This window comes from Malus domestica, chromosome 10, assembly GCF_042453785.1.
Source record: "Malus domestica chromosome 10, GDT2T_hap1".
Classification (NCBI taxonomy): Eukaryota; Viridiplantae; Streptophyta; class Magnoliopsida; order Rosales; family Rosaceae; genus Malus; species Malus domestica.
The window spans coordinates 25,981,563-26,052,896 of NC_091670.1; the positions used below are offsets into that span (position 1 = coordinate 25,981,563).

General features: G+C 37.6%; 6 protein-coding genes, 1 long non-coding RNA gene and 1 pseudogene across 9 annotated transcripts; 5 read left to right on the plus strand and 3 right to left on the minus strand.

The window, feature by feature from the left end:
• Positions 1-3,312: 3,312 nt before the first annotated feature.
• Positions 3,313-6,014, plus strand: LOC114819186 (uncharacterized). 2 transcript variants are annotated; one of them, XM_029109865.2, is made up of 2 exons: positions 3,313-3,654; positions 4,841-6,014. In XM_029109865.2, the coding sequence occupies exon 2, from the start codon at positions 4,946-4,948 to the stop codon at positions 5,879-5,881; it is 936 nt and encodes a 311-aa protein (XP_028965698.2). In that variant the 5' UTR covers positions 3,313-3,654; positions 4,841-4,945; the 3' UTR covers positions 5,882-6,014. The 2 variants fall into 2 exon arrangements, with proteins under 2 accessions (XP_028965698.2, XP_070661924.1); XM_070805823.1 differs by lacking the exon at positions 3,313-3,654 and adding an exon at positions 4,441-4,610.
• LOC103445522 (serine carboxypeptidase-like 20) lies at positions 5,951-7,326 on the minus strand. The gene is made up of 6 exons (XM_029109868.2): positions 7,171-7,326; positions 6,922-6,987; positions 6,696-6,808; positions 6,412-6,525; positions 6,282-6,327; positions 5,951-6,163 (listed from the first exon to the last, which is right to left on the minus strand). Exons 1-6 carry the CDS (start codon positions 7,324-7,326, stop codon positions 6,080-6,082), a joined length of 579 nt encoding a protein of 192 aa, XP_028965701.2. The 3' UTR covers positions 5,951-6,079.
• Positions 7,327-13,990: 6,664 nt separating this feature from the next.
• On the plus strand, positions 13,991-16,203 carry LOC139188430 (uncharacterized). Its single transcript, XR_011571845.1, has 3 exons — positions 13,991-14,137; positions 14,226-14,284; positions 15,928-16,203. It is a non-coding gene; the product is annotated as an uncharacterized lncRNA (long non-coding RNA).
• Positions 16,204-33,055: 16,852 nt separating this feature from the next.
• On the plus strand, positions 33,056-35,443 carry LOC139188439 (uncharacterized). The gene is made up of 2 exons (XM_070805824.1): positions 33,056-33,080; positions 33,921-35,443. The coding sequence occupies exon 2, from the start codon at positions 34,212-34,214 to the stop codon at positions 35,307-35,309; it is 1,098 nt and encodes a 365-aa protein (XP_070661925.1). The 5' UTR covers positions 33,056-33,080; positions 33,921-34,211; the 3' UTR covers positions 35,310-35,443.
• LOC103429556 (serine carboxypeptidase-like 20) lies at positions 35,380-39,073 on the minus strand. The gene is made up of 14 exons (XM_008367707.4): positions 38,708-39,073; positions 38,471-38,616; positions 38,001-38,077; positions 37,784-37,906; positions 37,434-37,536; positions 37,310-37,347; positions 37,130-37,231; positions 36,929-37,009; positions 36,600-36,845; positions 36,351-36,416; positions 36,125-36,237; positions 35,841-35,954; positions 35,711-35,756; positions 35,380-35,592 (listed from the first exon to the last, which is right to left on the minus strand). The coding sequence occupies exons 1-14, from the start codon at positions 38,851-38,853 to the stop codon at positions 35,509-35,511; spliced, it is 1,485 nt and encodes a 494-aa protein (XP_008365929.3). The 5' UTR covers positions 38,854-39,073; the 3' UTR covers positions 35,380-35,508.
• A 3,765-nt stretch (positions 39,074-42,838) lies between these two features.
• LOC103429582 (monocopper oxidase-like protein SKU5) lies at positions 42,839-46,427 on the minus strand (annotated as a pseudogene).
• A 14,793-nt stretch (positions 46,428-61,220) lies between these two features.
• On the plus strand, positions 61,221-63,265 carry LOC103429558 (uncharacterized). Of its 2 annotated transcripts, XR_528642.4 has the most exons (3): positions 61,478-62,171; positions 62,276-62,561; positions 62,895-63,265. XR_528642.4 is itself a non-coding variant. In XM_008367709.4 (2 exons), the coding sequence occupies exons 1-2, from the start codon at positions 61,704-61,706 to the stop codon at positions 62,336-62,338; spliced, it is 531 nt and encodes a 176-aa protein (XP_008365931.1). In that variant the 5' UTR covers positions 61,221-61,703; the 3' UTR covers positions 62,339-62,666. The 2 variants fall into 2 exon arrangements, 1 of the variants encoding a protein (XP_008365931.1); XM_008367709.4 differs by lacking the exon at positions 62,895-63,265 and having other exon boundaries at positions 61,221-62,171; positions 62,276-62,666.
• A 1,115-nt stretch (positions 63,266-64,380) lies between these two features.
• On the plus strand, positions 64,381-67,221 carry LOC103429557 (probable sodium/metabolite cotransporter BASS3, chloroplastic). Its single transcript, XM_070806062.1, has 5 exons — positions 64,381-65,008; positions 65,407-65,502; positions 65,619-65,925; positions 66,015-66,262; positions 66,688-67,221. Exons 1-5 carry the CDS (start codon positions 64,605-64,607, stop codon positions 66,923-66,925), a joined length of 1,293 nt encoding a protein of 430 aa, XP_070662163.1. The 5' UTR covers positions 64,381-64,604; the 3' UTR covers positions 66,926-67,221.
• The last annotated feature ends 4,113 nt before the right edge of the window (positions 67,222-71,334 follow it).

Consider the following 71,334-nt stretch of genomic DNA (forward strand, 5'->3'; position numbering starts at 1 on the left):
AAAACTTTCAGTTTTTCAGCTCAAGAACAAACTGGGTTCCTATAAACTCTCATTAGAGATGAATATACAACCTAAACTCAAAGAACTCGCATCGGTTCGTCGGGTTTTCGAGTTCAGTCGTTGGAGCAAATGGTGGTTCCGTCGTATATGCCCAGTTCCAGAGTTGACAGGGACAAGAGGGGAAATGAAGTGATGATCTTGCTATGATGGTGGTGACTGTCTATGTGTGTGTTGGTTTTTGAAGGCAATGGTAGAGAGATGAGGGAGGGTTTCCCGGGGAGAGAATGGAGAGAGAGAGAGAAATCCGAGAGTTGTAACGGGGATGAGGAAGAGAGAAGTTCAAGTGGGCCGGGGGACAAAAAGGAAAATGGGCCCCACTTGGCACACCATTTAAGACCCAAATAGTAGTCATTTCAAAATATCTAGCCCAATCCCATAAAATTACCAAAATACCTTTTCGATAAAAAATTTGTAAAATTATTCGGGATGGGTTCTTACATTATTCAAAGAAGAAGAGAATCGAAAAAAACACTGGTAGAAGATGAGATGTTATTGTTGGTTGTTGTTCTACTAGCGTTTCAAATGATGACGCAGCAACACTAGCTTCCTCAACCGAGCAAATTATATTGAGATTTGACTCTGGAATTGAAACATTTCGACCTTGGAAGGTTGGTAGAAAAAAAGTGTCGTCGAAAAGATTGAGGAAGATAAGTTGTTATTACTGGTAGCTGCTCTATTGGTGGTTCAAATGATGTCTCAGTGGGCATTGACGGATCAGGAATTTCACTTATGTTTGAATTCAAATCCTTATTTGATTGTTCAGATGGAGTTAAATGTGTTTCATCTGTAGTCGCATCGCCTTGACAGGAGGTTTTAAATGCTTATGGTTGCTCAACTGTGTGTACACTAGTCAATGCATTGGGAGATGATGATAAGGAACACTTAATCGTATCTAGATGCATATATTACTCTGCACAATTGAATGGTTGGGGCAGAGTTTCTTCTAGAATTTTATAACCCTGAAAGCATAAAACCCATATTCAGACCGCATGTTTTTCAAAAAATAGTTCAAGAAAAACAATATTAAACCGATAAAACATAATCTTGAACTGCTAAGTAGCTTGTTAGAAAAGATTGTAACAAGGAATAAGCTCAAACTTTTAAATCCAATCAAACAAACGAAAATGTCAAAGATTGCTCAGAACATCAAATGTAAAAATAGAGTCCATTAACTTCAAATCTTACTAGAAGATTCAATAACATAGAATACTTAAGAAATCAAACCACGTTAGTTGTGTACCACTGAAAATGAGAAGATGTATACATCATGATGGAATTTTGATATCTCTCCAAGCCGATGGAAAAGGCTCTCCTCAAATGCATATGCCCACCACCTTCATATTTCAACATGTCATCATTCTCCATTGCATCAACATTCATGGTGACATGAAGATCCGGCTTTATATCAATGGTTCTCCCATCCTTAACAAGCACTTTCGTAATCTGAATAACCTTAGGTAAAATAAAATTCAGCTGAGCCAAGTGACTAATTGTAAACCTCCTAAAAACCCAAATAAAGAAAAAAATCACTCACTTTTTATGCCTAATCTATTTCTTCAGCAACCAACCAAACCAAATAACAAATTAAAAAGAAACCTTTCTCAATACGTATCAGTTAAACACTCAATTTTCTGGCGAAGATTGGTAAAACTTGGCATCAAACACCTTAACTGCAATAATCAAATCGAAGCATCAAGCAATCGAAAAACTCACTCAAAATCTCATACCTGAACAAGAATGAAAAAAAAAAAACCACAAAAAAATCAATCAAAATCCACTAAAAATGTCAGGAACAAAGTTCGAAAACATAATAAAGAACCGAAATTCACGAAACCTTACTTTTCCAGCAACTTCTCAGAGGTGCCAACATAGGTCTTAGTCGAGGTTTCCTTGGACCAAGAATCGATCTTTCGTCTCGCAGATTGGATATGAGCTGCATATTGCTTTTGGGTATGCTCCCATAAGAACTTATGACGAAATTGTCCTGGCTTATCAGAGGTTTTGGAGCTCAGTGAGTCGATTTCTGCAACTTGAAGCTTTGGGTTTAAATGGGGTTTCTTCGATTTGAAGGTTAGAGAAAGACTAGGTTTAGCGGTCCTTTGGGTTTCAGAGGAACTCATTGAAAAGAGAGAGAAAGAGCTTTGGAATTTGGAGTTGATAAAAAGTTGCCAATTTTGAAGGTGAGAGAGAGTAGTGGCTAAATGGCCAATTGAGGGCTTTTGGGTATTTTAATAGGGTTCTCTGGTGGCGGGAAAATTTTCCCGCTGCCTTCCACAAAATAGATCTGTTGGGCAAATATTTCATCTTCCAAATCAAGAGAGCACTATTATTTGGGATAATGCTAGAGAAACCAAATTTTTAAACTAAATTTTGTAAACCCAATGGCGCGGATGTTGCACGCAAGTTGCCTTTTACTACAATGGTGGAAATGTGTTGAGCCATTGCATGACAGCGTGGGTTCAAACTCCATTGGTTGCTAATCTAACATCTACTCTAACCAAATTTATCGTTTACAACCAAAAAAAAAAATGATGTGAATGTTGATGATTGGATTATAATTAAGTATCAATTATCGTGCTTGTGTCCTATTGGTGTGATATTATTTGGTTTGCATTGGCCTTCGATATACTCCATTCAACGAGATTTTATAGTATATAGCCAAATTAGTTTCCTAAATTTATAAATGTTAATTTTTATGAAATTAACATTTGGAGACAGATTCATTTCCTGACTCTGTTTTTTTTTTATGACATTTTGATTAAGAGACTGCAATGCGGTAACCTTTTTCTGAATTTGTTTTTTTATGCAGTATCTGATTTGGGCTTCAATTAAAACATGTCGAAAACCAATTTGTCTTTCGTTATCCATGGCTAATCCCATTGATCATTGTAAATGCAACAGTGTGCAAATCCGAAAGAGAAGTCCTACTGCATTGTCACATTTGGATGTAAATGGAAAAGTGTGATTGTTTGTATACTAACGAGCAACAAAGCGATTACTGTGTCCATATTCAAGTGTTAAAAAAATCTAGTTACAAATAAACTAAAAATCAAAGTGAGTTGGGCATTTGGGCATGCTTGAAAATGCAATCTCAGTTTCGAGCCCATCAAATTGGGCACCTCCCTAAATTCCTTTCAAATTTACTGTCAACGTCTGAAACATGTAAAGCAGCACCAAAGTTTCCGTCAATTCGAAATGTGAGACCAATCCAATAATCCATACAACAAAAAGATGCATACCCAAATCAAAATCAATCAAAACACATTGGAAAATCATCGCAAACTAAACGGAAAACAAAACCCACCAGGAAGAAACTCACAGATTGAGCTATCAAAAAACGAAAACAAAACCGACCCAGATGAGAAAAACCGAACCTTTTCAACAGGAAGAGTAAAACAAGCCGTGTCAACGGCGGCCACAAGGAGGAGGAGGAGAGCGATCCTGAGCGCGAAACCCCAAGTGAACGCCGTGGAAAACCTCCGACCCCAAGGCCTGCACTCGTCGTCGTCGTCGTCGTTGTAAATAGGTTGCTTCAACGACAAGCGAGGCCTCAATCCCCAAGGGTTTGCCAGATTTGACTCGGCTCCAAAAGATGTGAGCTTCCTGCCTCTTTTTTTCTGGGTACCCACTGTTTTTGTTTCCTTGCGTTCTTATCTTATCTGCCTGATTAGATTGAGAAATCTTCCGAGATTAATTGGGAATTTCAGATGATTAGGAAGGCACGAAAGTCGTAGAAAAATTACTGATTAAGTAATTGTATAACTATTTATATGGGCTTGACACCATGTCACATTTCTTATTGACCTATATCTAATTAACAAAAATATTTCATTGATTAAGTTCAAAAATAAAATTGACCATTGATGTATGATTCATTAGTAAAAATTTTATTGACCTTTTACTAAATTTCCTTATTATTTTTGTAAAATCATTAATTCCCATTTACAATTTGCTTAGAATTAATTGTGTACATTAAACATTTAAATGAGGGTATGTTAGGCATCTGAAAAATTTTAAATGGGTATAGTCAAACATAATTAATGAATTTGCTTATTTAGAGTCTAGTCAATGAGTTTTATTCGAGCAAAAAACGCATTTTGGGTTTTATATGGAAAAAATTGAATTTCAAGGGTTAAAGTTATATTTTCAGTTTTTCTTCTAATCACAAAAATAAATGTTCAAGTCCAAACATAAATCTCATTTAGACATATGAGCGGAGATGGATACCGTTTTTTAATTGGATTAGGAGATTGCATGCAGTCTAAGTTAGGGAAAATCTTTCCTATTCAGTGTAGGATTAGTAAACATGAAACCAAAACCCTATATATATTCATTCACCACATCAACAATTTCACCCACCACAATCTTTGCGTCCTAATATTTGGTTTGAGCTTGGAACTTCTCACGAATCACGATGAACGTACACCGCCAGAAGAACGCACAACGGCAGAAGGGTTCGGGTGCGTCGATCGTGACGAGAGCAAGAGAGAATTCGGGTGCGTCGATTGTGCCGAGAGCAAGAGAGAAACGTCCGCCGCTAAGAGAGAGAGGTATACCTTATGATCAGATTGATGTCTCAGACATTGATTTTTTCATTTACTTGGCTCCGAAACCGGAAGAGATTGAGCTTTCCTCTCACTTGAATCGGTTGTCTTGGTCGAAGGGGTCCGATCGAGAGGCGGCGCTGGCCTCGTTAATCAAGCGATTAATTAAAAAGGATTTCATGGATGATTATGACTATCTGGAAGGAAATTTAATAACTTTTACATTTTTTCTACAGAGATGCTTTAATTTCCAGAAAAAGGATTCGGCTTCCCTCTTAGAGAAGCAGCTTTCGCTTCATACCATAGGCTTGCTGGCCCTGATCGTCGAGGGCGAGGATAAAATGTCCGAAATCTACGGACAGTTGCTTCCCCTGATTTCCATGTCTCTGGAATCGGGACATGAACCGGCGGTGAAGCTGCTGCAATGCTTGGCTGTTGTGAGTTTCTTTGGTGCAACTAACTCGGAGGAGACTGAAACTGCAATGCAGGTTGTTTGGAATTTTATCAGTGCTCCGGAATCTGCGAAAGAGCTTTTGCCAGAGGTTCTGGTTGCCGGAATATATTCTTGGATGTTTCTTCTTACAAGCATGGAGGGATGGCGGCTCAGCTACAACTGCTGGAATGGGGCGATTTCTTACTTCTGTAATCTGTTAGAGCGCGCCGATAAATCAGTATGTGTGGCGGCTACTGAAGCTCTAGCTTTGATATTTGAGACTGGTAGTTTGGACAAGTTCTGGAGATCTGAAGAAAAGGTTCCGAGCTCGATCAAGTATTCGGATTTGCAACAATTGCTGACAGAGAATGTTTTGACGAAACTCAAGTCTGTTTACCCAAACATGAGAGGTGATGTGAATGCTGCGAAGAAAGTCCGCCAAATTATTATTTATTTTCAGAATTTTTGCTGCCCGGGAGCATCTGTAGCGGTCAATGGGATTGATCTGAAGTTATCGTCATGGTACCAGATGATTCAGTGGCAGTTTTTGAAGGGTTTTATAGCTGATGGGTTTGAACTACACATGAAGGAAAATGAGAAGCTGTGGAGGGTGTTCAATTTTGATCCATACGAAGTCGCCGAGGTTGGTGAAGAATTGTATGCGTCTACTACTGATAAGAGCAGGACCCGTTTCTTTTTACCGAAAGAAAGAGATCCGTACTTGCTAACGAAGGAAGCTACAAAGAAGGAGAGGGTTTGGAGGAACTCTCATTTGGACAAGGCGAGAACGCAGTTGATGAACAAACAACGCCGTTTGTCGCAGGAACTGAACAGCTGGATCTAGTTCATGGCAGAGTTGTTAGCTTTAATTCTTGTTTGTTAGCATTTCAGAGATAATTTCTAGAGAAGAATGTTAGCAGAGTCAATGTAAAAGTAGTTTAATTCAATAGTAATGCAAACATTTCTTTTTCTGACCATATGATTTATTCTCTCTAAAATTTGTGTAGCATAAGCAATAAATAGCAACATCGCTCTCGCTCTCTTATTGTGGTTTTCCCGCCAAAAACCGGCTAAACAAATCAAACGCCTCTCGTGGTTTGTACTCTGGAACTGTATGTCCAGACCCCTGCACCAATACATTAAAACGAATGTATTAAAATCGCAACTGAATCCAATCAAAAGGACCAGCTAGTACAGTTTCAGTATAGCCTATCGTAGAAAGAAAAACATTTTCGTGCGCTGACCTTTACAGTTAGAAAGGTGAGGTTATTCTCGTAACCCTGTGTGTACCTGCGGCCATTTACATTCGATTATTCACTACACCAGTACCATATTTCACAATGTTTGATGTCGGAAATATGTAATAGTATTTACCCAGCAACTTGTCCGTTCGAAGTCCATGGCCTCCATTCATCCACAATCTTATAACCAAGTGATCTAGTCCATGCTTCACTCCCAGTGAAAGGAACACACATATCATGATCACCGCTGCCACAAAAAATCGAACAGGAATGCATATCAGTTATAACATTCAATTTTCATTTACTTCTCCCATTTTAGCGCAATCAAAGCGAACATTGTAGCGAAGGTGAAAAGAAAGCTTTAGAGAATTTTCGACAGGCATGACTTTAATAGATGACATTGTAATTGGAGATTACCTATATATAAGTGCCCGATAACCCTTTGCAGTGAGGTTCTTGTGGTACTTGATCATACTTCCAGAATCATGATAAAATTCAATTCTGCTTGTGCATAATTCCCATGAAAAATCCTACATAGTGCAAAAAGGATTTCAAAAAGCTACAATGCTTCTCGGAGCCAGCAGGACTAGACATTGACAAACTTTCGTTTCTGGTTTAAAACGTTAACTTTGATAAACCTTACCGTTTCTGCATGGATTGCCTTCCTAACAGTTTCGTTGTTCAACCATTCAGTAGCAACCTCATCATTCTGCAGGAGACATATCAAATCTAAGGCTTCTTGTACACGAGAATAATATTCTAGTATCGAAGTTGAACAATCTTTCTTTTAGCCTTTTCGGGGAAGTATACTTACTATCGAATCAAGAAATTAATGGCTGACAATGGGAAAGGGGATCAAAAGATGAAAATTGTAACAGACTAAGCAACTTACAATACACGGAACACTTTCACTATCCATCAGCTCCGGCCAAGTTGGAACAATACCATCCCTCACAGGAGCTCTAAGAGGCCAGGCACGACCAAACATTCTTTTTCTGACAGCAAGTGGCCTTTCAGTCTCACCCAACCGTCGAAAGCTAGATGACATTGTAATTGCAGATTTACCTATATATAAGTGCCCGATAACCCTTTGCAGTGAGGTTCTTGTGGTACTTGATCATACTTCCAGAATCATGATAAAATTCGATTCTGCTTGTGCATAGTTCCCATGAAAAATCCTACATAGTGCAAAAAGGATTTCAAAAAGCTACAATGCTTCTGCAGTCGCATCCCCTTGATGGGAGATTTTAAATGCTTCTGGTTGCTTAACTGTGTGTACACCAGTCAATGCCTCGGGAGATGATGAGAAGGAACACTTAATCGTATCTTGATGCATATGTTGCTCTGCACAATTGAATGGTTGGGGCAGAGTTTCTTCTAGAATTTCATAACCCTGAAAGCATAAAACCCATTTTCAAACCGCATGTTATTCAAAAATTAGTTCAAGAAAAACAATGTTGAACCAATAAAACATATCTTGAATTGCTAAGTAGCTTGTTAGAAAAGAGTGTAACAAGGAATAAGCTCAAACTTTTGAAACCAGTCAAACAAACAAAAATCTCAGAGATTGCTCAGAACATCCAATGTAAAAATGGATTCCATTAACCTCAAATCTTACTAAAAGATTCAATAACATAGAATACCTAAGAAATTAAACCATGTTAGTTGTGTACCACTGAAAATGAGTAGATCTATACCTCAAGATGGGATTTTGAAATCTCTCCAAGCCGATGGTGGAAGGCTCTCCTTAAATGCATATGCCCACCACCTTCATATTTCAACTTGTCGTCATTCTCTACTGCATCAACTTTCATGGTGACACGAAGATCCGGCTTCATATTATTGGTTATCCCATCCTTAACAAGCACTTTCGTAATCTCAACAACCTTAGGTAAAACAAACTTCAACTGAGCCAAGTGACTAATTCTAAACCTCTTAAAAAACCAGATGAAGAAATAAAATCAATCACTTTTTATGCCTAATTTATTTCTTCAGCAACCAACCAAACCAAATAACAAATTAAAAAGAAACCTTTCTCAATACCTATCAGTTAAACACTTGATTTTTGGGCAAAGATTGGTAAAACTTGGCATCAAACCCCTCAACTGCAACAATCGAATCGAAGCATCCAAGCAATTGAAAAACTCACTCAAAATCTCATACCTACAACAACAACGAAAAAAAACCCACACAAAAAAGAAATCAATCAAAATCCACCAAAAATGTTAGGAACAAAATACGAAAACATAATAAAGAACCGAAATTCACGAAACCTTACTTTTCCAATAGATTCTCAAAGGCTCCACATGGGTCTCAATCGGGTTTTCCCCAGACCAAGAATCGATCTTTCATCTCGCAAATTGGATCTGAGCAGCTGGTTGCTTTGGGGGTCTGTTCCCATAAGAACTTATGACGGAACTGTTTTGGCTTCTCAGGGGTTATGGAGCTTATTGAGTCAATTTCTGCAACTCGGAACTTTGGGTTTAAATGGGGTTTCTCCAATTTGAAGGTGAGAGAGAAACAGGGTTAAGCAATCATTTGGGTTTTGGAGGAACTCATTGCGAAGAAGGAGAAAGAGCTTTGGAATTTGGAGTCAATAAAAAAGTTGCCGATTTTGAGGGTGAGAGAGAGAGCAGTGGCTAAATGACCAATTGGGGGCTTTTGGGTATTTTAATAGGGTTCTCTGGTCAAACGGGAAAATTTTCCCGTTGCTTCTCGCGAAATAGATCCGTTGGGCAAATATGTTATCTTCCATATCAAGAGAGCACTGTTATTTGGGATATTGCTAGAGACACTAAATTTTTAAACTAAATTTTGCAAAATAAATGACGTGGATGTTGAGCGTAAGTGGCCATTTACCACAGTGGTAGAAAACCCTTGCATGACGGTGTGGGTTCAAACCCTGTCAGTAGCTAATATAACATTTACTCTAACAAATTCTATCGTTTGACAAAAAAAAAGACGTGGATGTTCATGATTGGATTATGATTAAGTGTTGATTAGCGTGCTTGTTTCTTATTAATAACATATCATTTGGTTTGCACACCAAATTTTGTTAAGAATTACAATTTATTGGGTAAAAACCTTCCTCCGTCTCCCTTCTTTTTATTTTTCCAAGTCCATGGAGTATCCAATTTTCTTGCTCAATTCTGTCTCTTAATTAAATGCTTAATTCTAGCGACCTTTCTGTGTTAAGAACATAGATGTAGAATGCCATGAGAACGCGTAATGACAAGTTTCATCAAAACAACTACTACAAATTTCTTGGGTGGGATATGAGAATGCTCAAACCCTACAAATGAAAAAACCAAAAATGAAAGAAAATAAAATGCATCTATTTGGCTTTTTGTTTCTTTTATATGATTTGGAGGGCACATTGGTCTTTTAAGCGAGTTTTTGGCTTTTGTTATAAAATTTTTATAAAAACTGACAATTATAAAATTAAAGGTCAAATTTTGAATATAAATGATAAATTCTTTAGATTTGTATTATTTTTGGAAGCGTGATTAATGTTGAGGTTTGATGATATTTTACTGTAGATTTTGAGTCCACTTGATTAGTGTCATTAGTAGCAAAATATTGTTCATTAATGACCAAATTCATATTTGTACTTCTACTAGTTTACCCAACCTTGTTAAGGTTTCATGTGAGACCATGGATGGTAATTTATATGCAAAGACTACTAAGATGACGGTTTTGTTCTTAAATTTCATGTTTCGTAAATGGATAAACTTCCATGTTAATCTAAGTATAATTTCGGATTATTTCAAAAAAAAAAATTCAGATACTTTTTTTCATTTTGTATAAAATATCTTCTTCAACAAAATAAAAAGTATTGTTCAAAATCAAATCTAGCAAACACACAAAAATCGACATCTAGTTTGTTGGGCCGGTCATGACATGATTGAGATAAAGTCCAACACAATTTATCTTCTAGAAGTCCTTTTATTTCTTACAAAAGAGCATTTATCTCTACATTAAAAGATTATTCCTTTTTAACATCAAAAGTGATCACTTTTGTTTTCGAAGTCCCGACTTTGGAAGGAAATATGTTTTTCAAATCACAAAAACAAGTGTTCGAGTCCAAACATAAATCCCATTTAGACATGTGAGCGGAGATGGATATCGTTTTTTAATTGGATTAGAGTTTGAGCACGTTGACCACAACAAGAGATTGTATGCAGTTAGGGAACGTAATTCCTATTTAGTGCAGGATTAGAAAACATGAAACCAAAACTCTATATATATATATATATATATATATATATACATTCACCACATCAACAATCCCACCTACCACAATCTTTGCATCCTAATATTTGCTTTGGAGCTTGCAATTTCTCACGAATCATGATGAACAATTCCAATTTAGCTTGAAATTTCTCACCACATCAACCAAAACCCTATATATATTCATTCACCACATCAACAATTCCAAATTAGCTTGTGCACAAGCTCTTCTTTTGTGATGGCAGAACATTTGACAGACTGAAATACGAAATGAATCATGTTGACGAGCTTAGGTAGGTCGGAAATCCTCTATTGATCCCTATTTGCATGTGAGATGCTGGAATTTGCTCCTCCATTGCCATCCCTTCCTCATCTTTGAGCTGTAGAAAGATGAATGGATACTTCTAAAAAACATTGTTCATATATTCAAGTCCAAGTAGATGCAAGGAAATGCTACATAAAGCACACCACAATGATTGATACTGCAATTGATTTTCAACAATGTAAAAGTTTCAACTTAAAATGGTTCCAAAAACTTTCATAACCTCAAGGGCAACTAAATACATCTATGTTGAACAAATATGATTCTTCTTCAAACTCAAACAAACAAAATACATATGGTTGATATCCAAGGGCGCCATACGACCTTCTTTCTGCTGGATAGTATGGAATGTGGAAAAAAGGGTTGCACAAAAACAATGTTGTGGGCTGGATGAACTTAGTGATGTTACAGTACACCACTTAAGCTGAAGTCAATTTCAGAAAGCTTTCACAGAATAAGTAGACGAAATATTGTAATTGAGTAAATAAAATTTGGCGTTTTGTTTCCTTTATTTGAGTTGGAGGGCACATTGGTCTTTTAAGCAAGTTTTTGGCTTTTGTTATAAAAAATTTATAAAAACTGACAACTATAAATTTAAAGGTTAAATTTTGAATATAAACGATAAATTTTTCAGCCGAGGACTATATTTGTACTATTTTTGGAAGCGTGATTAATGTTGAGATTTTATGATATATTACTGTAGATTTCGAGTACACTTGATTAGTGTCATTAGTAGCAAAATATTGTTTTTCGATGACCAAATTCATATTTGTACTTCTACTAGTTTACCGAACCTTGTTAATGCTTGATGTGAGACCATGGATGGTAATTTATATGGGAAGACTACCAAGATGATGGTTTTGTTCTTAAATTTCACGTTTGGTAAATGGATAAACTTTCATGTTAATCTAAGTATAATTCCAGATTCTTTCAATATATATATATATATATATATATCTTCTTCAACAAAATAAAAAGTATCATTCAAAATCAAATCTAGCAAATACACAAAAATCAATATCTAGTTTGTTGGGCCTGTCATGACACGATTGAGATAAAGTCCAACTCAATTTATCTTCTAGAAGTCCTTTTATTTCTTACAAAAGAGCATTTATATTAGACTTGGCAGTTTCTGACACAACACGAAAACGACACGAAAATAACGGGTTTCGGGTCAATACGATAACTTATCGGGTCATTAACGGGTTCTTAACAGGTATACACGTGGGTGACCCGTTTCGACCCGTTAAGAAAAAAATTAATTTGATAATTTTAAAGTTTAATTACTAAAAGATTTATTATAAAATACAATAGCCATATTAATATATACAATATATTCTATATTAAATATATAGTTTTGTATTATTATTCTATATAAGTTATAAAAAAAGTTTTAGTCATTATTTATTTTTAGGGGCTTTTAGATCTAGGTCCAAAAATATAGATAATTTTTAGGAGTGAGTCCAGTTATATAATTACATGTTTTTATTTCTTTTATACTCATTTTATATTTTTTAAAAATCAATTAAAATCTTATAAGAGAAAAAACTAATATACTAACATAAATTATCTACAAAACATTCTACCTTAACTCAAACAACAAATATATGAATATATATTATACCTGTAAGTGAGATATGAAACCTAACTAAAAAGTAGGAAAAACATAATATACCTACAAGCGAAGCAAGACACATTAATTTGTAATACGTTAATTATAAAGAAAAATTTGTCATATAGATACATAAAAATAATTAACCTGTGATATAGGTTGACTATAAAAATTAAAAATAAAATCTATAAATGAGGTTTAAAGAGGGAGGAAGAACAAGAAATAACAAAATAATAATAATAATAATAATAATCAAAGAGATAATTAGGAAGAAATTTGATTTTTATAATAAATCTTATTATTGAATAGATAATTATTGATAATAAAATAATTAAATTTAAAGAATTGGACTTATTTTAATAAATTGGACTATTCCTACTATTGGCTAAAAAAATTGGACTTATATCAAGTTTCCCCTTATTTTTATTATGAGAGTTCTTTATTATCATTACTAATTTACTAGGATAATAAATTTTAGTTAACAGTTAACATGTTCTTGTCCAAAATTAAAATAAACTAGTATAGTATTTGTATAGGCAAGAACTAAGAAGACATACATACAATACAAGTATGAAAAATGTGAAAGAATATATAAACACCTGCGATTCATCATTATTCCTCTACGAGTAGATAATGGTTAAACTTTATCGTTTGGATTTTTAAAATCCTCCCAAACCCTCATGAATAATGTTTTTTATTTGAAGGCAAAATTAATAAAATTAATAATAATTATTGTAGAAGTCTAAAAAATGTAAAAAAAATATCCAATCACTCATAATGACAAGCTTTACAACTTTCATGAAGGGGTCAGCTTCGAAATCCAACAGTGTAATCCATAAACCTTCAATTTATATTTAACCGTCGATTATCATTTACGCTTTATTCTTGTTACTGAATTTCATTTTTTAAATTTTCTTTTTTTAAAACATGATCATCTGGTGGATGTGAGAAGATGAACGGTTCAGATCTTTGATATCACGTTTCGATATTTACGGTTAATTGAAATATGAGTCGATGTCATATAGTTTGTATAAACTTTATAAACATCAAGCAATATTTTCACTAATCGTAAAACTCTGAACATAATATCAACAATCCAAACCGTTCATCTTCTTGCATCCTCTAATAGATCATGTTTTCAAAAAAGCAAATCTGAAAAAACAAAATTAGATGAGAAAAATAAAGCGTAAATGTAAACAATAATCAACGGTTAAATTTTGATCTATGATTTATATGATTATAGTGGCGAATTTCGAAGTTAAGTTCTTCACGAAAGTTGTAAAGCTTGTTATTACGAGCTTTATATATTTTTTTCTATATTTTTTATACTTCTACATTAATTAAAAAACTATTAAAGACTTTACTTAAATAACAGCCGTTAGATCAATGAGATTAAATCTGTACCGTTGGATTCTATTTCAATTATATTATTACAATTTTTTTGGACAAAAAAACCCCTCATATTTTCCATTGTTTTCCATATGAGTCCTGACTGATTTGATCAAAACAAAAAAAACCCCACTGCCTAGCCCTAAATTCTTTCTGTCTATTCTCTCCCCACTCCCGGCCGTAACCCTCTCTCCCAACCCGTCTGAGGCGTCGTTTGTTCTTCCTAGCCCCTCTCTCCCGCCGTCTTTCTTCCAAAATTCCGACAGCCATGATCTTCTCGTCTTCCATTCTACGACATCTTCCTATGTAAGTATTTCTCCCTCTTCAACCTTTCTCTCTTTTCACTCTTTCTACACTCATATTTCCCATTTCTGACCACGAACGATTGACACAGCTTCTTGCGTTGGATTCCTCTCTTCCTCTTGTTGATCTCTTCAGTGTTACATTGTCTAGGTAAGAAATTCGCTGTCATCATCTATTGTTGTTTTTTTTTATGAATCGGGATTGGACACCCAATTTTTCCCTCACTTTGAACACCCAGTTTTGATATGCGTTCATGTCCGATTACACTTGGTACAATTTTGATTGTTTTGTTTTCAATTGTGCATTAAACATCTAAAACCTAAAACTTGGATAACACTCACCCATGTTACAACTCCCATTCGACACTTTTGCTGATCTGTGTATCTCAATTTTTTTTTTTTTAAATTGATGCTTTAATGACTTTACGAAAAATAATTTTATGCTTGAAAATTTGGAATGAGTTGTTTTTTATGAGTATTAGCAGTGATTTTCACATGCACTTTGTTTTCTCCTTTTATACTCATTTTTAGGGCTTCTTGATATCTAAATGCTAGAGAATACAAGCGAGTGCAAAGAAGAAAATAAAAGTTCGAAAATCTCTTTTTATTTGTATATGTATTGAGCTAATTGTGAGTAAGGATAACAATATTTGAATGAAATCTGGTGTGTGTGTGTGTGTGTGTGTGTGTGTGTGTGTGTGTGTGTGCTGTCTGTGTGTGCGATGTGTGTATGTGCTCTGTGTGTGTGTGTATGTGCTCTGTGTGTGTGTTGTGTGTGTCTGTGTCTATTCTTCCACAACCTTTTGAAACACGCTTTTATATGAATTAGTTTTTTTTTTCATATCTAGCTAACATCTAAACTATTAGATCATGCTGTGTGTGTGTCTATGTGTGTGTGTGTGTGTACTGCAAGTCTGCAACCCAGTGTGTGTGCTGTTAGTGCTTGACAGACCTGCAGTCATGCATAAAACCAAGGCAAAGAAGCCGTGTTCTCTCATCGGATTCTACATTATCAAGTCTGTGTGTGTGTGTGTGTGTTTGTGTGTGTTGTGTGTGTGTGCGCTGTGTGTGTGTGTGTGTATGTGCTATGTGTGTGTGTTGTGTGTGTCTGTGTCTATTCTTCCACAACCTTTTGAAACACTCTTTTGTATGAATTAGTTTTTTTTTCATATCTAGCTAACATCTAAACTACTAGATCATGCTGTGTGTGTGTCTGTCTGTGTGTGTGTGTACTGCAAGTCTGCAACCCAGTGTGTGTGCTATTAGTGCTTGACAGACCCGCATCCATGCATAAAACCAAGGCAAAGAAGCTGTGTTCTCTCATTGGATTCTACATTATCAAGTCTATATATTAATTTGCATCAACTATTTACTTTGGGAAATATTTTCGCCACTTTCTCTCCATGCATTCTTCTTGCTTTTTCCAGTCTTAGAACTGATAAAAAAGAGAAATAAATGCATAATGAAAAGAACGAAGTGTGAAAATCACTACCTTTTCGTATATCATTTAAACGTCATTTTATATTTTCAATCTTGAACGGACCTACATGTTTTTAAGGTTGAACAATATATTAAAATAGTATTATTTTCTTGACAATTTCTTGTAGGTTCATATGTAAATTATATTCTTTACAGCTAGCTCACTGCTCTGTGTGTGTGTGTGTGTACTGCAAGTCTGCAGCTCATTGTTGTGTGTGTCTGTCTGTGTGTGTGTGTACTGCAAGTCTACAACCCACTAGTAATATCCTACTAGTTTAAAATGCTATTAATTAATTTATACCCATTTTGATTCAGAAGCAATGGATGCTAGAGATTCAGATTCAGTAACCGATGAGGAGTCCGTGGAGATTATAATGGGAACGGAACGAGATCTTGGAAGCGAAAGTATAGACAATACAAATTCGAGTTCTACAAAGAAAAAGGCTAGAACAATCAATTTAGGTAAGCGAAAGCTTCGATCTCCTGTTTGGAACACTTTCACTAAATTGGATACTATTTTTGAAGATAGTAAAAGACGTGCTCAATGCAAAGCTTGTAAGAAGGTAATGATAGATGATAGTCATCATGGGATAGGAAATATGAAAAGACATTTGAATACATGCCCTGCAAAAAATAATGTTGAACTGTTTATGTCAGCATCTGAATTGTGTTCCCAAAAGTTTGATCCTTTGGTATTTCGTGGCTTATTAGTAGAGGCAATCATCAAGCATAATCTTCCTTTTAATTTTGTTGAACATGAGGGAATCAAGGCTTTGTTTGCATATGTATGTCCTGATATTAAGCTACCATGTCGAAATACTATCAAAGTTTGTGTGTTGAGGATGTTCAAAACTGAAAAACAAGCATTGCATAATTTATTAGGCTCGGTTGAAGGTAGAATTTGTTTGACATCAGACTTATGGTCATCTCAGTGCACTGATGGGTATCTTGCACTTACTGCTCACTTTGTAGACAAGGATTGGAAATTGAATAAAAGAATTATAAGTTTTTGTCACATGCCTCCTCCGCATACTGGTATTGCATTATGTGAGAAAATAAGTGCGTTGGTAACTGAGTGGGGGATTGAGAAGAAGTTATTTTCTATTACTTTGGATAATGCTCCTTCAAATATTTGTTTTGTTAACATTTTGAGGAATCAATTAAATATTAGAGGTCTTCTCTTGATGAATGGTGACTTCTTTCATGTGCGTTGTTGTGCTCATATTTTGAATTTGATAGTCCAAGATGGACTTAAAGAAATTGATTCTTCGGTGGTAAAAATTTGTGAATGCATCAAGTATGTAAAGGGTTCTGAGGCTAGGAAACTAAAGTTTCAAGAATGTGTTAAGCAAGTAGGGATATTGGATTGTAAAAGAGGTTTGAGACAAAATGTCCCTACTAGATGGAACTCAACCTATCTTATGCTAGATAGTGCCATTTTCTATCGATATGCTTTTATTAATTTAGGGTTGAGTGATTCAAATTTTGAAAGTTGTCCTTCTTCTGAAGAGTGGGATAAAGTGGTGAAGATTTCGAAGTTTTTGGGGTACTTTTATGATGTTACATGCTTATTCTCTGGGACAAAGTACCCCACATCAAATTTATTCTTCCCTAAAGTGTTCGTAATTTAGCTTCAAATTAAGGCAACCATTGATGATTGTGATAGTTTCATGAATAAGATGGGGGATTATATGCACATGAAGTTTCAGAAGTATTGGTCAGACTACAGTTAGATTATGTCAATTGCAATCATCTTGGATCCTCGTTATAAGCTACATTTTGTGGATTGGGCTTACACAAAGCTTCATGGCGTGAATTCTATGGAATATAAAAATGTTCATGGCACATTGATTGCTCTCTTTAATGTGTACTCGGAAATATCTGCTCATCTTTATTATTCAAATATTCCAATGAACTCAATGCCTAATCATCAAACAGAAGATGGAGAAGGATATGCTCTCTTTGAGGTAACGTAAAGTTTGTATTTTCCTTTTTATACATAGTACTTTAAAATTATTAATATCATATTTGAAATTGGGTTAAGCATAATTTTTATGATGTTTCTGTTTTATTTTTTTTAATTTTTATGATGTAGGATTGTGATAATAATTACAATGGTACAAACTCAGTTGAAAAAGGTGAATTACAAAAGTATTTGGATGATAAAAGACTAGATAGAAGACAAGATATAGATGTTCTTTCTTGGTGGCAAATGGAGCGTTTTCATTATCCAATACTTTCTCAGTTAGCACGAGATGTGCTAACAATTCTTATTTCAACTGTTGCTTCAGAATCTGCTTTTAGTATTGGGGGTAAAGTGCTAGATCGATATCGTACTTTATTGTTGCCAGACACGGTTCAAGCTTTGTTGTGTACACGAGATTGACTTTTTGGAAAAGGAGGTAGTATATAGTTTTTATCTTTTCATAATTATTTTTAGTACCCATAATTTGAATGGTTTACATACAATGTTTGATTTTTCTATGTTTAGTTTATGCGGAAGAGAGTGCTAATGTGGAAAGCCTCAATGAAAACATCTTCAATATAACTCTTGAAGATTGAAGGGTTTTCCCATGGTGATTGAGGAAAATTGAAGGGTTTGATTAGAAGAAAATGTGCAAGATGTTCTAATGTTCCAATGTCCTTAATTTTGCAAATCTTTTGAACATTTGATATTTTGTAATGTTCTAATGTTTTTTTTTTTATGCTCTTATTTTGGATATGTAAATATATACTTAAAATGAAAATTGTGTTTTTATGTTTTGGTTTTGGATGTGACAATATGGTATGTATTATCTATCGTTATAGACCATACCAACAAATAATATGACTATTTGGAAGCAGGGGTATGGGTGTGAATTAAATTGGTGTACACATATTGGCTCTAGCAGACTCTATAAAGTCTAGGTTATGTCCATTGTGTATGGCATCACACTCACAATAAGGTGGGCAATGGGATCCCTTGCATAATCATATAGTCTCATATGATCTCCTTTATTGTCAATGCCTATAAGCATGGCAATCGTATATATATCCTCTTGTCAATGGCACCAATCAAATAACTGGGCCACATGCATTCCTTTGACAGTAGATAATTTATGCTCTTATTTTTATTGTCGCGCCTTTTTTCTTTCATTCACTTATTGCTTCCTAAACCCTTTTTTTCCGCACAAAGCTTCCTCACCATCATTGCTATGGTGCTTTGGTAATTCTGATGGCACATAGCAAGAGTAGTCTTCGTCGTGGCCTGCAATACCATTCTTGCACGGTTAGAAGATTGATTTGTGTTTTGGTTCTAATCAAGCAATTGTGGGTTCAACCTTTTTTTCACTCAAAAAAAGTATTATGTTTTTTATTTAATTATTTATTGGTTTAAATTATATTTTCCTTAACGGGTAACGGGTCGGGTCATATTACCCGTTAATATTATCGGGTCGATTTCGGGTCGGGTCATTTTATTTGTTTATTTTAACAGGTGTTACACGACACGACCCGTTAAGATATCGGGTATGACATGAAAACGACACGAACACGGGAAACACGACACGAATGCCAAGTCTAATTTATATCTGCATTCAAAGATTATTCCTTTTTAACATCAAAAGTGGGCACTTTTGTTTTCAAAGTCCCGACTTTGGGATGAAATTTGTTTTTTGAATCACAAAAACAAGTGTTTGAGTCCAAACATAAATCCCATTTAGACATGTGAGCAGAGATGGATATCGTTTTTTAATTGGATTAGAGTTAGAGGACGTTGACCGTAACAGGAGATCACATGCAGTTAAGAAACATAATTCCTATTCAGTGCAAGATTAGTGAACATGAAACCAGAACCCTATATATATTCATTCACCACATCAACAATCCCACCCACCACAATCTTTGCATCCTAATATTTGCTTTGGAGCTTGGAACTTCTTACAAATCACGATGAACATACACCGCTAGAATAACGCACAACGCCAAAAGGGTTCGGGTGCATCAATCTTGAAGAGAGAAACAGAGAAACATCTGCCCCCAAAAGGGAATTTGGGTGCGTCGATCGTGCCAATACAAGAGAGAAATGTCTGCCCCCAAGAGAGAAAGGTATACCTTATTTGACACGCCCGACCCTAATATTCACCAAACACCAGGGTAGGCACGTGCTGGCTGACACCGAAATGTGACGAAGCCATACTAGGATGCATGAGAACTAAGAACAATTAACTGACATAAATAAAACTTGTAAATTTAATTATAATGAATATGCAATTGTGGATCATGTTAAGAGCATACAACTAATCTGAGATACTGAAAAGGAATAATATAAAATTGAATGAACAAATGGATGGGTCCTACATTGCGAGGACTCGAAGATGCCGATGCGAGAGTGCCTTTACACCAGGATTGTACGCCTCGATTCTAAGTCTTGAGAGGGCACAATACAAAACATGAGAGGACCAAATTGATATATAAGTAATACGAAAACAAATAATCTTTAACCGTACTAACCCCCAGGTTTAGAAAACTCGTATAGCATAATAAGTAATAGGTTTTCTAAAAACCCTAGCATGCCATAAAACCTTTCATAAACATATATTGTATATAGGGTGCTTAGTAGTAGTAGTACAAGGCACACACACACACACACACACACATCTTCATTAGGCCGAAGCCATCAACCTACGCCCGGTTGAAACTTATACACACACACACACACACACATATCTTCATTCGGCCGAAGCCAATATAAATATCATTCGCCCGTAGGCAAGATCGTTCGCCCGTAGGCAATATCATTCGCGCATAGGCAGAACCGTTCATCCGTAGGCAGTATCATTCGTCCGTAGGCAATATCATTCTCTCGTAGACAGATCGTATGAATAACCACTAAGTAAACACATAAAAACATTAACATAATATTTCTAATATATATATATATATATATATCTTTTTCAAATAGGAGCTCAGTAACTAAAATATCATATCGTAAAACTACGTTCATAAGTAGGTATATAGTCATCAATCATATATACCACAAAGAATGTAATGTCGATAAAGCATGATAATTCATAAAGCGTGAAACCAATTTATTCATAAAAATTTCATAAAACGTAGACATAAAATCATGCTTTTCATGCATGCATTTCTAATAGTAAAATCATGCATTTTAGAAGGGGTCCACTCATAGATACTTCACCGTCAAAAAGCCATGCAAACTAAAGAGGACATAAGCGCCATAAACAATTGCACCTCAGCACATAAAGGTACCAATTAATAAAACTATACTAAAATAGTTGAATTTCAGGAAACGGATTCAGGACATCAAAAAACAAAAGGGGGACCTTGGGTACCCCTACGCGCCGCCACGAGGCGACAGCCAGGATGGCCACGCACTGCCATATGCCAATTTGAGTCGTCGAAAAGTTGGCCGCAAAAGGAAAACGCCCACGCGCCGACTAGAATCTTGGTTGGGCCAGTTCACATTTGGGTTTGGGCCAAAGGCTTGGGTTGCACCAAGTCATAAGAACTGGACTTGGGTTCTAGTTTATTGGATTGGGCCCATGTTAAAGAGTTGGACTTGGGCTGGTTTTAGGCTTGGTTACAGAGGCCTAAGGTTTGGGCCGAATTAAGGGATTGGGCTGGGTTTTGCGGGTAGGGTTTGACCCATTTTCAGGCCGGGTTAACCGATTTCAATGGAGAAGAAAGTCGAAGCTTTCCTAAGCTCCGGTCAACCTCAATTCTCAACCATAACCTACAATCTACCTACCAAAATAAAGACAAACAAGTGTAGATTAGGATGGTACCTTTGGTTTCCTCGGTTATGGCCCGAGGTGGCTGGAAAATGGCTCGAAAGCTGTCGAACTCGCCGAAAAACTGGAAATGAGAAGAACACATATGAATAGGGTTAAAACTTTCAATTTTTTCAGCTCAAGAATAACCTGGGTTCCCAGAAACTCTCATTAGAGACAAAGATACAACCTAAACTCAAAGAACTCGCATCGGTTTGTCGGGTTTTCGAGTTAAGTCGTTGGAGCAAATGGTGGTTCCGTCGTATATGCCCAGTTCCAGAGTTAACAGGGACGAAAGGGGAAATGAAGTGATGATCTTGCTATGATGGTGGTGACTGTCTATGTGTGTGTTGGTTCTCGGAGGCAATGGTGGTTCCGTCGTAGTGCTTCAAATGATGTCTCAGTGGGCAATGACGGATCAGGAATTTCACTTATATTTGAATTCAAATCCTCTTTTGATTGTTCAGATTGAGTTGAATGTATTTCATCTGTAGTTGCATCGCCTTGAAGGGAGGTTTTAAATGCTTCTGGTTGCTCAACTGTGTGTACACTAGTCAATGAATTGGGAGATGATGATAAGGAACACTTAATCGTATCTGGATGCATATATTGCTCTGCACAATTGAATGGTTGGGGTAGAGTTTCTTCTAGAATTTCATAACCCTGAAAGCACAAAACCCATATTCAGACTGCATGTTTTTCAAAAATTAGTTCAAGAAAAACAATGTTAAACCGATAAAACATAATCTTGAACTACTAAGTAGCTTGTTAGAAAAAGTGTAACGAGGAATAAGCTCAAACTTTTAAATCCAGTCAAACAAACGAAAATGTCAGAGATTGCTCAGAACATCAAATGTAAAAATAGATTCCATTAATCTCAAATCTTACTAGAAGATTTAATAACATAGAATATTTAAGAAATCAAACCATGTTAGTTGTGTATCACTGAAAATGGGAAGATGTATACATCATGATGGAATTTTGATATCTCTCCAAGCCAATGGCAAAAGGCTCTGCTCAAATGCATATGCCCACCACCTTCATATTTCAACTTGTCATCATTCTCCACTGCATCAACATTCATGGTGACACGAATATCCGGCTTTATATCAATGGTTCTCCCATCCTTAACAAGCACTTTCGTAATCTCAATAACCTCAGGTAAAATAAACTTCAGCTGAGCCAAGTGACTAATTGTAAACCTCCTAAAAACCCAAATGAAGAAGAAAATCAGTCACTTTTTATGCCTAATTTATTTCTTCAGCAACCAACCAAACCAAATAACAAATTAAAAAGAAACCTTTCTCAGCACCTATCAGTTAAACACTCAATTTTCTGGTGAAGATTGGTAAAACTTGGCATCAAACCCCTCAACTGCAATAATCAAATCGAAGCATCAAGCAATTGAAAAACTCACTCAAAATCTCATACCTGAACAAGAATGAAAAAAAAAAAACCACACAAAAAAATCAATCAAAATCCACTAAAAATGTCAAGAACAAAATATGAAAACATAGTAAAGAACCAAAATTCACAAAACCTTACTTTTGCGGCAGCTTCTCAGAGGTGCCAACATAAGTCTCAGTCAGGTTTTCCTTGGACCAAGAATCGATCTTTCGTCTCGCAGATTGGATATGAGCCGCCTGTTGCTTTTGGGTATGCTCCCATAAGAACTTATGACAGAATTGTTATGGCTTCTCAAAGGTTTTGGAGCTCAGTGAGTCAATTTCTGCAACTCGAAGCTTTGGGTTTAAATGGAGTTTCTTCGATTTTGAAGGTTAGAGAGAGACTGGGTTTAGCGGTCCTTTAGGTTTCGAAGGAACTCATTGCGGAGAGAGAGAAAGAACTTTGGAATTTGGAGTTGATAAAAAGTTGCCGATTTTGAAGGTGAGAGAGAGAGTAGTGGCTAAATGGCCAATTGAGGGCTTTTGGGTATTTTAATAGGGTTCTCTGGTGGCGGGAAAATTTTCCCGCTGCCTTCCGTGAAATAGAATTGTTGGGCAAATATTTCATCTCCCAAATCAAGAGAGCACTATTATTTGGGATAATGCTAGAGACACCAAATTTTTAAATTAAATTTTGTAAACCAAATGGCGTGGATGTTGCACGCAAGTTGCCTTTTACTACAATGGTGGAAATGTGTTGAGCCCTTGCATGACAGCGTGGGTTCAAACTCCATTGGTTGCTAATCTAACATCTACTCTTACCAAATTTATCGTTTACAACAAAAAAAAATGATGTGAATGTTGATGATTGGATTATAATTAAGTATCGATTATCGTGCTTGTGTCCTATTGGTGTGATATTATTTCGTTTGCATTGGCCTTCGATATGCTCCATTCAACAAGATTTTATAGTATATAGCCAAATAAGTTTCCTAAATTTATAAATGTTAATTTTTATGAAATTATTCAAATAGAGCAAAAACTCTATTTTAATAGAACCAACTATCCTCAAAATTAAAACCTAATTACACCTAAAAACTAAAACCCTTATTTTGTGAGAGGAGGGAGAGTGGCCATTGCAGAACAGTGCGGCCATTGCAAAACAACACATTGTTGAAGAAACCAAGAACCATGAATGTATGTCAACTGCACCATTGCGGAAACTGAAATACATTTTGGTTTGGCGACAATAAGCACACATGTTGAAGAATACATTAATTTATTAGAATCATTGGGAGACATAAAAACAGCCATTAAATCAATACATTATTTTGATGACAATTTTCATCAAAACAATTACGTCAAATTTTGGGGGTGGGATATGAGAATGCTCAAACCCTACAAGTGTAAAAAGCAAAAATGAAAGAACATGAAATGCATCTATTTGGCGTTTTGTTTCTTTTTTATTTGAATTGGAGGGCGCATTGGTTTTTTAAGCGAATTTTTGGCTATTATTATAAATTTTATAAAAATTGACAATTATTTTTGGAAGCATGATTAATGTTGAGATTTGTTGATATTTTACTGTAGATTTCGAATCAACTTTATCAGTGTCATTCGTAGCAAAATACTATTCTTTGATGACCAAATTCATACTTGTACTTCTACTAGTTTACCCAACCTTGTTAATGTTTCATGTGAGAATATGGATGGTAATTTACATGCGAAGACTACTAAGATGACGGTTTTGTTCTTAAATCTCACGTTTGGTAAATGGATAAACTTTCATGTTAATCTAAGTTTGGGATACTTTTTTTCATTTTATATAAAATATCTTCTTCAACAAAATAAAAACTATAGTTCAAAAATCAAATCTAGCAAATACACAAAAATTAACACCTAGTTTGTTGGGCCAGTTATGACACGATTGAAATAAAGTTCAAATTTGTCTTCTTGAAATCTTTTTATCTCTTACAAAAGAGCGTTTATCTTTGCATTAAAAAAATTATTCCTTTTTAATATCAAAAGTGGGTACTTTTGCTTTCGAAGTCCCTACTTTGGAAGGAAGTTTGTTTTTTTAAGGGTTCTTTAGATATTGGTTCTAAAAAAAAATCATGATTTCTAAATATAAACCTACATATAATTGAACATCCAACAAAAATTCAAAAGTCAAATAAACTGCCACATGAGAATATAAGTAACCTACTATTACAAATTATTTACAATTTTTGCCACACCATTTTACACTGTATCTCACACTTGAATTTTAGCTTCAATCAAGGGCCTTAAAATCTGATTAATCATCCTGACTGTTATAAAAATGTAAAAGTTATAGAGAGATAACCTTTATTCGGGACAGGAACAAAGCAGTTGCAGAGTATTATACCAACACAAGCTGTTGCAGAGGAAGTAATGTATATTATTGCTATTAGATATTTTTCTTTTCCTTTTTTCTCTCTCTGCTTTGTTGAACATTCGTAAAGCTCTATTTATAGAGCATCACCATGGAAACAAACAAAAACACTGTTAAACATATGACATGTTTACTGTATGCATGTGGGCATACATATTATACTATTTACAACACTCCCCCTTGGATGCCCACATATCAACATCAGTTGCCTCATTAAAACCTTGCTTGGAAAAACCCTGTGGGAAAAAAAACATAGCGAAGGAAAAAGAGTACAACTTTATCCGGATGGTGTTGAGCATGCTTATGTTGCCTCGTTAAAACCTTGATAGGAAAAACCCAGTGGGAAAAATCCTAAGCGAAGGAAAAAGAGTACAACATGCATGTATCATGGATGCTCCCTCTGAATTGGATCTCCCCCTGATTCTGCATTCTTCAAATTTGTAAGCTGACGTAATCCGATTCCCTGCACCAGCTTCTGAAATATGCACTTTGGTAGAGATTTGGTGAACAAGTCTGCTAAATTTTCATTGGAACGGATTTGTCTGACTTCAATAACTTTAGCCTTCTGAATCTCATGTGCGCTGAAAAATCTTGGAGATATGTGTTTAGTCTTATCACCTTTGATAAATCCTTCCTTCATCTGGGCGACACGGGCTGCATTATCTTCATGGATGACAGTTGGAGTGTCTGTCTTTGAAGGTAGACCACATGAATTCCGGATGTGATGGATCATTGATCTTAACCAAGAACATTCACGACTTGCTTCATGTAGAGCAATTATTTCCGAATGATTGGAAGATGTTGCAACTAGCGTTTGCTTCGTTGATCGCCATGAAATTGCAGTATCTCCATTAGTGAACACATATCCATTTTGTGAGCGGGCTTTATGCGGATCGGAAAGAAAACCAGCATCTGCCTATCCAACAAGGATTTGTTCATTTGTGGGCTTGTCTGAGTAGAAGAGACCCATATCTGTTGTCACACGAAGGTATCTTAGGACATCTTTGACTCCCTTCCAATGACTTATTGTTGGAGCAGAGCTGTACCTGGCTAACAAGTTAACTGAAAAAGCTATATCTGGTCTAGTACATTGTGCTAAATACAATAAAGCACCTATTACGCTCAAATATGGTACTTCTGGACCAAGGACCAGTTCATCATCTTCCTTTGGACGGAATGGATCTTTCTTAATGTCTAAAGAACGAACGACCATTGGGGTGCTAAGTGGATAAGCCTTGTCCATGCCAAATCGCTTCAGTATTTTTTCAATGTAAGCTGATTGATGGACCAAAATTCCACTAACACAATGCTCGATCTGCAGGCCTAGACAATATTTGGTTTTCCCAAGGTCTTTCATTTCAAATTCGCTTTTCAGATATTCAGCAGTTTTATGGAGCTCTTCAGGAGTCCCAACTAAGTTCATATCATCAACATATACTGCCACTATAGCAAATCCAGAGTTGGATTTCTTAATGAACACACAAGGGCATATGACATTGTTGATATATCCTTCTTTAATCAAATACTCACTGAGACGATTATACCATATTCGCCCAGATTGTTTCAGCCCATATAGTGATCGCCTTAATTTGATTGAGAACATACCCCGTGGTTTGTTTGTTGCTTCAGGCAACTTAAGTCCTTCTGGGACTTTCATATATATGTCAGTATCTAATTCTCCATATAGATACGCGGTGATGACATCCATAAGTCGCATGTCAAGTTTTTCTAAAATCACCAAACTTATTAAGTAACGGAACGTAATTGTGTCCATTACAGGAGAGTATGTCTCCTCATAATCAATTTCAGGTCTTTGTGAAAAGCATTGTGCAACGAGTCGTGCTTTGTATCTAGCAATCTCGTTTTTCTCATTGCGTTTCCTTGTAAATACCCATTTGTAACCTACGGGGTTTATCATCACTTAATATGATTTCAGTGGCTACTGCGAATGCAAAAATATCGTCAATGATTATTTCATTCCGATCCCACAATTCATTAGTACATGCATAATTTATGGAGATTTCTTTGCTTTCATGTACTTCTGTCTCTTCAAGGCCATTTTCTTCTTCTGGAAGTCCAGAGTCATGAATTGTGGATTTGTCATTTACTCTCTCTTCCTGAATGATTTCATTTGGATTCAGTTGTGCCCTCGTCTTTCTCTTTCGAGGGGCTGAATCTTTTGAACCTGGTGGTCTACCACGCTTCAGGCGTGCACCAGATGAATCATTCGCTGCCACTTTATTTTGTCCAACAGGGACATCAATTCTGGCAGGTGCATTTGCAGCTGGTATATGCGATTTTGTCACTTTCATAGCGTCATTAAATGCATCTGGCATTTGATTGGCAATGCATTGAAGATGAACGATCCTTTTCACTTCATTTTCACATTGAATGGTTCGATGATCAAAGTGAGACAAGGTGGGAACAACCCATGTCAGCTTTTTCCGTTCTTCTGGAACGGTCTTTTCTCCCCCTAACGATGGGAAGACTGTCTCATCAAAATGACAATCAACAAAACGAGCTGTAAACATATCACCTGTCAAGGGTTCCAAATATCTAATAATAGATGGTGAATCAAAACCCACATAAATTCCTAGTCTACGTTGAGGTCCCATTTTAGTGCGTTGCGGGGGTGCAATAGGCACATAAACAGCACAACCAAAAACTCATAAATGTGAAATGTTTAGCTGATGTCCAAACACGAGTTGTATTGAGGAGTATTGGTGGTTGGCTATAGGTCTCAATCGAACCAATGATGCAGCATATAGAATGGCATGTCCCCATGCAGAAACTGGCAATTTGGTTTTCATAATCAGAGTGCGGGCTATTAACTGAAGCCGCTTGATCAATGTTTCTGCTAAACCATTTTGAGTATGGACATGAGGAACAGGGTGTTCAACATCAATGCCCAATGTCATGCAGTAATCATCAAAGGTTTGAGACGTAAATTCACCAGCGTTATCAAGTCGGATTGATTTAATGGGATAATCTGGGAATTGTGCTCGTAACTTAGTTATCTGAGCAAGAAGTCTCGTAAAAGCTACATTCCGAGTAGACAAGAGACAAACATGTGACCATCTGGTGGATGCATCAACCAAAACCATAAAATATCGAAATGGTCCACAAGATGGTTGAATAGGTCCACAGATATCCCCTTGAATTCTTTGTAGAAATGATGGGGATTCAGCATCAACCTTTAGTTGTGATGGTTTAATTACCAATTTCCCTTGAGAACAAGCCTTGCAAGGGTTATCATTTGAGATAGCAATGTCTCTGCTCAATAATGGATGTCCATTAGAGTTGGTAATGATCCTACGCATCATGGTGGATCCTGGATGACCTAGACGGTCATGCCAAAGCATGTAAACCTTTGAATCAATGAACTTCTGGTTCATGATAGTATGTGATTCAACTGTCCTTATGTATGTATAATATAATCCACTCGAAAAACCACGCAACTTCTCCAATATACGCTTCTGGGTATCATTGGAGGTAATGCATAGATACTCCACATTTTTTGCACTTTTCGTTTCAATGTGGTATCCATTTAGACGTATGTCTTTGAAACTCAACAAATTTCGAGTAGATCGAGTAGCATACAATGCATTTTGTATGAACAATATTGTTCCATTTGGTAACATAATCTGGGCTTTCCCTGAGCCTTCAATCACATCTGAATGTCCTGATATTGTTGTTACCCCTACTTTTGTAAGCATTAAGCTTGAGAAATACTTTCGATCACGAAGTATTGTATGTGTGGTTGCACTGTCTGCAAGACAAATATCTCCGCCATTTCTCATGTTCTGAGAATAACCACAGTTTTTATCCATGCTTTCTGAGTAAATGGAATCACAGTTAATAAACAATTTATAACAGGAAATTTACATGCCATTTTTATTGAATCTGAAAAACTAGTTTTAGACAACAAGTTCAGCATAATAAAAGTACATCAAACATAAACGATTTAGTCGAACCGATTTACTTCATTCCCCCTTTCCATAATGAAGTCTGAAACATCTAGGTGAGTTGCGTCAAATTGCCCTGATAAATCAAACACTAGATCAGGTATATCCATTGGTTTAGCCTGGTCGAGAAAATTGGTCTCGACACCCTTCTTCTTGAGGGAGGCTTGATACAACTCCACCAGATGTTTTGGGGTACAACAAGTTCGCACCCAATGCCCATTGCCACCACACCTATGGCAGGCTCCTTCAGAGTTCCTGGGAGCATTAGTCATGTTAGCTTTGCCTTTGTGACGATTCACATTTTTGAAGCTCGGGCCAAAATTATGCCTCTGAACCTGGTTGTGAAACTGACCACCATGGTTCTTGCCTTTCCTATTCCATCGACCTCGTTTGTGGCCACGTCCTTGTTTATGATAATTACCACCAGAGGATGTGGCGTTCACTTTGAGGGAAGCAGCATTTACTTCTGGGAATGGTGCAGATCCAGTAGGTCGGGAATTATGGTTTTTCATCAGGAGCTCATTGTTCTGTTCAGCTACCAGGAGCACATATATCAGCTGATTGTATTCAGTGTAGCCTCGCGCTCTATACTGCTGCTGCAGGAGCACGTTATTGGCATGAAATGTGCTGTAAGTCTTTTCCAGCAACATTTCATCAGTAATGGTATCCCCACAGAGCTTCATCTGAGAGGTAATCCTGAACAACGCAGAATTGTACTCCGCCATTGATTTGAAATCCTGAATTCTCAGGTGAGACCACTCATAGCGAGCTTTTGGAAGAATCACCGTTGTCTGGTGATTGTATCTGCTTCGCAAGGCCTCCCAGAGAGCTAACGGATCTTCAACCGTTAAGTTAGCCTTCGCCTGATGGTATCTCCAAGATTCCCTGCTTCCAGATAGATCTTGGTATCAAGTACCCAAGTAAGGTAATTCTTCCCGGTAATGTCCAGGGCAGCATATTCAAGCTTAGCCAAGTTCGTCATTTTCTTTTCTGAAAGAAAATGAGATGTGTAAGAACTTGCAGTAATATGTATTCCTAGAGGAATGTGATGTTAGAACTTCTGGTTCTTACAAATTTTTCATTTTGATCTTCAGGCCAAAATGATAAGCACTCGAAACTTCTGGCTCGAGATTTTCAGGGTGAATGAGAAGGGCGATTGTACCGCACCATTCTCATTGAAAGAATGTAACATGGAATGGGCGATTAGTCTGCACCACTCAAGTAGCAAGAAAATTGAAATACGCAGAGCAGGGTGGGCGATTATACCGCTCCACCGGAAATTTGCAGTAAAAGTAGATCTGCAGTCCAAGATAGGCGATGATACCGCACCATCTTGGATCGCAGTAAGATGAAATTTGCAGTTCAAGATGGGCGATTGTACCGCACCATCTTGGATTGCAGTAAAATCAATATAAATACTATGTTAGTAATCAATATCCAAACCAAACAAGTAATCAAAGATGTATGTAACCGCTAGTTGGAGAACTACGAACAGGCATGGAGCAAATAGTTCGTTGTGAGGATATACCGCGCAGTTGAGGCAGATGAAGAAGATGAACAAGAAAAACCTTAGAGGAAACATTTTTTTTTTGTTCGGCGGAGAGAAATGAGAGAATGATTTCCTTTATTGTTTAGTGAATGTAAATGAGACATGGTTATACTTAGAGACTCGTGCTGATAACGTGTTATAAAAATGTAAAAGTTATAGAGAGATAACCTTTATTTGGGACAGGAACGAAGCAGTTGCAGAGTATTATACCAACACAAGCTGTTGCAGAGGAAGTAATGTATATTATTGCTATTAGATATTTTTCTTTTCCTTTTTCTCTCTCTGCTTTGTTAAACATTCGTAAAGCTCTATTTATAGAGCATCGCCATGGAAACAAACAAAAACACTGTTAAACATATGACATGTTTACAGTATGCATGTGGGCATACATATTATACTATTTACAACACTGACCATTTATTTATTTATTTTCTACAACAATCTAGTGCATTACATTAAATCATGACTACATTGTTATTCAGGGTAAATTATTCTCCTTATATATAATAGTAAAACATCTCTACTAATTTACCTATATAAATAGTATTGCCCTATAGTTGGTTATTTACCTACAGTTTATACACATTCTCATATTTCTTTTGGCAATTTACCTATGATATATGCAAATAATATTTTCATATTTCGTTGGTATTTTACCTATAATGCAAGTAGGTAAATTGTGTACGTGATACCAATTTACCTACATTTTTTATGTGAACCAAATATTCTACACTGTATATGTAAATAATTTACCTATAGTTGGCTTTTTTTTCTTTTTCTTTATCCTAAAATTAATTTACTTGCAACTTTATATCCATTAATTTATATACTTTTACTTTGACAACAATTTTTTTTATATATTTTTAAATTACAATAATTCACCTATATATAATATGGACTCATTGTAATGGTAAATTGGAATTCGAGTGTGCGAACTATAGGCTTTTCTCCGTTTTAAATGTGGTAAGGAAAGATTGAATCAACAAATCCGTAAATTTGTGACAATTCGAAATTGATTGTCAAATTGATACTATCACGGATCCAAACCAACAAATCCCTACATTTATATGTAAAATATTATTTTGGGTAAATTTTGTATAAAATCAATAAAAAGTTACAATATTAACAATAGATCAACAATATTTATATTAATTATAAATAGGTTAATCATGTATTATAATACTTAAATGCCTTTAAAATAAACAATAATTACAAAATCTGTCACTACAGCTGTCACCCACTTGAAATGACACATTGTTTCTCATATATTAATATTTTGGAATATGTCAATATGAATTCAAACACTACAATGTAGTGTCTGTTTCTTGATTTTGTTTTTCACATTTGGATTCAGACGTTGCGTTGCAGTGTCCACTTCCTAGTTTTGTTTTTCCCATCATTCATCATGCGACTCTTGATTTTTTTACATTTGGATTCAAACACTACAATGCAGTGTTTGTTTCTTGGTTCAATTTTTATATTATTTTTACATTTGGAGATAGATTCATTTCCTGACTCAGTTTTTTTTTTTTTTTTTTTTTTGACATTTTGATTAAGACACTGCAATGCGGTAACTTTTTTTTGAATTTGTTTTTTATGCAGTATCTGATTTGGGCTTCAATTAAAACATGTCGAAAACCAATTTGTCTTTCGTTATCCATGGCTAATCCCATTGATCATTGTAAATGGAAAAGTGTGCAAATCCGAAAGGGAAGTCCTACTGCATTGTCACATTTGGATGTAAATGGAAAAGTGTGATTGTTTGTATGCTAACAAGCAACAAAGCGATAACTGTGTCCATATTCAAGTGTTACAAAAATCTAGTTACAAATAAACTAAAAATCAAAGTGAGTTGGGCATGCTTGAAAATGGAATCTCAGTTTCAAGCCCATCAAATTGGGCACCTCCCTAAATTCCTTTCAAATTTACTGTCAACGTCTGAAACATATAAAGCAGCACCAAAGTTTCCGTCAATTCGAAATGTGAGACCAATCCAATAATCCATACAACAAAAAGATGCATACCCAAATCAAAATCAATCAAAACACATTGGAAAATCATCGCAAACTAAACGGAAAACAAAACCCACCAGGAAGAAACTCACAGATTGAGCTATCAAAAAACGAAAACAAAGCCGACCCAGATGAGAAAAACCGAACCTTTTCAACAGGAAGAGTAAAACAAGCCGTGTCAACAGCGGCCACAAGGAGGAGGAGGAGGAGAGCGATCCTGAGCGCGAAACCCCAAGTGAACGCCGTGGAAAACCTCCGACCCCAAGACCTGCACTCCTCCTCCTCCTCGTCGTCGTTGTAAATAGGTTGCTTCAACGACAAGCGAGGCCTCAATCCCCAAGGGTTTGCCAGATTTGATTCGGCTCCAAAAGATGTGAGCTTCCTGCCTCTTTTTTGTCTGGGTACCCCCTGTTTTTGTTTCCTTGCGTTCTTATCTTATCTGCCTGATTAGATTGAGAAATCTTCCGAGATTAATTGGGAATTTCAGATGATTAGGAAGGCACGAAAGTCGTAGAAAAATTACTGATTAAGTAATTGTATAACTATTTATATGGGCTTGACACCATGTAACATTTCTTATTGACCTATATCTAATTAACAAAAATATTTCATTGATTAAGTTCAAAAATAAAATTGACCATTGATATATGATTCATTAGTAAAAATTTTATTGACCTTTTACTAAATTTCCTTATTATTTTTGTAAAATCATTAATTCCCCTTTACAATTTGCTTAGAATTAATTGTGTACATTAAACATTTAAATGAGGGTATGTTAGGCATCTGAAAAAATTTTAAATAGGTATAGTCAAACATAATTAATGAATTTGCTTATTTAGAGTCTAGTCAATGAGTTTTATTCGAGCAAAAAACGTATTTTGGGTTTTATATGGAAAAAATTGAATTTCAAGGGTTAAAGTTATATTTTCAGTTTTTCTTCTAATCACAAAAACAAATGTTCAAGTCCAAACATAAATCTCATTTAGACATATGAGCGGAGATGGATACCGTTTTTTAATTGGATTAGGAGATTGCATGCAGTCTAAGTTAGGGAAAATCTTTCCTATTCAGTGTAGGATTAGTAAACATGAAACCAAAACCCTATATATATTCATTCACCACATCAACAATTTCACCCACAACAATCTTTGCATCCTAATATTTGGTTTGAGCTTGGAACTTCTCACGAATCACGATGAACGTACACCGCCAGAAGAACGCACAACGGCAGAAGGGTTCGGGTGCGTCGATCGTGACGAGAGCAAGAGAGAATTCGGGTGCGTCGATTGTGCCGAGAGCAAGAGAGAAACGTCCGCCGCTAAGAGAGAGAGGTATACCTTATGATCAGATTGATGTCTCAGACATTGATTTTTTCATTTACTTGGCTCCGAAACCGGAAGAGATTGAGCTTTCCTCTCACTTGAATCGGTTGTCTTGGTCGAAGGGGTCCGATCGAGAGGCGGCGCTGGCCTCGTTAATCAAGCGATTAATTAAAAAGGATTTCATGGATGATTATGACTATCTGGAAGGAAATTTAATAACTTTTACATTTTTTCTACAGAGATGCTTTAATTTCCAGAAAAAGGATTCGGCTTCCCTCTTAGAGAAGCAGCTTTCGCTTCATACCATAGGCTTGCTGGCCCTGATCGTCGAGGGCGAGGATAAAATGTCCGAAATCTACGGACAGTTGCTTCCCCTGATTTCCATGTCTCTGGAATCGGGACATGAACCGGCGGTGAAGCTGCTGCAATGCTTGGCTGTTGTGAGTTTCTTTGGTGCAACTAACTCGGAGGAGACTGAAACTGCAATGCAGGTTGTTTGGAATTTTATCAGTGCTCCGGAATCTGCGAAAGAGCTTTTGCCAGAGGTTCTGGTTGCCGGAATATATGCTTGGATGTTTCTTCTTACAAGCATGGAGGGATGGCGGCTCAGCTACAACTACTGGAATGGGGCGATTTCTTACTTCTGTAATCTGTTAGAGCACGGCGATAAATCAGTATGTGTGGCGGCTACTGAAGCTCTAGCTTTGATATTTGAGACTGGTAGTTTGGACAAGTTCTGGAGATCTGAAGAAAAGGTTCCGAGCGCGATCAAGTATTCGGATTTGCAACAATTGCTGACACAGAATGTTTTGACGAAACTCAAGTCCGTTTACCCAAACATGGGAGGTGATGTGAATGCTGCGAAGAAAGTCCGCCAAATTATGATTTATTTTCAGAATTTTTGCTGCCCGGGAGCATCTGTAGCGGTCAATGGGATTGATCTGAAGTTATCGTCATGGTACCAGATGATTCAGTGGCAGTTTTTGAAGGGTTTTATAGCTGACGGGTTTGAACTACACATGAAGGAAAATGAGAAGCTGTGGAGGGTGTTCAATTTTGATCCATACGAAGTCGCCGAGGTTGGTGAAGAATTGTATGCGTCTACTACTGATAAGAGCAGGACCCGTTTCTTTTTACCGAAAGAAAGAGATCCGTACTTGCTAACGAAGGAAGCTACAAAGAAGGAGAGGGTTTGGAGGAACTCTCATTTAGACAAGGCGAGAACGCAGTTGATGAACAAACAACGCCGTTTGTCGCAGGAACTGAACAGCTGGATCTAGTTCATGGCAGAGTTGTTAGCTTTAATTCTTGTTTGTTAGCATTTCAGAGATCATTTCTAGAGAAAGAATGTTAGCAGAGTCAATGTAAAAGTAGTTTAATTCAATAGTAATGCAAACATTTCTTTTTCTGACCATATGATTTATTCTCTCTAAAATTTGTGTAGCATAAGCAATAAATAGCAACATCGCTCTCGCTCTCTTATTGTGGTTTTCCAGCCAAAAACCGGCTAAACAAATCAAACGCCTCTCGTGGTTTGTACTCTGGAACTGTATGTCCAGACCCCTGCACCAATACATTAAAACGAATGTATTAAAATCGCAACTGAATCCAATCAAAAGGACCAGCTAGTACAGTTTCAGTATAGCCTATCGTAGAAAGAAAAACATTTTCGTGCGCTGACCTTTACAGTTAGAAAGGTGAGGTTATTCTCGTAACCCTGTGTGTACCTGCGGCCATTTACATTCGATTATTCACTACACCAGTACCATATTTCACAATGTTTGATGTCGGAAATATGTAATAGTATTTACCCAGCAACTTGTCCGTTCGAAGTCCATGGCCTCCATTCATCCACAATCTTATAACCAAGTGATCTAGTCCATGCTTCACTCCCAGTGAAAGGAACACACATATCATGATCACCGCTGCCACAAAAAATCGAACAGGAATGCATATCAGTTATAACATTCAATTTTCATTTACTTCTCCCATTTTAGCGCAATCAAAGCGAACATTGTAGCGAAGGTGAAAAGAAAGCTTTAGAGAATTTTCGACAGGCATGACTTTAATAGATGACATTGTAATTGGAGATTACCTATATATAAGTGCCCGATAACCCTTTGCAGTGAGGTTCTTGTGGTACTTGATCATACTTCCAGAATCATGATAAAATTCAATTCTGCTTGTGCATAATTCCCATGAAAAATCCTACATAGTGCAAAAAGGATTTCAAAAAGCTACAATGCTTCTCGGAGCCAGCAGGACTAGACATTGACAAACTTTCGTTTCTGGTTTAAAACATTAACTCTGATAAACCTTACCGTTTCTGCATGGATTGCCTTCCTAACAGTTTCGTTGTTCAACCATTCAGTAGCAACCTCATCATTCTGCAGGAGACATATCAAATCTAAGGCCTCTTGTACATGAGAATAGTATTCTAGTATCGAAGTTGAACAATCTTTCTTTTAGCCTTTTCAGGGAAGTATACTTACTATCGAATCAAGAAATTAATGGCTGACAATGGGAAAGGGGATCAAAAGATGAAAATTGTAACAGACTAAGCAACTCACAATACACGGAACACTTTCACTATCCATCAGCTCCGGCCAAGTTGGAACAATACCATCCCTCACAGGAGCTCTAAGAGGCCAGGCACGACCAAACATTCTTTTTCTGACAGCAAGTGGCCTTTCAGTCTCACCCAACCGTCGAAAGCTAGATGGCAATCCGCTCTTTGTAACTTTTCTGCTCTTACTCGAATCTGTGCTGTGATAGCATGGTTCCAGAATGTTATATATGTTCAAATCTTCTATGTTCTGGGATCAACAAAAATCTTAAAGTCAGTTAAATAAAAACATAGCATTGCATGTTATACACAAAATATTGAGATTTGTATTACCTTGTCAACTTTTTTAAGCTTGCTCTCACAATTATCATTCACCGGATAAATGTAGTTTCCTCCGCACGCCGTGTTAACCTCCTGAAGCACAAACACGTCTCACCCAAATTACTACCTTTTTTTTTTTGGGGGGGGCGGGCGGCAAAGGGGGTGAAATAAGCATTACAGTTGCTAGTGTCAAATTGGTCATTCTATACAAACCTCGTATAGATCATCTGATATCAGTCCCATCCCGTGTGCAAACGGAACAAGAGCGTTACCATCGAATTTATCATCCGTAACGCCATTTCCCACCAGATAACCCTGTGTTATGCAGTCATTTGAGGTTTGGAGCCAGAAATGATTCAAATTTACAAAAGGACTACCTATACAGATAAATACCTTGAAGTTGAGAACAGGCGTTACACCAGCATCAATTCCTGTTGAAACATCGGGAGCTCCACCCTTAGATTTTGGTTTCAATATGTAAGTTAACTTCTAACGTTAACATTATTGACTGATTTACCTTTTACTACTTCAGAAGAAAGCGTCGGCACGTAGACTCCGGCATATGACTCCCCAGCAATAAAAAATGGGTTGGAGAGGAACTCAGGATAAAGTTCAAACCACTGTTTACAAGAGAGCAGATGCATTAGTACTACTCTGGGAAATTAGAACAAACAAAATGATAAACGAGTTCTTATCTATACATCAATGTAAAGTATACATTGCCTTTCAAATGGATCACATCCACCTATTAAGTTCTCTTGGATTTTTTGACTTCACATCTAGCCGTTAAATTTCACAATGTATACCATACATTGATGTAATCTAGATTTTTCGGCGAACATCTTTTCAAGTTGTTTCCTTTTTCACCTTGAGGAGAAATGCGTGGGAATCAGAGGCAGTCTTTAGATCCCCAGTTTCATAGTCAGTCTCATTTTTTGAGTAAGAAAATCCAACACCAGCAGGAGAGTCCAGATATATAATGTTGGAAACCTAATAACATGAAAATAATTGATTTCACTTATACAAAGAAAAATAAGAAATAAAATTCAGAGATAATATTCATTTCACATCTCAAAGTAGCAACCTTCGACCAGCTATATGGATTAAGGTGGAGTTGGGTCAGACTTCCCTTGGTCTTGGCCTTTTCAAAATTGAATGGCCCTGAAAAATATGGACAGAATCAATGTTTTCATAGGCTAATTAAATTACAAAAAGTTTTCAACTTTATGAGAATTATCCTATTAGTAAATTTTATTGAAGGTGACGGTAGAAGATGAATTACGTTGGTAGAAAATTTATCTATTCCAATCCTCAGAAAATGGTAGGATCCCCTCTAATCCCACAAAATGAAAAACACTTCGCCTCTACCTTTATTTCTTACTTCAACATATATGAGTTATCCGATCGAATTCACTCCTAAGCACCAAACGAGCCCAATATGTTTTAGCCATTTGAAAGTAGACACATTATTTCAAACCAAGAACATAGAAGAATCAAATACTAGAAGACAACATGTAATGACTATAAGCAATAAAGTGAACTGGGAAACATTACCATGCTCATAAACAAAGCCATCAAAGCTGGAGCATCCAGGTCCACCATTGAGCCACAGAACCACCGGATCCTCCGCCGGCTTCCCTTCTGATTCGACGAAATAGTAGAACAGGTTCCTCCCATGACTCTGGTCAACTGTCACATACCTTCAAAACAAACCCACAAAAAAATGAACAACCATAACACGAACAATCCCAGAAATCCACACGCACTTAAACTGACAAAAATCTTACTTACCCAGCATAATGTTTTGAAGGAAGAGTGCCACTGAATCCAGGAATCTGGGATACGAGTGCAGATTGAGGAGCTGATTGGGTTGGCAAAATGCTCAAGAAAGTGTAAATTAATGGCACAAAAAATAAATATAATATTCTCCCAGCCATTACTTCTTCTGATAAAATTTAGAAAAACAAGAAGGGTGTCGTTTATCAAATCAAAACACTGTGACAAGAGAATTTATACGATCTTTTCTGGGATTAATTAATAGTTAAGTGGGATGATTAGTGATTGAATTGATTAGTCTGCCATACAAGTTGCTGACTTTTGCAGCTGTTGCTTACAAGCCAAGAAAAAGAAACAGAAAAGTGGAATAAAAGGATGATTAAAGTGAGAGTTGCTAAAAGCATCAAATGCTGACGCCGCTAAAACTCTGCTGTTGTGCTGCAGCGGCAAGAGTGTGGTCTTCTAGACCAATGGGTGTCTGAAACGTGTTGAGAATTGACCAATCAGGTGTCGTGGCAACTGAAAGTGGAAAGGTGCCCCATAATTGGGGACAGTTTTGGTGTTTCTGGCCATCATTAGCGCTTAACGTGTGAGGGTGGGAGAAAGGGTGACAGGGAAGAAATGTGTGATGCCAATGGATTGACCAAGACTCTTTTTTGAGGTTAAATTAATTAATTAACAGTTGTCACTTAGTACTGCAGTTTAATGATATTAGTTTTTATTTGTTAGTGAGAGATCTTAAATTCGATTATCATCAAATACGAATTTGAACCACATTATTGTTAGGTCATTATGAGGCTTAGGGTTGATTTGGTATTGATGTGCTTTGAAAAAAAAGTTGTTTCTGCTGTGCTGTTAGAATAAGCAGCTGTGAAATATAGCAGCAAAGTGTTTGGTAAACTTTTTTGTAAAAGTTCTTTTGAAAAAAAAAAACAGTATTATAGTGTTTGGTAAACTTTTATATAAAACAAATGTGAAAAAAAAATCGATTTTTCACAGCTGGGTTTTGCAGCTTCTTGTTTTTGGCCTTTTTTTCACCCAAAACTGTGAAAAAAAACTGAAGCTGAATGTTTACCAAACACAAAAATAGTTCCTAGTTTTTTTTTATACCAGCTTTTTTCAGAATCACCTGAGTACCAAACCAGGCCTTAGTCCACTCTTCTTAATGTAATAATATCATTTGTTAATAAAATATTGACTATTATATTAGAAGATAATATATTTTAGCTTCACGTTTGGTAACTTCCAAATTAACTACACATGTTTTAAGAGAATACAAACTGATAAGAGTAAATTATAACAATGGTTCTTTAACTTTAACTTAATTGGAGCAATAGTCCATCAACTAAAAATCCATTACCATTGGTCCCTCAACTTATCAAAACGTGCAACTATGGTCCCTCAACTAAAAATTCATTACCATTAATCCCTTAACTTTAATTCAACTGGAGAAATTATCCCTCAACTTTAAGCTAATTGGAGTAATGGTCACTCAACTTTAACCCAATTGTAGCAATGATCCTTCCAACATAACTCATTTTGACAAAATTCTGACAAAGTTGGAGAAAATGACCATAGTTATACGTTTTGATGAGTTGAGGAACCCAATTGTAACAATGGTCCTTCTAACATAATTTATTTTGACAAAATTAATTTACTCGATTGATAAAGTAGAGTTCTATGAGTGGTGAATAACGGATTTTCTAAGAAACTGATAAAGTAGAGTTCTATTAGTAGAAAACAACGGATTTTCTAAGTTGCTTATGTACATTTTTCTAGTAGTGTTTTTTTTTTTTTTTTTTTTTTTTGAGTAATGCTAGAAAAAACTAAATTTTGAAAATTAAAGGACGTGAAAGTTGATGATTGGTTTATTACCTAAGCTTTGATAAACGTGCTCATTTCTATTGGTGACACATCATTTAGTTTCTAAATTTTATCTACAAATTTAGTCTTTTTTTTATATATTTTTTTATAACATTGTCTTTGTGACCAAACAAGAAATTAAGTGACTTGTAAGATGGTAAATACCAAACTAATGGTGGATGTGATTGTTGTTTGCGAAACTAATGTTTTTAGGTAAGGTCACATTAAGCACGTTTTGAGCCCATGAGTTAGTAGAGAAATCCTCATCCACTAGATTGCTGACGAGAAATAATTTCAACACATCATGTTTCACCTTTTTACCCAACTCCTCTTAATTTTAACCATTGATTCTCCTTCAACTACTATAATATTAGGAAAACTAAAGAAAAGTTAAAAAAAACTTTAGTTTTAATGAAAAATGACAAATAAATGTGTAGTAAATAGTACTATGAAAAGATAAAAATGTGATTTTTCGTTAAAAGTGAACAGTATCAGAAGTGTTTAGTTAAAATTTCCTACAATATTCCCACGTATCTTCATAAGAGAATAATGATTATGTGTGGGGTTTACTCTTTTAAGTATTTTGAGTGGGATGATTATGATGATGGTTTTCAATCTCCTTTCCTTTCTTTTAATTCAAACAAACAACAAAAAAACAAAACAAGAGTGAGGGACCCAATAATCATGACGTATTTCAAGTACCATTTCACTATCAGAGAACCGTGATGCTTGTCTTTGCACCTGATTTTTCACACCTTTAGTCTAATTTTAGGCACCCAAATAAAAGATTTGAAGATATTTTATTGGCAGAAATTGGGGAGGATCCATATGTTAAGCCAATTATCTCAATAGCCACTTTTTCAATCAAGATAATTAGAAAAACTGTTGAAATTGATTGATTTATGATATTAGACAATCCAAGACATAAAGATGTTATCGGAACTCCAAATAAATGATTTTACACTCTTTGTAAATGTTTTTTTGTTCTTTCTAAATATACAAAATTTAGAATGACCACAATTGAAAATAAAATGAGAAAAAATCGGTTAAAGTGATTTACACATGTGAACCGAAGGCTTCCAAATACTCCAGTTAGAAAATGCGATTGTGAAACAGTCTCAGAGTAAAATAGGTAGGGGAAAACCTAAAAAGACTTGGAAATGAACTCTAAGAAAAGACATGAAATACTTGAAGCTAACGAAAAACTTGGCACAAAACTGAGCCCAGTGGCGTTCTAAAGTTCATACAGCAACCCTATTTAGTGGAATAAGTCTTTGTTTGTTTATATGAAAAAATTAGAGTGCAAATTAGTTTTTTGGAGTCCAATAATTGCACCCCCAAGGAAATTAGCTATAAGATGTTATCCTAATTATCTCAAGAGGAAATTGTAGCAATGGTCCATCAATTAAAAATCCATAACCATTGGTCCCTTAAGCATCTATAGTCCTTTTTATCAATTGTCAAAATGAGTCATGTTGGAATGACCGTTGCTTTAATTGGTTTAAAGTTGAGCGATCATTGCTCCAATTGGGTTAAAGTTGGCGGACCATTTCTCCAATTGGATTAAAGTTGAGGGAACATTGCTACAATTTTTCTCATTTGGTTTTCCATATTTATCCCTTGATTCAGCATCATGTACATGCACATGACTCATTTTGACAGAAGTTCTAACGGAATTGACGAAAATGACCATAGATGCACGTTATGATGAGTTTAGGGATCAATAATCACGAAATTTTAGTTAAGAAACCATTACTCCAGTTGCGATAAAGTTGAGGACCATTGCTACAATTTATTCTTATCTCAAATATATGGTTTGGTTGAATATTGGTTCTTTTAAAAAGAGAGAATCTAAACTCAGAAGAAGAAGAGGCAAACAAATAACCCAACCTTTAGTTGAAGCTCTTTCAGCTTCAAGTCTCTTTAGTTCATCATCTTGCAACTTTACACAGTTCATTTTCCTTTTCGTGCCGTTTTAGGTCGACTTTCGGATAAACAGTTCCTTAATGCAAAGCAAATTTCAAAAATAATTCATGCATTACTGCCTAAAACTACCAGCAAGGAGGTAAATTACAATTACAAATAGTTTGCAATGTAATACTAAATTACATGGTACATACTACAGTTATATTGCTATATGGATTGTATCCCAACTTTCTACTCTCATCTCACTCAGTATGTTTTGCATTTCTACCATCCCCTTAAACTACATTTGCGCTGAAGGTACCAGTTCGGTAGAAAGAATCGCAGCGCGCGCTTTGCTTATAGCTGATCGTAACTTGATTACCGAATGAAAGCCACACATGCTAAGATTAGTGGTGCACTAGAGAACTTGACTCCTCTCTGAGTCTGGTCCCTGGAGAAGAAAACCCAACAGAGCTATGCATTAGCAGAGTTTGAAATGAGGGTTTTTAATCTTCGGCATGCTATTGTCTTTATTTAATGATTCTATAAATATAAATTTCGATGGACGAGTAAAATAAATGGACGAAAACTTGGAGGAGTTCTGATATCTTCTGTAAAGAGGAAAGTAGTCCACAATATATGGTATTGTCAGGCAAAGAATTTTCGTTTTGGTCATTCTCGCGATTCACGACACTCAAATAAACTTCTTGGCCTAGATACCATGAGTCCAGATTCTGTGTACGAAGGTTCCAAATTCCGGCGTTGTCAAGAACAACCAATATGGCTGTCCAAGATCCAGGGAAGACCTATAGCCATATGAGCATGAAGCAATGAATTAACAATACGCAATCAACCTAAAAGTGGATCAACCAAGAATCTTGTTCCATTCCATGCGCATGCAAATGTGAGTGTGTCCAACAAGCCCATTGAACCAAGGTGTACCTGTGTTGTGCAGCGAGCAACGCCATTCCATTTGTTGTAAGTGCTTCTGCTATTCTCTGTCCACACTCCCACATCCATACTACAGGGCACATCAAATTGTTCGATCATGTTTGTACTTTGGCAGTTCCATAATTAGGAACAGAGACAGATTACGAATTCAAAACTAAAAGCTCACCCCACGACAAAAAATGCAGAGCCATCCAAATGGTAGTTCTGAACAGTGGTGTCATTGTTCTGAAAGATGATTTCCATGAAACCTTTGAAAGTACCATTAATCAGGGATGTGTCGACTTTGGCAGGTCTGTTCATCAGTTTATTCGGGAAATCAAGCTTGTAAACCCCTTGTTTGGGTTAATATTTAAACTTTGGGCTTTCAAGAAGGGAAGCCCAAAAAGAGCTCAATAAGGAGATTTCGCTCGAGACCCAGCACCTAAGCCCAGATCATCCATCTAAAAGACCAATTGGCACTCCCCCATTAATGCAAAGGCTAGTTGCTTACAAGAAGTGACAACCGATGAAAATTCACCAACTCTAGGCCTAAAAGTGCTTTTTGGATGGCAAACACGTAAAAAGGTTGATGACTCACTACCCTTTAGTTACTTTCGGGTAAGAGCAGAAACACCACGGCTGGGCCAATTCGTCTATAAAAGGGGGAAGAGGGCCCAGAGACAAAGACATTCAACCAATCAAACAAACAAATATACAACTTGTCTCTCAGCCAAGCAAATTCTCATAAAGATGCGCTTTGTCCAGATTCTGCACCCTTTTAGCCTCAGATTTCCAATAGAAAGACATTTTTTGTCTATGTAAAAGCTTTGCTACCTTTTTTCTAAATGTTGTAGTATTGATCTCTCATATGTAAACTCTTTTCTAGTCATCCCCTTTAAGTACTCAACCCTTTTGTTATTGCCAAGAGAAGAGACTGCAAGACGTTTTAACCTTGCCCAACAAGGTGAAATCTTGCCCGACTCTCTTTGTTTTTGCCTTTCCATTAATAGATCTGGTGTTATAATGTATCCCTCAGTATATATGCAAGTCCTTTTCGGTCTCTTGATGATCCAAAGTTCCATTAACTCTCAGATCAGGTTCACTTAGTACTTTTACTATCATGAAAGTAAATGAAACTGATGTCTTAATCCGATCTAGACCTTCACCTTTTAAAGCATACAAGATAAACAAAAGTCCTTGATCTCAAGGCATAGAAAAGAACTTAATGTAGACTTAACACATCCATGATAATCCTTTGATGATGAGAAGTCAAAATAACTTGGGACGCAAGTAATCAGCTTAAATACATTCATTCTACATTTGCCATACAGAGATGGCAGTGGCACGCATCAGCATTTAGTTAGTTTTGATTGCAAGCCTCATGGCCTACACTTAAGGCCCGACAAAGACACCTTTCAGAACTAACTCTGTCCTCTTCTTGCAGCCCGACAAGCTAGCGAGAGCCCGACAACCAACCAAAGTACCAACTCCTCGGGGAGTTGTGTGCTCGAGCCAGGGACCATTCCCAGTGAAATTCCTGCCCTACCACCCCTGAAATGTTGAACTTTTGGGCAAGCTTAAGGGGCGTTGAAGGTGGTATGTACGAAATACCATTGAGGGTAGTGCACCACTTCCCATTTATAACTTCTGCGGGTCTATTGAGGATGACGTATACATCTGTAACAGTGATTTCAACGTATTAAAAAGATACTTATGGGTTTGGAGGGCGGCACCAGCAGAAACATTCCACCTGCAACTGCACAACCGTCATGAAGAAGTAACAACATTCAACCCAGCATTTGAGAGCAAATACAGCATCAAAGAAAGACCCAAAAAAAGGCTATGAATGTATGGACTGCCAAGGGAAACAAACAAAATATCATGCAGATGTAACTTTCCCTAGATGTTTGGTCCGTTTGGATGTAATATCATTCAACATTCTCGTATGTAATATAAAGCAAAAAGCTATGAAAAAGGATTAATTTGTCGGAGATTGATGACTCTGACAACACTGAAAGAATGAGCAATTTCTGTATGTATGAAAATTATCACCATCACCATTAAAATTATAAGAGCAAGTGAATGAGATTTTTTATTCTTTCAAATATATTTGCTGGTAAACCAAAAAGAAACGTACACTACAACAACCTTACGGATATTGCTTGATTCATTGAGTAAAATGTGTCGTAATCCTTAGGAGGATCAGGGAGAGGACCTGATGCAGGTCCTTGAGAATTGGAGTAGTGCAAGATGGCAACCCCAGTAGTTTTAGCCCATGAAGAGGAATTGACAAAACGGGGGCTGGCAACGATTTAGTAATCGCTGGTGGCATTCAATCTAGTTGAGATACTAACATTGTGCACACGGAAGAGGTATGTTTTTCCTGTTCCAGGAAATTACCAGTAACCGGATCCTGTTAAAATTGCAAGATAATAAAAGCGCAAATGTAAAATCATATCAGCAGAACAATAAGAACCCGACCCAAAAGGGTGTTCGATAACAACTTAATGAGATGCCAAGTTTCAAACCCCAGAAAAATACCTGTTTCGTCATTTACTGTCAGGAAAGGATTGCCTCCTCCAATAAGTCCCTCGTCAAAGCGAAAGGGACCTATTCAGTTGATGAGGATACCTTCAGGAATTCCAAGGCTAGTACCACTTTCAACATCTTTCCTTAGGTCCTGTTTCCTTACAAACATGAGTCACGCCTAAGAAACCGAATAAATAGGTAGCGAAACACAAGCAGTGGCCAAACACAATTTACACTAACCTTATGACTCTTTGTGCACCAATCAGTAATAAAGAGGGTAATATCTCTATCTGGCACCTCAAAAGGTAGTGGAATAACAGCTCGATTGTTTATGTTGATTCCACCATATCCACCTGAAGCTCTCTGGAAGTTCAGGGAAGGGAAGTAAAAAAACTCCCTATTTGATCTTTAACCTGAAATTCGTACGTCCAATTCCATCCAGCATGAATTGGACAATTAGTCCCTGATACACCATCTTGCCAAGAGTTTTTCCGATGTTGTATGCCATTCCTGCATTAAACTAAGCTTTATTAGCATTAGTATCACCAATACTTGTTGCTGAAGGTATACATATAGTTTACCATGTGAGAAGCAATGGCTCATCCAGATTATTCTTCACATTGATAACAACATTCCAGTTTGTAATAACAAGAGGCGCTTGTTTTTGTTCCGGGTCCCATTTTTATACCAATTTTCTGAAGGATGGCTGATGGAGGCCACGGCCACAGTGGATTACCCTTTGCCCTTTAAAGGTACGGTAGCTGAGAGGCTGAGAGCTGCAACTGAGAAAATCTTTTTGACTCATTGCTTTGGGATCAAGACCCTCTTGTCATTGTCGCCGACTATCAATCTATTCGACAAGCTTGCATTTTGACTCATTTTTCGTTTTTCAATTCCATCTTGAACATTTTAGGATTAGATGTTGCACTGTGAAATTTTTGGGTAGTTTTACTTTATTTTATTTTTTTTATGATTTTTTTTTTACGTCCTAAGTTGGTCCTAAATTTTTAAAAGTGGACTCAATATGGACAATGTTGAAGTTTGTTACAACCATACATAAGTTGGGCTCAGATACAACGGAAGTTGGTTATGACTGTGAGCAAAAATATGAATTGAGTCTATCTACGTTATGAGCATTCTACAAGGATTAATGGAGATTGGAGAGCAAAGATGAAGATGAATACGACAGGGCATTCGAAATTGATATCTCTTTCAACATTGAAAAAAAAAAGTATCACTAGATAGCTAGTTAGTGATTGTGGGTAGTTTCCACAAGGGGTTGTAAGTTAATCACTAAATTGGATTTCATTCAAAAATAGAATAATTACCAATTAAGACTATAGACTAGTGTGTTTTTCTTCACTAGTAAGTGAGAGGTTACAGGTTCGACTTACATAAAATCATAAACCGCATGAAGATACATTCTTTGTGTTGAGTTAGATTTCTAATTATGGTTGACTTATTATGTAATCTAGTTCACTCCTTTATTCTATAAAATATCAAATCTTCTTAAGAGTATAATATTATTGAATGGGTAATACTAGGGAGACTCAATTTGTTAATTAAATGATGTGTCACCAATATGAATAAGTAGGTATATCAAACACTTACGTAATAGACTAATCATCAACTTTTATATCCATTAGTTTTTAAAATTTTGTCTACAAATTTAATGTTCATAGCATCACTCTTATTGTATAAAAAAATAATAATGATTATATTGGGCCAACGTCATGGCCTAGAAGGCTAGAAGCACTATCCAACCCAGTTCTCTAACTCAACGTTTTGACTTGGGACGAAGGCCGCTGAGCTTAGAACAACTCCATTGTTGCAAAGGCTTCCTAGGGCAAGTCACTATTGAATAGCCTCCAATGAATAGTAACTACCTTTAATGAATAATAAATACATTTTGCATCTTCACCCCTATACTGAATAGTCATGGCAACGGGTAATAAAATATTAGTATTTTTTATTTTATAAATAATTTCGAATAAGATTTTTAATTCTCGTTGTGCCATGTGTCATTATCCGAGAAGAAAATTTTTTGTGATAGATTTCGATAAGATATTTATCCAATGCCGTCGTGCCACGTGTCATTACTCTTTCAGAATCGTTGAGGATAGATTTTCGATAAGATTTTTAACCAATCATGTCGCACCACTGTCACAATCTGTTTACAATATTTGAGGATAAATTTCGATCAAATTTTTAATAAATTACTGCATGCCACGTGACATTATCTACAACCTAATCCTTTCTTTTTCCTCCATATAACCCACCATCCATCCTAAGAAATCACACACCAAAATCAAAATCTCTATCATTATTCATAGTTTCTACTTCCTTCTTACAATGTCTTCTTCTTCAAGGATGTTATGGAAAATCGAAGAGCAAGAGAAAGAATTGCTTAAGCAAGGGGAAAAAATGTTCAATCTTCAGGTGGCCCAAAATGAGATAGAAGAAGAAGAAGATGAGGAGCGTAGAGGGAGAGATGACAAAGCAAGAAGCCAAAGAGCCTCACATTCCCGTTGAGTCATCCAAGCTGTGGCTCAGATCTCCAAGCCCAGCCGTTCCTCAAACCTTGATAGAGGCATGCAACGATGAGGTACAAATCTCTTGGACAATTATTTTGTCCATAACAGTGCATTCCCTGATACGTACTTTAAACGTTGTTTTAGAATGGAATGACATTTGTTCAACAAAATTATGATTGCTATTTGCAACCATGATTCTTACTTTGTGCAAAAGAAGGATGCTTTTGGTGTTATGGGTCTTCTTCCTGAGTAAAAAATTATTGCTGCCTTGCGAATGCTTGCATATAAAGCATCTGCAGACCAAGTGGATGAGTAGCGAGGATGAGGAAATCAACCATTCTTGAGTCCTTGATGAGATTTTGCTCCGCAATTGAATCTATCTACATCGTAGAGTACCTCTGAAGACCTACTGAGATGGACTTGCAAAGGCTTCTGAAGAAGACCGAGATGCGAGGTTTTCCTGGGATGATTGGAAGCATCGACTGTATGCACTGGACCTGGAAAAACTGTCCAAGTGCGCAAGGAGCTTATGGGGACAAAAAATGAGCAAAAAGTATCATTTTGGAGACGGTGGCATCATTTGATACATGGATTTGGCACACTTTTTTTGGTGTTTCGGGGGCTCAAAATGACCTCAATGTCCTTGGCCAATCCTCAGTGTTCAATGATGTCCTGCAAGGAAAAGCACCAAGAGTCATGTATTGGGTCAACAAACGTAAGTACCATGGGCCATACTACCTAGCACACGACATTTACCCAAGGTGGTCATGATTTGTCAAAACAGTGCCACGTCCACGAAGTGCAAAGGAAAAACATTTTGCAAGCTGTCAAGAGGGGTGTAAGAAGGATGTGGAGCGTTGTTTTGGTATCCTCCAAGCTCGTTGGACGATTATCAGGGGTGCTGCCAGAATGTTTGATTTAGAGTCACTTCGATCCATCATGATGACGTGCATCATTCTTTGTAACATGATTGTGGAAGATGAGTACGATTATGATGCCGTTGATGAATATGAGTCAGACACGATGAACAATTACAGAACACAAATATATTGTGCTCATAATGCCACCGAAGAACCCGTGCAACACGAGTCATTACAAAGGGATGGACATTACAATCAAAGGCTCATTCAATGATGTACTGCACTTTAGGACCTATATATGCACAATGAAAGGCAAATTGACTTGATAGAGCACCAATGGGAATTGAAACAAGCTCAAGAAACTTAAGTTCATTTAGTGTGTTTGTTTTTATTTGGTGTGTTTATTTAATTTTATTTGGTGTGTTTTTTAAGTTCAGTTAGTGAGTTTTTTTTTTTTTTTGGGTGTGTTTGTAATTTTATTTGGTATGTTTATATAATTTTATTTGGTGTTTTATGTCCTTTGAATAAAGATTCTCTTAGTTTAAATAAATTACCAAATTACAACATAAAGTATTCTATTCAATAAATTGGAAACAACAAAAAGTATTCTATTCAATAAATAAGAAATTACAACCCAAAGCGATTGGAAAGTTATGGGCTCCAATTAAAAACAAATTCCCTAGTCCTTCGTGAATGGAAATCATTACCTAACCAGTTTGTGGTGCTAGGATCATCTCTTCTTGTGGTGCTAGGACCATCTCCTCTTGCTCTCGCTTCCCTTGCACGCCTTATTCGTACCACGTCCGCTTTCTCCGAATTCTAAAAATATTTAGAATTCGGTGAATTCCCCTCTAAAGGCTCATTCATAATGTCACGATCTTGTTGAGCCCTTCTTTCTTCTTTAATCTCTTCCCTTTCTTGCCTAAGTAGCTCTCTTTCTCTCTCATTAGCTTGAAATAATCTTTCAGCAGCTGCATCTTTTGCCTCCTCTCTAGCCTTATCAGCCTCAAATTTAACCATTTCCCGCGCCAAAGTCAATTCACCTTGGCAAGCAAGTTCTTCCATATATTTTGCATAATCATTCTTGGAAGCACTTCCTTTTCTCTTTGAAGCCTTCTTACGTTGAGGACTAATTGGACAACGGGTCGACCCCGACGCTTGTTCAGGGGGCGTTTCCGGCACTTCTTCTGTGTTTCCTTCAACATGTGAGTCATGAACAGGCATAGAGTGTAGATGGGTGCTGTTCATGACAACTTCTAGATCGACATGCACAACTTTGAATTCAAGATAATCTTTGACAATATTCCAACATTCCCACCTGGTGAATGATTTGTTTTTGTTTTGGCATTATACCAAACTTGTGCTTGAAGTATCTACACAGTGAGGGAGAAGAAATAATTATAATCAAAGTAGCTAACAAATAAATAATACAAACAAATAATTATAATGTAAATTTGGGTATAGTACAAACAAATAAATAATATATTGTTACCTGATCCGCTAAATTTTCCCCACTTCGAAGATTAGCACTAGCTTGTGCCAAGGCATCTCTCCAAAGACTAAACGATTGGCTGGGTATTCTCCAACGACTGGACATCGATTCTTTGGTTCTTTTCCCACCAATTTTCTCAAGATAATTGGTATGAATAAGACTCCACATTTCTCACAACTGCATCTCATTACCCGCAATCGGATTATGAGTAACTTCAACCCAGCTAGAACACAACGTAACATCTTCAAAAAGCGTCCAATTCGTACATGCATCATTAGTCATTTTGTTGGAAACCAATTGGATTGAAACTTTGAGAGAAAGATTGGAATATGGTTGAAAGTATTTGAGAAAATTTGAAATTGTGGTGTAAGGTAGAAGATAATAAGAAGGTATTTATAGAAAAGTAAAGAAAAATTTAAAATTTTAAAAAAAATTTTTGGATTTTTTTATTTTGATTAACTTAATTAATTTCTGCCGTTGGATTAAAAAAAAATTGAAATCCAAGCCTCCAGGTTGTGCCACGTGGCACAACGATAAAATTTCAGATTTTTTTATTGTTATTTCTTCTTCTTTTTTTTTTTAATTTTGTTTATACCATATTTAGGGCCTCGTATTTAGACCTCGTATAAATACTCGAGGGACTTAAATGTAATTATGTAATAAGGGAAGGGGCAAATATGTAATTAGGGGAGGAGCCCTTATTCTATAAAAGGGTCTCCTCACCCTCACAAACCCTAAGCTTCCTCACACCTCCTAAGCTCTAAGCTCTCTCTCTCCCTCTTCAACAGAGAAATACAATACAATCAGTGTGGACGTAGCCCAAACATTGGGGTGAACCACGATAACTCTTGTGTCAATTACATTTCATGCAAATTCACGATCGGATTTACGTTGTTCCAAGACCTCCAGTTTTGAGCATCAACATTTGGCGCTGTCTGTGGGAATCGACACAAAAAACTATGTCGGTTCTTTTTCATTTTTTCACATCCACCGTGAATCTGCAAAATCACAAAAACCAAGAACTCCACTCTCTCTGCCTCTCTCCCCATGGTTTCTTCAACTTCAGTTCTGACTTTGAATTTGGCATTTGGACCTCTTCGATATTTGCAGTGTGAAATCTCTGCATACAAGATCCCCACCCCACTTCTCGACAGTTTTCGATCTTCAACCTTCAACCATATCAGAACGTCGTCGTCCCGATCCCCGATCGAACATTCTAGATCAAATCACTTTACGCCTTCATGAAACTTCAAGTCCTTTAAGATGGCAGATAACGACGAAAGAGGAGGCTCGGAGACCCTTATTCGCCTCTCTCCGCCCAGCCGCTCCATCACCAGGTCCAGGCCAGATTCTATTGTCTCTCCAAAGCCAGCCGCACGACTCTGCCGTTGCCGACACCACCGCAGCTGCCCAGTTTCTTCACTCTCTCATCTCGACACTCTGTCCAGTTTGAGATCATTGATTATATCGACACCACCGCAGCTGCCCAGTTTTTTCACTCTCTCATCTCGACACTCTGTCCAGTTTGAGATTGTTGATTATATCGACACCACCACATCTGTCCAGTTTGATTATATCGACACAGACAGCGAACACAACACGGACATGGTGACCAGGATGTTTCTCGCTCCGCCTCTATTACTCTACTCTGCACACCCATTTGATTTGACCATTTCTTCCATCCGCAACAACTTCCTCCGGTCATTCGATCTTCTTAGATATCCAGAGACAGAGAGAGAAACAAATGCAGTCCGATGTCCCACTCATCAAAATTACAGGATAAGACGACTCACTGTTCCAATTGACCCACGGTGACGCCGTTTTCAAGCAACACCGACAGCAAAAAAATAACCCATTCACGGGATCGATCGATTTACACAAAGAATGAGTCCAACCGCTGCTTCTGCTGCAGCGGCCATGAATGCATCAATTGATACTAGCAATGGCGCTGGCGCTGTGGCTAATGCTAACGCAAGCCTTCATCCCGGCACTGAATCCAGCAAGGGCGTCAATGGCCTGGACAAGCTCGTCCTCCATGATCCACGAGGCAGTTCCACGAAGGTTAAAGTTTAAATCTTGGGGTTCTAGCTACGCCGCTCGCCCCGGTCAATCAAACGACGCGAAGACAAAGCTCGACGAGTCAACAATGGCGGTGACTCGCGTCTTCTGGGATCTTCCGAGTCGGTCCAGGGAATCGGCTTATGTTCCCAGTGCATCAAACTCTTTCTCATCTCTCTCTCTCTCTCTCTGTGCAAACGCCGATGGCTGAGAAACCCAGATCGCAGATTCGTGACTTTCTATTTCGTATAGATTATTCCGCCGTGCAGCTTTACGAGTACGAGCTTGCTGAAGATCGGCGAGATGCTCTGTGCGGCGTGCATGCCAATAATTGGCCTGATCGAAGAAAGGCCTTTGTGTTATTTTTAAAAATTGCAATGGTCCTGAATTTATTTGCAGAATGATGTGACGCCTGTTTTGGGTCTGCCTCATGTTTGCAAGGCCCCTGCCAATATCTCCAAATGTCCCGAATCTCTGCATTTGGATCCTAAATCACCGGAAGCTCAAGTTTTCTATCAACTGGAAGGCAGGCTCACTCCACGGACAGTCCAGAAAATGGATGATTCTGGTGGCTCCAATATGGATTCCTTCATTTACAGGGACGACTTTCGACTTCTCATCATTGAAGTCAGTTCTGTGGATCTCGCAGGTGCAGTTGAATCACATGACAACAGTGTCTAATTTGGGCAAAGTGTTGGGGTAGTCGCCAACCCAGATCCCATCTCATGCGAATACCATAAGCACCAGTGGAAAACAGGAAGAAGATAAGATTCTTTCCTCATTATTAACTCTATTATCAATCCTTGTCTGCCATCTGCAAAAGGGAAAAGAGAAAAGGAATACAGAAAGCAAAAGCAAGGACCGAGGATTCCTTTTGTTTGCCAGGTAGAGAGACAGAAAGAAAAGCAAAAGCAGAAAGCAAAAGCAAGTAATAAACATCCCACCAGAATGATGTAATTTGTTTTTTATCTTTCGGAGACATCTGTATAAACCCCATCAGAGGGTAATATGTATAAACCCCATCAGAGGGTAACTAAAAAAAATAAAAAATAAAAAATAAAAAAAAAATAAAACAGCAAAGCCCAAAACAAATGGGCTGGCATGTTGTGGAGGGCGAAGGCCCATAAGCCTGAAATAGCACCAACCAGGTGATCAAAATTACACCCAGTACTCCACAATTATTCGGCAACCCACTTTTATTATCACCAACAAGGTGATCAAAAGTACGCCCAGTACTCCAAAATTATTCGGCAACCTGCCGCTATTACCACCAACCAGGTGATTAAAAGTACACCCAGTATTCCACAATTATTTGGCAACATGCCGCTATTACCACCAACCAGGTGATGAAATGTACAACCCGTACTCTCCTTCATGCCACCAACCAAGTGATGAAATGTATAATCCGTACTCTAATATCATTTGGCAATTTGCCACTCATACCACCAACCAGGTGAAGAAGGAACTCATCTTCATGAGCATGAGCACTACTTATATCAATCATACATAAACATTCATGAGCATCACTCATATCAATCATACGTAAACATTCATGAGCATCACTCATGACAACATTTATGAGCATCACTCATGACAACATCCATGAGCATCGCTCATGTCAATCAACATAAACATTCATGAGCATCATTCATGTCAATCAGCTTCAAAATCTTCATTTACAGAGCTCCAGCTTCAAATCTTCACTTGCAAAGCTTCACCTACAAAGCTTTAGTGCAAGGTATACAAATACCACATCCAAACAACCGCCACTTCGGCCCATACATGGATTCAATTTGAAGTCTCCAGCCAACAGACTCTATTGACCGAAGACTTGGGGGACTACACTATACACCATATATTGGGCCTCAACTGGGCCTCATGAAAAATACTCGGGGGACTTAGCCCATTACTTATGTATGAATGGGCGAGCCCTTATTCTATAAAAGGGACTCCCTCACCATCATTAGAGAGCATCGCCGCCAGCTGAGTAACTGCCTCGCTGCGAGCATCAACTCTAGCACATTATTCATGTATTGAGGAGCGAACCCTTATTCTATAAAAAGGACTCTCTCACATTCGTTAGAGAGCATCGCCGTCAGCTGAGCAACCGCCTCGGCACGAGCATCACTCATAACCCATTATTCATGTACTGAGGAGCGATCCCTTATTTTATAAAAGGGACTCCCTCACCATCATTAGAGAGCATCAACTCTAGCCTATCATCTATGTATTGAGGAGTGAGCCCTTATTCTATAAAAGGGACTCCCTCACCTTCAAACGCCACAAGCCGAGCTAACCAAGGCAACATAAGCCACGAGCCGAGCAGCCTCGCAGCGTGTGCTACTTCTAGTTGAGCGTCATTTCAGATTGAGCACTGCCTCATATCGAACATCAGTTCAAGAACAACATCTAGTTACTTCGGCCCACACATGGACTGAATTTCAAGTCTCCAGCCAAAAGACTCTCTTGACTGAAGACTTGGGGGACTACTGTTTATACCATATTTAGGGCCTCGTATTTAGACCTCGTATAAATACTCAAGGGACTTAAATGTAATTATGTAATAAGGGAAGGGGCAAATATGTAATTAGGGGAGGAGCCCTTATTCTATAAAAGGGTCTCCTCACCCTCACAAACCCTAAGCTTCCTCACACCTCCTAAGCTCTAAGCTCTCTCTCTCCCTCTTCAACAGAGAAATACAATACAATCAGTGTGGACGTAGCCCAAACATTGGGGTGAACCACGATAACTCTTGTGTCAATTACATTTCATGCAGATTCACGGTGGATGTGAAAAAATGAAAAAGAACCGATATAACTTTTCTTATCAATTCCCACAGACCATCTGGTTTTGTGCATCAACATTTGGCGCGCGTCTGTGGGAATGAAGTTAATGAAGGTTTGATTCTTTTTTTTTTTTTACCGTTGGAAATCCAACAGTTCACAAAAAGTAACCGTTGAAATCCAACGGAAGTGAAGCTGCCACGTGGCCTCCAACAGTAACCTTCTACCGTTTGCACCACGGCCCCAACCTTCTGAAATGTTGTCGAGACGTGCCCCCATGCCCGCTTGTTTTGCACGCGCCTGATGCAAAAATAATATAATAGTGGTTGACGCCACCCTGACATCAACGTTGCATCACATTCCCATCAGGTTCTCGGGCCACCAATTCGCACTGGGCCTCTCACTCGGCCCCCTCCCTCCCCAATCGCCCGCATGGGCTAGAGGTTGTTGCTAGGGCGTGTGGGTCTCCTTCCTTGCCTGTCCATCGGGCTCCAGCATACGCTGGAGTTGCTCTGATGGAATCCATGATACAAAACTCAACAACTAGAGCAATTATTCTGTGTATTTGGAACACGTTGTTGTAGTGTTGTTACTTTTAAGAGAGAAATATCAATCAATTTTTTTTATAACACATGAATTAATACATTTTATTATAACACGTGAAATAATACACTATATAACTTTTGTTTGCAATATTCATAACTTTTGTTCGAGCCACTAACTCGTAGATATCATTTGACCCTAAGAAACGTTAAAAGTCATTATGCACAAAAGCTTAATCATATTACTATGAGTGTGTCATGTCTATGGACTTGTTTGGAAATATTTTAAAATGGTTGGAAACTTTTTCGGTGAAAATGTTTTTTAAACCAATTCTTAATAAAAATGTAATTGAACCCTAGAAAAACACTTTATTACTTCATGCAATAAGCATCTAACTCTTGCTTCTTGCAAAAAGCACTTTAATTGTTTTTAGAACCTAAAAATATTTTTTAAAGTGTTTTCAATTATTTTAAAAATAGTTCCAAACAAGCCCCATGATGTTGTCCATAACATTATATTATGAATGTACGAATGAGATCTTTATAATTATAATGAAGAAAGTAGAGAGTTGAACCAATAATTGAAATGTATACACGTTATAATCCCCTAAAGGAAAGAGCAAAGAGAGAAGAAAGAAATAGGAGACAAAGATTCGGAGGAGAGGTCTGTGAGTAGGACAGGAGCAAAGAGAGAAAGGAGAGAAATAATCAGATCATATGAGGGATAGAACCAAACTAGATTATCTTTAAAGTCAAAAAAGCGTTTTCTCTCTGGTTTCTCAAGTCTGCAAACACTCTCGCGTTTTCTCTTTTGGTTGCAAGTTTGGTACTTTTGTGCTGCGATGTCTTGGTCATTTTCTCTGGTGTTGCTGCTTGGGTAGCTGTTGACAAGACTTTCATGATCATAAAGCGGGGAATACGACTTTCTATAGTTAGATATTAGGATGTGGGCTTTAGCTTTTGCTTATATAATTGGACTATGCTTTTATATATCTATTTCTCCCCAATGCATTTGGGTTGTAACCTTGTTTCAAAGTAATGAAATTCACTTTTCAGACCACAAAAAAAAAAAAAAAAAATCCCCTAAAGATTTGTTTAGCAGACTTATCTTCAATCAATCACTGAAATTATTGTCCGTAAATTTGTCAAAGACAAAATCATAATAACTTGTACCCAAGTAATGTCTTAGCGTAATATTGTTATTACCTTTCGCAAGCTACCTTTGGTTTCCCATGTGTCACAACATTATCATTTTCATACTTGCAACCTCTAGAAATTTTTAACGTAAATATTATAATGCAGATAATATTGTTTGTTTAAAAAAATACCGATTGTAATGAGTTTGTTACCGATTGAATTCTGGCCAAGTGGCTCGCTATAGAAGCATCTAGAAATATGTTATCACCTACAAATTAATTTTTATAGACATGAAGTAAAATAGATGTCAAATCAGTGTACGAGTAGCCAGATAACACAAAATTTGGACCATACATGATGCATTTGAAGAAGGAAGGTGGATTGTCTGCCTCCCATTTCTATACTCTTCCTATTCTCTCTTGTTTGTGTGGTCACGGTTAAGCCACGTCAACATTTTATATTGATTTTTTTTATAAAAATAATAAAACAAAAAGTAATAGGAATATAAAATGTTGACATGGCTTAACCGTGATCACACAAAACAGGAGAGGATAGAAAGAGTATGGAAATGGGAGGGAAGACAATCCATCTCCCTAAAGAAGGACCTGGATTGTCTACCCTCCCACATCCCATACTCTTTTCATCCTCTCCTATTTATGTGGTCACAGTTAAGTCATGTTAACATTTTATATTGATTTTTTTTATAGAAATAATAAGACAAAAAATAATATGAATACAAAATGTTGACGTGACTTAAATGTGATCACAGAAATAGAAAATGATGGGAAGGATATGAGATGGAGAAGACACACAATCCAGGTCATGTGATGAAAGACACATCTCCTGCTCATTTTTGGCGCGGCTATATCTTATATCATAATGGTCTATGAACAATAATTAATGTGTCAAATCAACTATGAACATGAAAGCAGTACATACATAATGTCACGACAAAAAAACTATTGCATCAACAATTAACGGATAAATACACATGTGTATGTTCCAAAAAAAAAAGTACACATGTGTATGGGTATAATTGTATGAAAAAAAATTACAGAAACAAAATTATATACAAATTATAGTATGCAAAGGAAAAAGAAAGAAAAACGACACTTGATGACACGACACTAAACTTTATGCATGACCAAACGAACAAAATTATATACAAATTATAGTATGCAAAGGAAAAAGAAAGAAAAACGACACTTGATGACACGACATTAAACTTTATGCATGACCAAATGAACGATAAATTTATAAGAGTAATGCTAGGAAGATTAAGTTTGTAGACAAAGTTTTAAAAATTAAAAGACATGGAAGTAGATGATTGGTTTATTATTTACACGTTGATAAAGTTCCACCTATTCTTATTGGTGACATATCATTTAGTTTGCAAATTTAATCTCTTTAACATTACCCAATTTATAATTGTATACAAACGACTGTATGTGAAATCGCATACTATATACAAATCAACCAACAACCTTTCCTTTTTTTAACGCACCATTGATCCCTTTTTTGTGTACAAAGGTCAAGGTCCAATTTTCTTTAGAAAAACTAATAAAAATGGCTTGAAAACTTTGAGTTTTAATGGTAAAGACAAAATAAAGGATAAAGTGAATAGTATCATGATTGACTTTTTAGTGTAAAAATGTGGTTTTTCGTTAAAGTGAACAATACTGGGAGCTTTTTGTTAAAATTCCCATTTTCTTTGTGGTGGGAGAGTGACCAAATACTCAATGTTAATAAATATTTGAGCAATGAATTTAATTTAAAAAATGCTATTTTTATTATCTATTTGTACTATATTTCCAATAGAGATGAGACTTATGGGTGCATTTATTTGATCTGACTGTCTCAGATTAGTTAGCTTCAAAAACTGTGTTAGACTAGCATAGAATAGACTAAGTTGGACTAATTTAGTAAAGTGTTTGGTGCAGTGTCAGACTAAGGAGAAGGATTATGAAAAAGTAATTAATCTTTTTAAATTTGTTAAAAAAATCTTTTAAAATTATAAAATCCAAAATATATATGATTAATAAATCTTCCATCTCATCCCCAACTTTATGATTAATAAAATGAGTGTAGACATTGAACTTCCGGTAAAATAAATTTTCAGTAACACATTAAAGTTTCGACATGTTAGGGCATACGTGGCATGCGTCATGTGTCTCACAAATCGCACACATAAATGTGACTTATCAAAATCGGATAAGTCATCAAGAAGGACTCTGAAACTCATCAAATGTTAATTGCTGGAGTAAAATCACGAATCGGTGCGTAAATCGAGTCCTTTTGTCAATTAATCAAGCCCACAATCAAGGCGAAATCCATCTGTAAGCAAGGCTTGGAGAGTTAAATACTAGGCTCCAAGACAAAGAAAAAGGGCCAAAAAATCATTCACGCCCAGATGCTGAAGCTTTGAACCTCCGAAGTTCTCAAAACACTCAAACACTCAAGAAGACTTGGCAAACCCTTCGTGTTCTTCGTCAAACCCATGAAGAACCACCAAGCACCCCTACACATGCCTGCTCCTTTATTGCTAAGAGCCAAAACCTTGCGGCACCCGTTCAACCAAGATCAAGTTATCGCGGCCCTTGGATTAACAACACTACACTTACAATCAAAGGATCAACTTGCAAAGAGATTGTAACCCTACATTTACATTAATAAAATTATTATTTTGTCCACGTGTTCTCGTGTTATTTGCTACGTGATTTTCATGTTTACAATGAGAACTAACAACTCATCCACTGTCATAGCCTCAACTCCTCCATTATTGTAGCCCCAACTCCTCAATTGCAGCCACAACCAACAACAACTCCTCCATCGCAACCCCAACTCCTTCATCGCATCCCTAACTTTTTCCATTAAAAAAAAAAAATTAATGGGCTAATTCTTGAAACGTGAAATCGATTCAAGCATTGCGTGGATTTTGAGATGCAAAAGAAAGAGGACGAGCAAGGGTCTCGCGAGTCGAAGGTGAAGGTTCCGTAGACGAGTCAATGGCCTATGGTTTGAGTAGTTATGAAAAAAGGGTCGATCTATGCCCACGATGGTCGATCTGTGCCCACAATAGTCAGGGGATAAAGGTTTATGGATATTGTCGGAAGAGAAAGAGTCACAAGGCGGAAGAGTGCAAAGAAGGAAGAAGGTCTTAGCAGTCCCCCTCATTTTCAGGCTCTCACGAAGAATTTCTGTGGAGCAGTTAAACTTAGTCCCACAACGTAACCAACACTGGACTACATTAATAAGTGGTTCGGTCTCATCTAGTGAGAATTAGTCAGACCAAACAAATGCACCCTATATGTGTTGGAGGACTTTAGCTTTATTAGAGAGATGGTACACATGATGGTACAAATAGATGATAAGTGTAACACTACGCTTAAATTTAACTGTCAAATAGTTGTTAGCACCAGTGGCATAGCCACATTAGCACAAGGAGGGGGGCCGCCCCTCCTATCATCGAAAATCACCATGAAGGGCGAGGAACTACGTTTAAATCCTCCTTCAAATAATATGGTTAATTCAAATCCTCATTCGAATATTTTGAAAACAATTACTTTCATTGATATTGAGTCTATTATGTGATGTTTTTATAACATACAGTCTCACTGACACAATTATAACTTGTTTATATTAATAAAATAAGAACGACATTAATATTGTTTACTATCTAAAAAAATTTGGTTGTCTAAGTTTTTTTAGACCATTTTACCGTTTTAAATTTTCTCTCTCCCTACATCAATTTCTAGTTTCGCCGCTAGTCGGCACCGCATGACACACATGTACCAAAGTACGAAGATACTGAAGAAAAATCCGAAAGACAGACAGCACTTTTGGTTGGTTATGACGTCTAAAATTACGAGGTTTCGACTGTAGATTTTAACTGTTTAACCAACAACTTGCTCCTCGTGCCCAATCTCTTCTCCAAAACTCGATCCCAAATCTCTCCACCTCCTCCGCCGCCTCGTTTTCCTCCTCCTCGTGCTTATCAGATTCCACGACAAAAATACCCACAAATTCCCGCCAAATAACCACAACTACCGTTTACGTACCCACATGGCAGGCCCCCATTCGGCATCCACTTACACACTACAAGTCAAAAACACAGAGATTCACAGCCCCGCGGGCCCCACCTTCCCACCACCACTAATTGATCACTCTCCTAATCCTCTCTGTACTCACGCTGGCACCGCCGTCTCCTTCTCCACTTCTACTAGATCACTACCACCACTCCCAAAATCTTCTAATCCCATTCCCAATCCCTCCTCCAAAACCCTAACCCTAATTCCCCAAACCTCTGCAAATATCACTACCAAAAACAAAGTTCTCACTTCTTTTTACTTGACTCAGGCATTTTAACAAACACTTCAACATGCTGCAGCTGCCGCACTTCACCTGCTGTTTCCTCCTCTTACTGCTCCCGTTGATCACGTGCTCGAATTCGAAGCTGACGACGGTGTACGACGTGCTGCGGGCCCACGGGCTTCCGATGGGACTGCTGCCGAAAGGGGTCGTCGATTTCGAGGTCGACGACGCCGGCAGGTTTACGGCCCACCTGGATCAGGCCTGCAATGCCAAGTTCGAGAGCGAGTTGCATTACGACAGAAACGTTTCGGGGACGCTGAGTTTCGGGCGGATCGGATCCTTGTCGGGTATTTCGGCGCAGGAGCTGTTCCTCTGGTTTCCGGTTAAGGGTATCCGGATCGACGTGCCCAGCTCCGGCATCATTTACTTCGATGTCGGCGTCGTTTATAAGCAGTTCTCGCTGTCGCTGTTCGAAACGCCGCCTGATTGCACGGCCGCCTCCGGCAGCTTTGAAGCCATTGGAACCGTTTCCAAGGTAAGTTCCAATCTAGTCTCTCACTTGTTTTGGAAATTGATAATTGGATTGATTTTTGATGAAAAATGAAACTGGAGTTGTGTGATTGATTGCTTGATGTGCAGAGTAAATCGGGGAAATTGCGGTCCAAGCTCAATTATGAACTTGGTGGGAGATATTTTGGGTAGAACTTTGGAGGGAGAAGTGGATTGGAATTGTGAGTTCTGCAAAGTCTGGATTAGTGTGTGTTGGGTTGAGTTTTTTTTTCCGGTTTTCAATGGCCAGTGAATTCGATTCGAAACCGAAGATTGGAGGAGGCAGAGTTAAAACACAGTCAGTTTGTTGTGTCCCAGCTGCAAGAAGATTGAGTGAGGCAGAAGAAACAATGTGGTCAGATGAAGCCCAAATCAGGTGATGCATCTGCAAACAGGTTTTATGTTGTATTTTGAAGCTCATAACTGGTATCATGAAAATGGTATAAAAGCTATCAATAAAAATCCTTACTTTTTGTAGCAATTGTATGTGGAGGTTTTATTCTCAGTCTTTGCTTTCATCGATACACACTCTACGTTCTACGTCAAACTATCTAAACTGGAAGGAGCATAACTGCTCTAGCCGGCGTGGCTACGCGTAAATAGAGGAGTAAATGAGAGGAAGAGTGCTAACCCATCTTATGTTGTCTAATTCTATTTGCAAATCCAATTTCAATTGGGGATCTAACTTATTATGATTATGACTGATCAGGTCTAAAACCTTGAAGGACTCTGTGTCAGTTGTCTGAGAGGGTTAGAGCAGATGCTTTGATTGATTAGTGATGTGACTCTAATCAGAGTAAATTCTTTTTGCACTGGATTTTTGTTCCGGGAAGTTTCTGTCCGATCAAATTTTGGTTTCTTTCATCCTTCTTTTCTTCTTTGTCAGAGCAGAAGCTCTGCAGATGGTATGTGTAATATTTTGTTCTTTGAGAAATGTTAGGGAGATTCTCTCAAAAGTGGCATCCCCATGTGCTCTCTGTCACCCCATGTTTTTAGCACAATATTTTATAATGCTGGCATGAGAATTAATGTTAAATTGTAAGGTAATAGAAAATCTATGGAGAGTCCCATTTTGAGTCAGTCTTCTTGGCATTTACCTTGTTCTTTTATGCAAGCAGAAGTATGGGAACTTCGAATGAAAGCGTAATGCTCTTAGTTACTTGAACTACGAGCCCCTTACGAGATTATTTTTCTTTTAGCTACATGTGTTCCTTCGAATAGTTGAGGCAGACTAACAATATAGTAAGAGCTCTCTTGAGGCAGAATTTCCTATATGTCAGTACTTTGATTGGAACTGTACCTTTAGCTTCAGTTTGAAGGGTTGTGCACAAGATCACTCACTTCAGAGTTTAAGCCTTCTGCACTCAAATTTGTATGTGGCTTCTCTGTCTCCTATTTTAGCTTTTGACATGTATTCACACCAACTTCAGTTCTGAGAAAAAAATAAAATAAAATAAAAAGAAGAAAAAAAGAGCAAAACGCGAACTTTGATCTCTTCACCATCGACTCTTACACCGAAGAGATAGAGATCTGATATGAAAATCCCCAAGTGGCAATGGACCCTTCCAACCACTACCACAAGTACGGTATCCCTTTATACACCGCTGCTTGGCTCTCCGGCCTCGGCAAATCCAAATGACCCATACTGAATTAGCCCAATTCGATCCCGCCTCCGCTTCTCTCTTCAGTTACATTAAATTTGTAGATAATATTTTATAAACTAAATAACATGAAAGTTGATGATTCGAATATAACGAGTTGTCATTACCACTCACCCCATGAAGCATTATTATTTAGGAAAACTAATGAAAATAGCTTGAAAACTTTGAGTTTTAATGATAAGGACAAAATAAAGGGTAAAGTGAATAGTACCAGGATTGACTTTTTAGTGTAAAAATATGGTTTTTCGTTAAAGTGAACAGTACCGGATGCCTTTCGTTAAAGTTCCTTATTATTTAGCATCGAATCATTTAGTGCAGGCATATCCAAGATTGTAATCATCGTATTTATAATTGAAATTGAAAGAGACGCATGTAAGAACTCATAAAACAACAAAAGACGGGTCCCCTCCACCGGAAAATGTATAAAGCTCGCAGACAATGACAAGAACATCAGTCTTAAAATTACAACAAAACCAAAGGGCATTTCTGCAAAAATCAAATCAAATTTCCCATCTTTTTCACCCGGCACGTTACCCCATCACGGACCGTGCATTTCTACGATACAAATCACACCCAACTTACACAGACCCATAAAAAGCTAGCAACTCCACCTTCCTTCTCTCTGTTTTTTCAATCGAATTTTATACAAATATAATCCGCTCAGTCTATCACTTCATCTCTTCCCAACCACCACCCAAAACCTCGCCGGAACAACTGTTCTCCGGCGGAAAAACCCCTTTCGCCACTTACCCATTACCATGTCCACCACTCCCATCTCCTATCCAATAACCTCAAGACCCTTTCTTTCTCTCGCACCCGCCACCGCAGCCTCAAAACTCTTTGCACGCCCGAATTCCCACACCAAAAGCTCTCTCTTTTCCTCCCCTTCGTCTTCCTCCTATCATTTCCTCAATAGGGTATTCAGAAATGGGGCTGCTCTGTCGATAAGAGCTTGCTCGACGTCGCCGTTTATCGGCAGAGTCGGGTCGCAGTGGAGGGAAGGCAACGCGTCGCTGCTGTCGTTTGGGATAAACCCACCAGCTCAAATATCCAAAAGGGCTTCCGACGACTCGTCGTCGTCTCAGGTCTTATCTGCAATGCTTCCTTTCGTCGTTGCTGCTACCGCCATTGCTGCTCTGGCTCAGCCGTCAACGTTCACTTGGTAGGTTGTGGTTTTCTTGAATTTTTATTTGGTTTTGAATGATTGCATGTCGAACTCTTGTGGAATTAGCCAGTGGGATTCAGTTTTTTGTAGTTTATGAAAGTCCAAGTTGGATTATTTTATACAGGGATACATATTACTTTCGTTTTTGCTGGGATAATTAAGGATTAAAGTTATAAATTAATACTATTTCTGGATACCCTTTTGTACACATTAGTCTAAAGTCATTATCTTTAATCCTGGATCATTTCAGTCAACTCTCAGTTTCTGAGAATTTGGTTTAGGAAAATTTAAAGGTCGTGAGCTGGGACTGCTTGCATGTGTTTGATTTTAGGCCCATGAGAGACTTGGTTTTTGTTAATTTAGTTTAACGATGTATTAACTCAAAATTAATATAGGGTATCCAAGGATTTATATGCCCCTGCTCTTGGTGGGATCATGCTGTCAATTGGAATCAAACTGTCGATTGATGATTTTGCTCTTGCATTCAAAAGGTAATATCTTTATTCAGCATTGTGTATATATTCTTCTCACTGTCATTTATTTATTCTAATCTGTTAGCGAGGTTTTGAGTGTGCTCCCAATATTCTTTACTTCTCATCTGTTGCAGACCTTTACCCCTCTCTGTTGGGTTTATCGCGCAGTATGTACTGAAACCGGTACTTGGGGTACTAATTGCTAACGCATTTGGCGTGCCAAGGATGTTCTACGCTGGCTTTGTCCTCACTGCTTGTGTTGCAGGGGCTCAGCTGTCTAGCTACGCTAGTTTCTTGAGCAAAGGAGACGTGGCCTTGAGCATTCTCCTCACCAGCACCACCACCATTGCTTCCGTGATCGTAACGCCTTTACTAACCGGCCTTTTAATCGGTTCTGTTGTTCCGGTTGATGCTGTTGCCATGTCAAAGTCGATATTGCAGGTAGTTGGAGTTTAGTAATACAATGTTTTACCTTCTACGGCTATTATACTTAAATAGGCATTTCATTGACATTGTTATTTTACATGTAGGTGGTTCTTTTTCCGGTCACAATTGGTCTTGTGCTCAATACTTATGCAAAACCAGTTGTCAATTTCCTTCGACCAGTGATGCCAGTTGTTGCTATGATATGCACTTCATTGTGCATTGGCAGTCCTCTTGCAATTAACCGGAGTCAAATTCTATCTGTAGAGGGTTTCCGGTTGATATTTCCAGTCATAGCATTTCATGCGGTGGCCTTTACACTTGGATACTGGGTATCCAAAACTCCAGGTTTGAGGTAAATCTTCCTCTGTCATAGAATGTTAAAGTTCATGCTTGGAAGTCATGTGTTGTCGACTGTGAGGAAGAGTTGTGAGCCATTGGCATAACAACCTTTGTTGCCGGTTACCCTTGTTTTGCACTTGAATTCCTCCACGACTATGTTTCAGTGGATGTCCATAGTTAGGTGTTTATCTTTTATCCCTCAACGATCTTGCAACTAGCATACATGTTTGATCGTTGCATCCCCAGTCTCAAATTCAAAATCTTGTTATTCATTCACTCTAGCAAGTATCTAAACCTCATCTGCTAATAGTTTCTAGGAGAGTCATTAAGCTCACTTGGTTCTAAGAAATTTTAAATTTCAGAAATTTAAAGCCGGTGTCAGAAGTGTTTTAATATCCCCATGTTCTGTTATAGATAATGTTATTGTTGTCACCTCAGGCAAGAAGAAGAAGTTAGCAGGACACTTTCCTTATGCACGGGAATGCAGAGTTCCACTTTGGCAGGGTTACTTGCAAGCCAATTCCTTGGGAGCAGCCAGGCCGTTCCTCCAGCATGTTCGGTTGTTGCCATGGCCATCGTGGGCCTTTTTCTTGCGTCTTTCTGGGGCACCGGCTCTCAAATCAGAGACCTTCCGTCCCTACTAACACCTCGAACAGGTTCTCCAGTGAAGGCTTAGCAATGAGAACAACAATCGGAGAACTCACGGGGCATAGATAACGCTAAGTTAGTACACACTGATGGTCGTGGTTACTAGCGCAGAACATTACAAGGACAATACAACAGAAAGGATGATCGCTGTCATGTTGAACCACCTCAACTGGTTTGGAAAGCAACTACTGCTTACAGAGAGGATCGGGAACCGAAAATGGACAGACGGCGGGAAAACATAGTTTAGGCTAGAGTTGTAAAGTTGTAAAGCTCTTGTACTATAGCTGTGTATCTTTATGTTATTACTTTTTTTTTTTTTGGAAACCTGGTAACATTAAAAGGCAAAGATGCCAAGCAAATACAAGGAAGCCTACCTAGAGGCAAGACACCAATAACAGCAAAGAAAGAAATACGAGTGGTTCACAACAATACCACGACGCCGCATCTAATGCTAAAGCGTCCCACATCGCATAACCCAAAAGGACAGCTAAGGGGGGCAAGGAAGGCCGTCATTACATAGAACATGAACAAGGGAAGATGGGGGTTTATCGACCCAAATCTGATCACAAGCTTCCCTACACTTACTCGACGCTAAATAGTCCGCCGCTGAATTTGCCGATCTTGGAACCCAAGACCAGCGGTAGTCAGGAAAATCCTTACCTAAGCCGCAACATTTCACCAAGATAGGAAAGGCATCCCAACTGCCATTCCTTGCCATATCCTTTAGACAAGAAATTGATTCCAATGAATCGGATTCAATAATAACGGAGCTCCATCCCCTACTTTTTCCAAATCTACACCCATTCAGAATAGCCAGAGACTCCATCATATCTTCACTAGACGCCTTCCCACTATACCTTTCTACCTCCAGGAACCGACCCTCCTCACCCCGCGCCACCACCCCAATGAAGCTCGACTTGCTCCTGAGATTCCAACTAGCATCCACATTTATTTTCACACCGCCCATGTTCGGCGGACTCCACCTAATTCCAACCCCAGACTCATGTTGACCTGTGCTAGGCTCGGGCGACAAAGCTAGATGAGTAGCAGTGTAGAAGAAGCCGAGAGGGAAGAGGCAAAGATCACCTGCCTTGGATCAATCTGGTGGTTGTTGAAGAGGCAATTACATCTAGACTTCCAAATATTCCAGCATGTAAAAGCAATATACGAAAACATCTTTAGACTCACCTCCTTTGAGCCCTTCACCGAAGTAAACACCTGCAACAGCCAATGAGCCCACGACACTGTAGCCGAAATACCAACCCTCAAACTGAAACAACCTCCACACCAGATAGCACTCACCCAAGGACACTGCAGAAAGAGGTGTTCGATTGTTTCCTCCTGCAATTGACAAATTGAACAAAGTGGGGACTGGGCCGATCTCCTTCGTGCGAGATTTTCCATTGTTGCAAGTGCCCCATGGAGAGTCTTCCACAGAATTACTTTGTAAGTAATGATCCATAGGTATACATAAATGTTGTCCTCTCTCTCTCTCTCTCTCTCTCTCTCTCTCTCAAGCTCATCCGGATTTGGAAATCTTTGGGTAGTAAGCCCATCAGGCCCAACATAGATAGACATTTTATGGGCTGACTACGGAGTGCTTGTTAGTTGTGATCTTGTGAATAGTAAGAGTTCACTGTTTACACAGATTATCCTCATAAAATTTACAAAAACCAGTTACTAAAGGTCTCTTTGTCAACCTAACGGCAAAGTGATCCTTTGCGTTTTCAACATTGAACTCATAGAACTCTCAGCTGGTCTATATTTTGCTTAATTACGTGGACACTTAGCTGGTCTGTCTTTTGCTTACATGGACGCGTAGCTGGTTTGGATTTTGCTTACACGGACTCTAGTTCTATGACACATTGATAACAAATAAGACCTTTTTTCTTTTTCAAGAAAAAAAAAAAAAAGAATCCTTACAGATACAGAGAAACTGAACATAGCGGAAGTGACATCAATCTAGGGTCCATGCTAGGGTAATGATGGTCGGAAGCAGGCGGTTCTGGCGGACAAAGGGACCAAATGGTGTTACAATTTGCAAGTTATTTGGTCAGTTTTCAGAACGTTATAGACCTAAATAGCAGGGAAGTAAGTAGTGCCCTTGTTGGCTCGGGTGGTTACACCACCACCTTCCATCTGTGTGCCCTTGTTGGCACGATTACATGTGGGATATTTTCCCATGAGTTTCTTTCTCTTGATGGCTGCAGATTTGAGTTTTGTGGCATGATGGAGGTGGGTGGAACCTACCTGATTTCAGATTTGGAGGCTTCGTTTGGCTGGATTCTAGTGCCTGTGAAAGGCGGTGTTTCGTGGTCGGCGGTGTTGACAGCGTCTGTGTACTCAAAGAGTTTTTTTGTTTTTCTTTTGTTTGTTCTAGCTCAATCTTCTGGTTGGGCCTTTTGTTTTGGGATTCATATTTTAATTTTGGGCTTTATTTGTACTTGGATCATAGTATGTAAATGTTTGTTGTTTTGGTAATGAAAAATTTACTTTGGACCAAAGAAAGAAAAAAAAATCAGGAAAATAAAACGTTAATTGACCCTTTGATTTTGTTATACTACTTAACCCTGTGTGTTTGTGGTAGTTTTCAATTGAGGCAATTCCATATTAAAACCACGCTGGCCAGATTGTTTGTTTTCTAGGTAAATTACATTTTACTCATTCTGGTTTGGGATCGATTGCAACCTCATATAATATCTTTAAAACATTTCAATTTCATACATTTACTTATCATTTTATTTCAATTTCATACATCCGTTAGAAGATCCGTTAAGTAAACCGTTAAATGATGGCGTGGCAAATATGAGATCCACATTTGTGCTGATGTGGTTGCCAACTTTGTACCACGTGGCAAAATTTTCTTTTTATGCATTTAAAATATAATAATTTACCCTATTATTAAAAAAAAAAAAACCCCATCTTCCTTCCCTGAACCCTTCCCTGCAACCCAAACCCCCTATCACACCCTACCCCCCACCCAAAACCCCAAAATCAAAAGGGGGAATTGAATTCCAGAGACGAAGTGAGGGAGTAAGGGTTTTGGGAAGGGCAAAGCAAAGGAAATTCTAGAGAGAGAGAGAGAGAGAGAGAGAGAGAGAGAAAGAGAGAGAAGAGAAGTGGACTAAAAAAGAGAAAGATAAGAGAAGTGGACTGAGAAGGAGAAAACAGCTACAAGACCTAACCTGTCTTCTTCTCCTTGTCTTCGTGGGGGCACCTATGTGTGTCTTCTGCAACTCTTGCTTCCAAAAAATCCAACTGGGTTTTTTATGGTCATAGGTGGGGTGGGGGGTGGGGGGTGGGGGGTGGGGGGGGGGTCACGGGGGAGGTGGGGGTGGGGTGGGATGAGGGGTTTGGGTTGTAGGGAAGGGAAGGGGTCGGGGAAGGAAGATCCTTTTTTTTAATATATAATAAGGTATATTATTATTATTATTTTAATATATTTTAAATGCATAAAAATTATTATTTTTGCCACGTGGCACCAAGTTAGCAGCCACATCATCACAAATATGGATCCCATATTTGCCATGTCATCACTTAACGGATTTTCTAATGGATGTATGAAATTGAAATAAAATGATATGTAAATATATGAAATTGAAATGTTTTAAAGATGTTGTAAAAAGTTGCAATCGACTCAAACCTAATGGGGTAAAATGTAATTTACCCTTGGTTTTTTTTTTTTTTTGCAACCCAAGTAACACGACCACAACATCTTCTTTAGAGCATTTCCAATGAAGTCCCTAAATGGAGTCCTTACCACCCTCTACCACCGTATGTTTTTGAAGTTAGGGATTTTATGGCTTCCAATAGGGCAGAGCTCCAGTCCCTATAGTAGAGGGACTGGCCAAAGTATATAAAAAACACAACATTTGAGGACTAATTTTAAGGACTCAAAATGGAATGGGCCCCATATGAATTATGAGTGAGTTATAACCACCACATGCAATACAAATGACGATGATGTGCAGCAATAACAAACTCGCCAAACAAGCGCAAATAAAGCTTACTCGCCTGACACAGCGTCAAATCAGGTCCCACACTTTACCTTTGGGATCTAATGGTTCAACTGTCTTATTGGACTTTTTTAATCTTGTAGTCCCTAAATTTAAGAATTATACTATGAGGATCATCCATTGGAGCTAAAATTTCTTAAGGACTCAAAGATTCCTTTAAGTCCCTAAATGAGTTTTCATATGTGGTGGTTGGAGTCCCTAAATAGGGATTCCCATTGGAGATGCTCTTAGTCCTTTTCCTTTTTGGATTTGTATTCACATCATTTTTTACTTGTTAGGCAAGCATTCCATGCATATAAAGAAATGTTGTAAATAAGGTACTTCATACAGTTAATCAAGAAGAAAGTTGAGGTTCCACCATTAAACTAATTGGCTATATAGCCTAATTGCTTATAAGCATATGCAATATCCTTTTTTCCCA

Coding starts and splice junctions, on each gene's coding strand:
- LOC103429556 (XM_008367707.4), bottom strand. CDS start 38,853: ATGGCTGGGAGAATATTATATTTATTTTTTGTGCCATTAATTTACACT. Junction 37,907..38,000: donor ATCCATATAGCTGGTCGAAG/GTTGCTACTTTG, acceptor TCATGTTATTAG/GTTTCCAACATTATATATCT. Junction 35,757..35,840: donor TCGAACGGACAAGTTGCTGG/GTAAATACTATT, acceptor AAATGGCCGCAG/GTACACACAGGGTTACGAGA.
- LOC103429557 (XM_070806062.1), top strand. CDS start 64,605: ATGTCCACCACTCCCATCTCCTATCCAATAACCTCAAGACCCTTTCTT. Junction 65,009..65,406: donor CAGCCGTCAACGTTCACTTG/GTAGGTTGTGGT, acceptor AAATTAATATAG/GGTATCCAAGGATTTATATG. Junction 65,503..65,618: donor TTTGCTCTTGCATTCAAAAG/GTAATATCTTTA, acceptor CATCTGTTGCAG/ACCTTTACCCCTCTCTGTTG.
- LOC139188439 (XM_070805824.1), top strand. CDS start 34,212: ATGGATGATTATGACTATCTGGAAGGAAATTTAATAACTTTTACATTT.
- LOC114819186 (XM_029109865.2), top strand. CDS start 4,946: ATGTCCGAAATCTACGGACAGTTGCTTCCCCTGATTTCCATGTCTCTG.
- LOC103445522 (XM_029109868.2), bottom strand. CDS start 7,326: ATGTCATCTAGCTTTCGACGGTTGGGTGAGACTGAAAGGCCACTTGCT. Junction 6,809..6,921: donor AGGCAATCCATGCAGAAACG/GTAAGGTTTATC, acceptor TGCACTATGTAG/GATTTTTCATGGGAATTATG. Junction 6,526..6,695: donor TATCGGGCACTTATATATAG/GTAATCTCCAAT, acceptor TTTTTGTGGCAG/CGGTGATCATGATATGTGTG.
- LOC103429558 (XM_008367709.4), top strand. CDS start 61,704: ATGCTGCAGCTGCCGCACTTCACCTGCTGTTTCCTCCTCTTACTGCTC. Junction 62,172..62,275: donor CCATTGGAACCGTTTCCAAG/GTAAGTTCCAAT, acceptor CTTGATGTGCAG/AGTAAATCGGGGAAATTGCG.